At 45.1% G+C, this 72,089-nt stretch overlaps 1 protein-coding gene across 1 annotated transcript; it reads right to left on the bottom strand.

Moving 5' to 3' along the window:
- Nucleotides 1-16,112: 16,112 nt before the first annotated feature.
- LOC139250314 (zinc finger protein 239-like) lies at nt 16,113-58,867 on the bottom strand. Its single transcript, XM_070872804.1, has 2 exons — nt 58,730-58,867; nt 16,113-16,646 (listed from the first exon to the last, which is right to left on the bottom strand). The coding sequence occupies exons 1-2, from the start codon at nt 58,865-58,867 to the stop codon at nt 16,113-16,115; spliced, it is 672 nt and encodes a 223-aa protein (XP_070728905.1).
- Between the last annotated feature and the right edge of the window lie 13,222 nt (nt 58,868-72,089).

Raw genomic sequence — 72,089 nt, 5'->3', positions numbered from 1 at the left:
CGAGTCTCACAGGCTAGACGATTGGTTGAAGGTGCATCCTCACACAGAACATGTGTTCTGTTTCTCCCCACTGTGATTGGTGTTTTCCCAAAGGCTGATGATCAGGTGATCCTGATGAAACTGATGATTCCCTCAAATCTTGACGTGATGGTTGATTTGAGTTTCCAAGCAGCAGATCCTCCCCTTCTAATAACCTGCAAATGGAGGTTACAAAAGTTGTTACTTTAAGTACAGGATAGAAATTTCCACTGTGATAGGCATCAGAGCCGAGTCCAATCCTGCCCTCAAGTGACATCCACACACTTCCCAGTTGATGTCACTGGATCGGTATCAAGAGCAAGGGCACTGGATAATTTTTACTTATATTTAGCCCAGTGGTAGTGAGGACAATTAGAACCCCTGAACTGCTGACTGGACTGAGAACAACTAACAGCCCAGATCAAGGACCGAACTTGGGACCTTCCCAGACAGTATTGCAGAGTGTTCTAATATTTGGGGGTTGGGGGAGGGTTAGAAAGAATATTTTCAAACAAATTTAAATCCACCTTTAAACAAAACCTTCGTCGCAATGCACAATTCTGAAATCCTTTCAAATTAGAAAAGCAAATCAAATGGATCATTAAAAACAATTGAGACATTATAGAAATGCTCTAGTCGCTGAAAATAAACAGCTTTACAATCACTGCACAATACAGAAGCGAGCGACTGTAAATGGGAGCAGGGCTTGTGAAGTCATCCGACACTCCGAGGTAAACTGGACTGTTCTTTTATATATAACTAGGCAGAGAAAAGGGAGTCCCTGTCCCTTTAAATATCTGCTCCATTCCTCCAGGCAGCGGGAGGAGCAATAGCGTGCGGTATCTTTATATCCTGACGCAGCAAGACCTAATAAAACATATTGCATCAGCTTAAGTACAACAACTGAAAAGTGTGCACACAAAGTCTTTGCTACATATATATGTGTAAGTGTGTTTGTATGTGTAAACTAAACACATCATTCTTATTGTTTGCTAGTGAATTCCACAAAGATAAGCTATTATCTTCGCCAGTTATTTTCCAGCATTTATTTACAATTATTTACAATGTAATTGCAGAGTGTTTAATCTCTTTACCATTTATTGATGACCCATTGTGCTGCGTGCCCTTGTTTAGAAAGTGATGTCACAATGACCATTCCTTTACCAAGGTGACCATCTGTGTGCAGTATTCAGTGGTAAGGGGATTAAATCTCACCGAGAGTAATGAGCAGCACCCATCAGTCTCTGCACTTTATTGTCCAGTGATCACCTCACCAACACACAGACGCTCCTCAGATTTACCTCCAGTGTGGATGACTTGTGTAAGTGATGTTGAAAATAAAATTGTAAGGGTGAAAGAGGAGTTGGGGGAGGGGTTTGGAGAGAAGGGTGAAAGAGGAGTTGGGGGAGGGGTTTGAAGAGAAGGGTGAAAGAGGAGTTGGGGGAGGGGTTTGGAGAGAAGGGTGAAAGAGGAGTTGGGGGAGGGGTTTGGATAGAAGGGTGAAAGAGGAGTTGGGGGAGCTAGGTTTGGAGAGAAGGGTGAAAGAGGAGTTGGGGGAGCTAGGTTTGGAGAGAAGGGTGAAAGAGGAGTTGGGGGAGCTAGGTTTGGAGAGAAGGGTGAAAGAGGAGTTGGGGTGAAGGTTTGAATAGAAGGGTGAAAGAGGAGTTGGGGGAGCTAGGTTTGAAGAGAAGGGTGAAAGAGGAGTTTGGGGAGCTAGGTTTGGAGAGAAGGGTGAAAGAGGAGTTGGGGGAGCTAGGTTTGGAGAGAAGGGTGAAAGAGGAGTTGGGGGAGGGGTTTGGATAGAAGGGTGAAAGAGGAGTTGGGGGAGCTAGGTTTGTAGAGAAGGGTGAAAGAGGAGTTGGGGTGAGGGTTTGAAAGAAATGTGGTGATAGAGGAGTGGGGGGGATGGAGAATGAGACAAAGAGCTGATTTAGGCGATACAGGCAGAGCTTGGGGGTGGAGAGGAGAAGTGGGCTGAGTGAAGCATGGAAACCAATGCAGATAAAAGAAAGGCTGAGAGTCAGTGAGACAGAGAAATGAGGCGCGGAGAGAGAAAGAGTGTAAAGGGAGTAGAGCGAGCACTGAGAAAGATAGAGGTGCTCCCTCTACACTGTCCATCAAACACTCCCGGGGCAGGTACAGGGGGTTAGATACAGAGTAAAGCTCCCTCTACACTGTCCCATCAAACACTCCCGGGGCAGGTACAGGGGGTTAGATACAGAGTAAAGCTCCCTCTACACTGTCCCATCAAACACTCCCAGAGCAGGTACAGCACGGGGTTAGATACAGAGTAAAGCTCCCTCTACACCGTCCATCAAACACTCCCAGGGCAGGTACAGGGGGTTAGATACAGAGTAAAGCTCCCTCTACACTGTCCCATCAAACAATCCCAGGGCAGGTACAGCTGGAGGTTCCGCTCCGATTCCGGCCCCCTCCCCCTCCCCCTCCCCCTCTATCCCTCCCTCTCCCCCCGGGACATTTACCCTTAGCCGCCCATCACCTTCCGCCATTTTGTACTTCCTTCACCAACCGTCATCATCCGGGGATGCAGTACATGCGCAGATCGCGGTAAGGGAGTTGATGTCATTGGTCGCTGCTATTGGGTGAAAGCAGCTAATTGACAGCTCCCTGGACCAATCGCGGCCGGGCACAGCTCCAGAATCGCCCCGCCCACTCCTACAGCCGGAGGCGGGGCCGCTCCCAGTCACATGGCTCCTGATTTGAAACCTGCCGGTATCCGCCCCAGCGCGTGTGACGTCAGTAACCTGGCAACCCAGTCTGTGTGACGTCATGTAAACTGGGATCAGGAGCCGGCTGTGTGTGTGATATATGTCTGTGTACAGACTGTGTGTGTGATATATGTCTGTGAACAGACTGTGTGTGTGATATATGTCTGTGTACAGACTTTGTGTGTGATATATGTCTGTGTACAGACTGTGTGTGTGATATATGTCTGTGTAATGACTGTGTGTGTGATATATATCTGTGTACAGACTGTGTGTGTGATAAATGTCTGTGTACAGACTGTGTGTGTGATATATGTCTGTGTACAGACTGTGTGTGTGATATATGTCTGTGTACAGACTGTGTGTGTGATATATGTCTGTGTACAGACTGTGTGTGTGATATATGTCTGTGTACAGACTGTGTGTGTGATATATGTCTGTGTACAGACTGTGTGTGTGATAGATGTCTGTGTACTGACTGTGTGTGTGATATATGTCTGTGTACAGACTGTGTGTGTGATATATGTCTGTGTACAGACTGTGTGTGTGATATATGCCTGTGTACAGGCTGTGTGTGTGATATATGTCTGTGTACAGACTGTGCGTGTGATATATGTCTGTGTACAGACTGTGTGTGTGATATATGTCTGTGTACAGGCTGTGTGTGTGATATATGTCTGTGTACTGACTGTGTGTGTGATATATGTATGTGTACTGACTGTGTGTGTGATATGTGTCTGCGTACAGACTGAGTGTGTGATATATGTCTGCGTACAGACTGTGTGTGTGATATATGTCTGCGTACAGACTGTGAGTGTGATATATGTCTGTGTACAGACTGTGTGTGTGATATATGTCTGTGTACAGACTGTGAGTGTGATATATGTCTGTGTACAGACTGTGTGTGTGATATATGTCTGTGTACTGACTGTGTGTGTGATATATGTCTGTGTACAGACTGTGTGTGTGATATATGTCTGTGTACTGACTGTGTGTGTGATATATGTCTGTGTACTGACTGTGTGTGATATATGTCTGTGTACAGACTGTGTGTGTGATATATGTCTGTGTACAGGTTGTGTGTGTGATATATGTCTGTGTACAGGCTGTGTGTGTGATATATGTCTGTGTACAGGCTGTGTGTGTGATATATGTCTGTGTACGGACTGTGTGTGTGATATATATCTGTGTACAGACTGTGTGTGTGATATATGTCTGTGTACTGACTGTGTGTGTGATATATGTCTGTGTACAGGCTGTGTGTGTGATATATGTCTGTGTACAGGCTGTGTGTGTGATATATGTCTGTGTTCTGACTGTGTGTGTGATATATGTCTGTGTACTGACTGTGTGTGTGATATATGTCTGTGTACAGACTGTGTGTGTGATATATGTTTGTGTACAGGCTGTGTGTGTGATATATGTCTGTGTACTGACTGTGTGTGTGATATATGTCTGTGTACAGACTGTGTGTGTGATATATGTCTGTGTACAGACTGTGTGTGTGATATATGTCTGTGTACAGACTGTGTGTGTGATATATGTCGGTGTACAGGCTGTGTGTGTGATATATGTCTGTGTACAGGCTGTGTGCGTGATATATGTCTGTGTACAGGCTGTGTGTGTGATATATGTCTGTGTACAGACTGTGTGTGTGATATATGTCTGTGTACAGACTGTGTGTGTGATATATGTCTGTGTACAGACTGTGTGTGTGATATATGTCTCTGTACAGACTGTGTGTGATATATGTCAGTGTACAGGCTGTGTGTGTGATATATGTCTGTGTACAGGCTGTGTGTGTGATATATATCTGTGTACAGACTGTGTGTGTGATATATGTCTGTATACAGACTGTGTGTGTGATATATGTCTGTGTACAGGCTGTGTGTGTGATATATGTCTTTGTACAGACTGTGTATGTGTGATATGTCTCTGTACAGACTGTGTGTGTGATATATGTCTGTGTACAGACTGTGTGTGTGATATATGTCTGTGTACAGACTGTGTGTGTGATATATGTCTGTGTACAGACTGTGTGTGTGATATATGTCTGTGTACAGACTGAGTGTGTGATATATGTCTGTGTACAGACTGTGTGTGTGATATATGTCTGTGTACAGGCTGAGTGTGTGATATATGTCTGTGCACAGACTGTGTGTGTGATATATGTCTGTGTACAGACTGTGTGTGTGATATATGTCTGTGTACGGGCTGTGTCTGTGATATCTGTCTGTGTACGGACTGTGTGTGTGATATATGTCTGTGTACGGACTGTGTGTGTGATATATGTCTGTTTACAGGCTGTGTGTGTGATATATGTCTGTGTACAGACTGTGTGTGAATTATGTCTGTCTACAGACTGTGTGTGTGATATATGGCTGTGTACAGACTGTGTGCGTGATATATGTCTGTGTACAGACTGTGTGTGTTATATATGTCTGTGTACAGACTGTGTGTGTGATATATGTCTGTGTACAGGCTGTGTGTTTGATATATGTCAGTGTACAGGCTGTGTGTGTGAAATATGTCTGTGTACAGACTGTGTGTGTGATATATGTCTGTACAGACTGTGTGTGTGATATATGTCTGTACAGACTGTGTATGTGATATATGTCTTTCCAGGCTGTGTGTGTGATATATGTCTGTGCACAGGCTGTGTGTGTGATGTATGTCTGTGTACAGATTGTGTGTGTGATATATGTCTGTACAGGCTTTGTGTGTGATATATGTCTGTGTACAGACTGTGTGTGTGATATATGTCTACAGACTGTGTGTGATATATGTATGTGTACAGGCTGTGTATGTGATATATGTCTGTGCACAGACTGTGCGTGTGATATATGTCTGTGTGCAGGCTGTGTGTGTGATATATGCCTATGTACGGGCTCTGTCTGTGATATATGTCTGTGTACGGGCTGTGTCTGTAATATATGTCTGTATACAGGCTGTGTGTGTGATATATGTTTGTGTACAGACTGTGTGAATGATAATTATCTATGTACGGTCTGTGTGTGTGATATATGTCAGTGTACAGACTGTGTGTGTGATATATGTCTGTGTACAGACCGTGTGTGTGATATTGTGGATATCTGAACGGAATATATGGAATTAAGGACAGTAAAGTAAACGGGATATATGAAAATGTATAAGCCATGGAAGAATAGCTGGGAGAATGTCAGATTGCAAATAGTACAACATCAGCATAGCTAACAGTCTGTCTCAAGGTTTCAAGTCACTAATCCTGCCAATAATATATAATTGTAACATGAAATACATCTGCAGAATTGCAAGGTCTCAGTAAATAGTCACACCATTAGATTGAAACATTTGGAGGCAATACTTGAGCTTTCAAGAAGAACATCTCATATAGATTGACTAATGAATGGCTGAGTTAGACTGTCAATCCATTTGTATTTTGTTATCTGATTTCAAAACTGTATAACTGTTAACGCTTCACGCTGTAACTTCACCTATCCGTAGGGAGTGTGTACGCTCTATCCAGAGAGTATATCTTCTGTCTGATAGGTCTTACTGTTCAAAGCACAAGAGGTATTCGACTCAGTAATTTTACTGAACCAGATTGAAGTAAAAGAATCCAGGAATTAACATTTGGTGTCAGAAGTGGGATCTCAACGGACGACTGCGGAAAACTTGCGAATTAAGAGCCAGACTAGCCTTGGACGAGACGAGGGGAAAGTGGCCACTGGAGTGAGTATGATTTCAATACTGCTCCAGTTTCCCCCGGTTTCAAAAGTCTGAGGAAAGTTTAGCCACTCGCTGGTTCTCAGGTAGTGTCTGAACGAGATCCAGGACAATCTGGTGAATACCTTTCAAACTTAGAATTGGGATAGAGATAGGGAAATTGCGCGATGACGCAAACCAAGCGGCGACTTGGAAAGATAGTTAGAGCTAGATAGGGATAGATGATCAATCATGGATCCCAAAAAAATTAATAGGAAAGAAAAGGCACTCTTGTGAATGTCTGTTTAAATGAGAAATGCTTCTGTGACTTTTACTGTAAAAAAAAAAGCCGGGGAGTGGTGGTTTGTTTTATCTCAAACAGAATGAAAGTTTGTTTTAACCCTTCGTAGTGTTGTCCTGTATGTGGGAAGTTTAAGAGTGTGAACCTTATTGAATTACGAAATTCGGAGGATAAGTTGCGGAGCCAGGAAATGCCCAAAGGATAGATTTGTTAAAAAAGAAAAAATTACATGGTCCCGGTGGTTAAAAAAAAAGAAAAACTTGTTGAAAGCAAACATTCAGAGAAGGCACAGCAAAACAACTGAGATGGATTCAAAAGGATTTAAAAAAAAAATTATATTAAATAACACGACCTTGAGGCTGGAACAATTGAGATAACGAAAAGCAGTCCACAGCCTACGTGCCAGACTTCTCTCTCGTTATAAAAAAAAGTAACGTACTAAATAGGTGCTGAAAGGAAAAAAATCTTCTGAGATTTTAAATTATGAAAAATATAAAATCACTCCTGTCCAATTGGCAGAAGAACTCCATTAAATTAGGGCTATCCTTGACTGATTGAATTTAAACTGCGCAGTAACGCGAAAGGATAGGGAAATTTGGAGACTGAAAGAAATTAATTGAGGCTCATAAGAAATCAAAATTATAAAATTAGGCTCACAGGGAATAAAATGGGGATTTAAATAGAAGATAGTTGTTCAACTCAGGTACGACGTCGACCTTGTATATCACTTGGCCCGTCTAGGCTCTGATTGAATTTTAAAAAAAAACCCCCGCAGCAACTCGGAAGGTAGGGCCGACGCGAACGCGCGGCCGAGAGAAGGGCCGAAGTGAACGCGCAGTGACGTCAACGTGCAGTGACGTAGACGCGCGGTGACGTAAACACGCAGTGACGCTGACGCGTAGTGACGCAGAGGCGCAGCAACGCGAATCGCGAAAGTCAGTGCTAATGGCAGTAAGTCTGTAAGTCTTAAAGTTTTTAGAGTTTTAAGTAAAGTTTTAAGTATTGAAATCGCGCGGCGACGTGAACCGCGCGGCGACGCGGGTAAGTGTTAGAAGTCTTTGTCTATTTTGTAAATCGCGCGGCGACGCGAGTAAGTGTTAGAAGTCCTTGTTTATCTTTTAAAGTTTAAAGTATCTTAACTCGCGCGGCGACACGAGCCACGGGTCGACGCGGATTGCGCGGCGACGTGAACTGCGAGGCAACGCGGATTGCACGGCGACGTGAACTGCGAGGCGACGTGGTAGTTTAGTATTGAAATCGCGCGGCGACGCGGGTAAGTGTTAGCATTAGTAAAGTTTGGTTATTTGGAGTTAGTTAAAGTCAGTGTTAGTTCTGTAAAGTCTGTGTCTATTTTTAAGTTTGTTTAAATTGCATGACGACACGAACGCGTAGCGACACAGTAATACGAGGGGCAGTGTGAAAATGGGTAATCAGTTGGATAAAACCACGGATGCGGATAATCCGCTACAAAAGCTATGTGAGGAATTCCCTGAAAGAGCTGAAGACTTTAGAAAATTATCAGGAGCCCTGAACAAATTATTTGGGGATGACCAGTGGCCTCTAGGTGACACTAGAAGCGTAGAGGTAAAAAAGCACAGGGATTAATTTGGAGAAGAGAACGAGGAAAAGGGGATAAAAGTTTAATTGCAACCTGGCGACATCATTGTCAGAAATTAAAAGATGCATCACTTCTATCGAGTTGGCAAACAAGTGCTATTAAATTAGGACTTGCATTGACAGAGGGAACACATGTTAAAACTGTAGACGTCTTAAAAAAAAAGAATGAATGTGCGCACGAGAAACTTGCTAAGAGATCCTCTGGGACCTCTGAGAAAGGTATTGATCAACTACAAGTTAAAATGGCTGGCTTTGTGTTAACCGAGGCTGAAGATGAAATTGATGAGTGGCCACTGACTCAGCGCCCAACGGCGCCTCCCGCACCCCCTGGCCTCTTGCTCCAGTCCTCTTCCCAACACCCTCCACCTAACACTCCGGTAAAAAGAGTTAGGAATAACCACATATCACCAAAACCACATATCACCAAAGCAACAAACCCAAACTGACTCCTCATCCTCTGATAGCGATTCGGATCCCCAGTTCACAGGCAATATAGCCGAAAGGACCAGATCTCACACTCGAAAGGGCAGAACTATATCTCAACATCACAAACAGTCCCGTAAATCTTCTAGTCAACCTACCAGTCCAAGTTGTGAAAGACATAGCAAACACCCCCGCCGATCGAGACGCAGAACTGTCAAGCAGTCGGACAGCTCTGAAACATCCTCCGGCCTAGAAATGATTTCCAAGATCCCAAAGTCCCGACACCAATTCCCTGTCAGACCAATGCCAAACCCTGATGCACAACAAGCTGCAGACCACCTCTCTATAGATGTCTGTGATCTTCAAACAACTATTTGGTTCCTCACGCTATCCGGACAGATGGAAAGGGCAGTTAGATATTATTGGCAGAAAAAGAAAGGGGAGGGGGGAGGTGCGCCCCCAATCCGGGTCAAGACTGAATACATGACTAGAAAGGAAGAGCCATCTCGGGAGGAAGGATTAATAGAACCGTAGTGTGGCATACAGGATTGGATGGATAAGCAAGGATACGGTTATACTAAACAACCAAACGGCCCGAGCCCTGCTAATAAACCTCCCTATTGTCCCCGGCATGGTATGGGAAGAGGCCGGGACTGGGTAAGAGGAATTGACTGTTTTAATTGTGGACAGGAAGGACATTGGAATAAAAATTGCCCCTACCGTCAGCATGGAAAAGGAAGAGGAGGGGGGCAAGGGGGGAGAGGAGGATCTTACACTAACTTTTCCCAGAACAACCCCTTTGGTCAATTGTCCCCCGATTGACTACGCAGCTTGATTGTGCAGGGATCCTCCCCGGACGACGAACCCATTCTGAATGAGTGGCAACCCTTTTTGATAGATACGGGAGCCTTCAGGTCTTCTGTACAATCAAAGCTTAAACTCCCTGCTTCTACTGAAACACAGAAACTTTCAGGATTCCTGGGACAAATCTCGACATTCCCAGTGTCAGAACCGGTTAAAATGGGTTACCAGGAAGAATCGGTGGAACATCGAGTTGTTATCACAACCAATCTGGACTGTAACTTGATGGCTAGAGACCTCCTTTGCAAATTCCAGTTGCATTTGGAGTGTGGAGATAATGGGATTATTGTAAAACAGGAAACCCTTAAGCGGCAGTATTATACCACTAGAACCCCTCAGTGGTGGTCTCTGGACCTGCCGCAGGCACCCTATCACGTGACCCTAGCATACGATCCCAGTGGAAAGAATCAGGACCTGCAGAACTTTTATCAGGATCACGAAGGGGAAGTGAAGGGAATTCTATTAAGGGCTAGAGTGACTGGACTGGAAAGAGAGGCAGATTTTGTGGAAGTGGATAAGAATCTGTGGAAACAGCCCCTAACAATGGCACCGCATATTGCTCGTGAAGTATTAGCCCCTCACCATGCTAAAGATTTGGGAGTTATGGTACGCAAGGCCATAGATGAGGCTGACCCTACCAGCCGGGATGTGCAAATCGTAAAACATGGCAGAACAGTCCAATTTAATGGGGACCCCGAGAAAGTATTAACAACTCTACGGCATCATACTGGCTCGGACATACCTGATTATGTGGATCCTCATGTGTGGGCAGAGGACTCCTTCCAAGCGGGTTATACTCCCATTAATTGAGATCCCAGTGCAGGGAAATGTGGACTGGCCCTCTATCCGACAGAACCCACTGAAATCACAGGCAATCCTAAACTGACTTTTCGGCACTGTACTGCAATTAATCCGGCCTGTTTTCTTACTGAGCCACCCCAAGATGAGGAAGAACCCAGTCATGATTGCTTATCTTTAATTTAAGAGGCCACATCAGTCAGGGAAGATTTAGTTGATGGAAGATCCAGACTGTATTCTTACTGAGCCACCCTAAGATGAGGAAGAACCCAGTCATGATTGTTTATGTATGTTGACGGAAGTACTTCTATTAATCCAGAAGATACACGAATCTCAGGATACGCCATAGTAAACCAGGAGAATCAGGTCTTGGAATTCTGCTCAACAATTCGCCCTCACCCAAGCCTGTATCTTGGCCAAAGATCTCAAAGTCAATATCTATACCGACTCTAGGTATGCCTTTGGGGTGGCGCATGATTTCGGACAATTATGGAAAAATAGGGGATTCCTAACCTCACAGGGGAATGAGATATCTCAAACAGCTAGTATCTGATTTGTTGCAAGCCCTCATGTTCCCCAAACGCATTGCCATTGTCAAATGTACCGCCCAACCTACCGGAAATTCTCTGGTTGATATAGGGAATCGTTGTCCTGACCAAGAGGCCAAACAGGCCTCTCGTGACCAACAGATGGTAGTGCCCAAAATTAGGAGTCAGACGAAAAATCCTGCGAAGGATAAGTTAGCCTCGGAAAAACCAATGCCAACCATCCAAGATGTTATAAAAGCACAGGGGGACGCTCCTGAAAAAGATAAACTGTTGTGGAAATATTATGCATGTACTTATGACAATGTTTCTAAACTCTGGACCACTCCCGCGGAACAGACTTGCATGTCTGACGAGTTGGCCTCATGGGTTATAGAATGTCTGCATTTTGCTACTCATTGTGGAGCAAGGACCACGAGTGACACACTTTTGGCTACTTGGTGGCACCCTAAACTCCAGGCGCTCACCCAGAACATCAGTCGTCGTTGCCTGGTTGGCCAGCAACATAATCCAGGGAAGGGAGTCCCCTGTGATTGGGGTAAAACGCCCCTACCCGAAGGTCCCTTTGAGACATTTCAGTTGGACTACATTGAGTTGCAAAAAGTTCAGTGTTACAGATATGTGTTAGTAATAGCAGATGGATTGAAGCTTACCCTAACCTGGACAATAAGACTCAGACTGTTGTTAAGGTGTTAATGAGGGAAATTGTTCCTAGATATGAGATCTCAGCTAGACTGATGACCACCTATGTTCTTTCTCTGACTCAGGCTCTGCGACTAGTTCACAACCAGGTTCAAGATGCTCACCTCGACCTCCCAGTTTTACCCGAATTGTCCCTCGTGGCACCAGGGAAGTATGGATTCGGAAGGGATTAGAGCCACAATAGGAGGGGCCTTTTTAGGTGTCACTCACTACCCCCACTGCAGCCAAGGTTGAGGGGAAAAGTGCCTGGGTTCACCTGCACCACTGCAAGCTCATCACCATTTAAACAAATTTTGCTGGTTAGTCTAATTCCTGTTTCTGTTCCAGATCTCCTCCTCCCTATAGCTGAACAAGGCAGTTGAAGGAGGATCAGTTTGAACTCTTACCTGTCAGACAGCCAAATACACTGACGGAGACCTGAAGGGAAACGTGAAAACAGAACTATTTTTATCAGCTAAATAATTGGACTATTTATAAGATGAGACTGTGTCTGTATGCTACTGTCTGCATAATAGTGTTGATATATGACAGTTTTGGTGCACGGGAAGGAAGACAAAGGCGAGAGCTCCATGTAAACACCTTTTTGTATATGTCTTACGTTTATGCGGAAAAAGGGCACTTCACTAGATGCTGGGTGTGTTCACATATCCCTATACATTCCAAAGGGGGAATTCCTTTGCGCACCGTTCCCCTGACCCTAACTGAGACTGTTAGATGGATTCAAAGAAACGATATTGGAACAGGTAGCTAACCACACTGCTGAGGCTCTGGAGGGCATCACAGCTGAAATGGTAGCGATAAGGACCGTAGCATTACAAAACCGAATGGCCCTCGATTACCTGTTAGCTGAGAAAGGGGGAACGTGTGCCCTGATAGGATCTGAATGTTGCACTTACATTCCTGATAGTTCAGAAAACATAACCCACCTTGCCGATCACATAAGGAGGGAGGTGAAAAAGTTATCCACACCAGCAAAAGAACTTAGTAGGTTTGATTGGTTTCTGGGTGGATCTTGGAGATCCTATCTAATACATGGGGCAATTGTTCTCATCGTAATTACCTGCTGTTTGATTGTTGGTTGCCTTAACCTCTGCTGTAAAGCAATGACAAGGTTAGCAGACCCTCTTGTGGTCAAGTGTTCCCGGGTTATGATCCAACAAACTAGAGAACCACTCAACAATGCAATACTCATAGAATGATCCTAAATGTTATCATAGAATGATAAAAGGAGGGATGTGGATATCTGAACGGAATATATGGAATTAAGGACAGTAAAGTAAACGGGATATATGAAAATGCATAAGCCATGGAGGAATAGCTGGGAGAATGTCAGATTGCAAATAGTGCAACATCAGCATAGCTAACAGTCTGTCTCAAGGTTTCAAGTCACTAATCCTGCCAATAATATATAATTGTAACATGAAATACATCTGCAGAATTGCAAGGTCTCAGTAAATAGTCACACCATTAGATTGAAACATTTGGAGGCAATACTTGAGCTTTCAAGAAGAACATCTCATATAGATTGACTAATGAGTGGCTGAGTTAGACTGTCAATCCATTTGTATTTTGTTATCTGATTTCAAAACTGTATAACTGTTAACGATTTACGCTGTAACTTCACCTATCCGTAGGGAGTGTGTACGCTCTATCCAGAGAGTATATCTTCTGTCTGATAGGTCTTACTGGCCGGTAATAAAGACTGCTTTGTTCAAAGCACAAGAGGTATTCGACTCAGTAATTTTACTGAACCAGATTGAAGTAAAAGAATCCAGGAATTAACAATATATGTCTGTGTACAGGCTGTGTGTGTGATATATGTCTGTGTACAGGCTGTGTATGTGATATATGTTTGTGTACAGACTGTGTGTGTGCTATATGTCTGTGTACATGCTGTGTGTTTGATATATGTCTGTGGACAGGCTGTGTGTGTGATATATGTATGTGTACAGACTGTGTGTGTGATATATGTTTGTATACGTTCTGTGTCTGTGATATATGTCTGTGTACGGGCTGTGTGTGTGATATATGTCTGCGTACGGGCTATGTGTGTGTGATATATGTCTGTGTACGGGCTGTGTGTGTGATATATGTATGTTTACAGGCTGTTTGTGTGATATATGTCTGTGTACGGACTGTGTGTGCAATATATATCTGTCTACGGGCTTTGTGTGTGTTTGAGGGGATGACTCTACTTGTGTGCGCATGATATGTCTGTGCTTATGTCTATGTGTCTATATTTGTGTCTCTGTTTGTATCTTTGTTTCCCCTGCCCCTTTCTCCGGACCTTTCTAAATACTATTCACTACTAATGTGTCTGGGCCAATCACCTCCCTAGAAAGTGCTGAATTGTCACTTTAATCTGGTGCATTCTGATTAATTTGATTCCCTTCTTTATTCGTTCTTCAAATATGGGTGGCACTCTCCAGGTCAGTATATATTGCCCATCCCTAATCGGACCCGAGAATTGAGGGCGAGCTGTGTTCTTGAACCGCTGTAGTCCATGTGCTGAAGGTGCTCCCGCAGTGCTGATAGGGAGGGAGTACCAGGAGTTTGACCCAGCGACTATGAAGCAACATCCGATATATTTCCAAGTCAGGATCGTGAGTAACTTGGAGGGGAACTTGCAGATGATGCTGTTTCCATGCGCATGCTGCCCTTGGGTTTCTAGGTGGGAGGGCTCACGGGTTTGGGAGGTGCTGACAACGAAGCCTTGGTGAGTTGCTGCAGTGCATCTTGTAGATGTTACACACTGCAGCCATGTTCCGCCGGTGGAGGAGGGAGTGAATGTTTAATGTGGTGGATGCAGGGCCAATCAAGTGGGCTGCTTTGCCCTTAAAAACGGAGGCAGACAAAAAGCAGGAAACTATAGATCAATTATCCTAACATCTGTCGTTGGGAAAATGCTGGAGTCCGTTATTAAGGAAGCAGTAGCAGGACATTTGGAAAAGCATAATAAAATCAAGCAGAGTCAGCATGGTTTTATGAAAGGGAACTCTCACTTCACAAATTTGCTGGAGTACTTTGAGGATGTAACGAGCAGGGTGGATAAGGGCAAACCAGTAGATGTGGTGTATTTGGACATCCAGAAGGCATTTGACAAGATAAAAGTTCACGGGGTTGGGGGTAATATATTAACATGGATAGAGGATTGGTTAACTAACAGCAAACAGAGAGTTGGCATAAATGGGTCATTTTCGGGTTGGCAATCAGTAACTCGTGAGGTGCCGCAGGGATCGGTGCTGGGGCCTCACCTATTTACAATCTATATTAATGACTCGGATGAGGGGATCAAGTGTAATGTAGCCATGTTTCCTGATGATACAAAGATGGGTGGGAAACCGAATTGTGAGGAGGACACAAACAATCTACAAAGGAATATAGACAGACTAAGTTAGTGGGCAAAAATTTGGCACATGAAGTATAATGTGGGAAAATGTGAGGTTATACACCTTGGTAGAAAAATAGAAAAGCAAATTATAATTTAAAAGGAAAAATTGCAAAGTGCTGCAGTACAGAGAGACCTGGGGGTACTTGTGCATGAAACACAATAAGTCAGTATGCAGGTACAGCAAGTGATCAGCAAGGCAAATGGAATATTGGCCTTTATTGCAAGGGGGATAGAGTATAAAAGCAGAGAAGTCCTGCTACAACTGTACAGGGTATTGGTGAGACCACAGCTAGCGTACTGTATACAGTTTTGATCTCCTTAGATAAGGTGCGATATACTTACATTGGACACAGTTCAGAGAAGCTTCACTCGTTTGATTCCTGAGATGAAGGGATTGACTTATGAAGAAATGTTGAGCAGGTTGGGCCTATACTCATTGGAGTTTGGAAGAATGAGAAATGATCTTATTGAAACATATAAGATACTGAGGGGGTTTGACAATGTAGATGCAGAGAGAGTGTTTCCTCTCGTGGGGAAATCTAGAACTGGGAGCATAGTTTGAGAATAAGGGGTCACCGATTTAGAACGGTGATGAGGAGACATTTCTTTTTTCAGAGGATCATAAATGTTTGGAATTCACTACCCCAGAGAGCTGTGGAGGCTGGGTCATTGAATATATTTAAGTTGGAGATAGACAGATTTTTGAGCGATAATGGAGTGAAGGGTTATGGGGAGCGGGCAGGGAAGTGGAGCTGTGCCCAAAATCAGATCAAGCATGATCTTATTAAATGGCAGAGCATGCTCGAGTGGAAGATGACCAACTCCTGCTCCTATTTCTTATGTTTTTTAAAGAGTGAAGTATGGATGCAAACACAATAAGCGTTATTTTTTTTATCTGACCCTATTCCCGTTGATTAATTGGTGAAATATCTCGAATAGTAAACTCGAACATAATTATACGGGTCATCATATAAGCAGAAAGCAAGCCCAACTGTCAGAATGGGCACGATTCAGTCTGGGACAACAGCAGAATGCAAATCCCGAGGTCACTTGTGAACTCGCTGGTGTCTTTGCAGGTGGGATAACTGAGTGTATCCCTTCTCACACTCGAAGCAGCTGAACAGCCTCTCTCCAGTGTAAACTCGCTGGTGTATCAGCAGGTGGGATAACTGAGTGTATCCCTTCCGACACTCGGAGCAGCTGAACAGCCTCTCTCCAGTGTGAACTCGCTGGTGTGTCAGCAGGTTGGATAATGTAGTGAATCTCTTCCCACACTCGGAGCAGGTGAACGACCACTCTCCAGTGTGAACTCTCTGGTGTGTCCGCAGTTCGGATGATGTAATGAATCGCCTCCCACAGTCAGGGCAGGTGAACGGCCTCTCCCCAGTGTGAACTCGCTGGTGTTTTTGCAGGTTGGATGATGTAGTGAATCCCCTCGGATTCTCGGAGCAGTTGAACGGCCACTCCCCAGTGTGAACTCGCTGGTGTGGCAGCACATCGAATGATCGAGTAAATCCCTTCCCACACGCGGAGCAGGTGTACGGCCTTTCTCCAGTGTGACTTCGCTGGTGTGTCAGCAGCTGGGATGATGTAGTGAATCCCTTCCCACATTTGGAGCTGGTGAACGGCCTCTCCCCAGTGTTAACTCGCTTGTGTGTCAGCAGGTTGGATGATCAAGTGAATCCCTTCCCACACTCAGAGCACGTGAACGGCCTCTCCCCAGTGTAACTGTGTCGAAGAACTTCCAGCTCAGACGGGTAATTAAATCCCTTCCCACAGTCCCCACATTCCCACGGTTTCTCAATGCTGTGGGAGTCCTTGTGTCTCTCCAGGTTGGACGATCACTTGAAGCCTTGTCCACACACAGAACACGTGTACAGGTTCTCCCTGCTGTCAATGCTGCGATGTTTTTTCAGGCTGTGTAACTGGTTAAAGCTCTTTCCACAGTCAGTGCAATGAAATACTCTCACTCGGGTATGTGTGTCTTGGTGCTTTTCCAATCACACTGATGTTTGAAATCTGTTCCCAGACAGAACAGACAACCATTTCTCCTTCCACATTCAAAGGCCGATGATATTCAGGTCCTGAGGAATCGAGTGGTTCTGTTAGACCTTGACGTGATGTTTGGTTTGTGTTTCCCGTCTACTAATCCTCCCCTTCTGATACCCTGGAAAAGGAGTTTACAAAAATCATCACTGCAAGTACAGGACAGAAATTCAGAACAGGCAATTCTAGATTCTATGGGACGTTCTTTTCTCTCTTGTTCCTAAAAAGCTGTAAATCCCTTCCCCATACACTCTTCACCATCCCTGTCCTGAAATTCAAACACATCACACGTCTGAAGGCAGCTTGTCCTATGTTCCGAATTATCATCACCATCACTGGCTGGGTTCAGTTCTACACTCACTGGCTCCCCACCCTCTCCTACACTGAAGGTGCTGACTCTGGCTGGTATTGTTTCTGTCACTCATTGGTCCAATGGGATAGCTTTACATTGCATAATGAGGATAGATGAGACACTTTATCAGTCACTTTGTGGAACAGTGTGTCTGTGTCTGATTGACAGGTGTGTATAGGACAGACACTGTCACTCACTCTCTGGTACAGTGTGTCAGTGTGGGATTGACAAGTGTGTATAGGACAGACACTGCCACTCACTCTCTGGTACAGTATGTCAGTCTCGGATTGACAGGTGTGGAAAGGACAGATCCTGCCACTCACTCTCTGGTACTGTATGTCAGTGTAGGATTGACAGGTGTGTATAGGACAGATATTGTCACTCATTCTCTGGTACAGTGTGTCAGTGTGGGATTGACAAGTGTGTATAGGACAGACACTGACACTCACTCTCTGGTACAGTATGTCAGTCTAGGATTGACAGGTGTGTTTCGGACAGACATTGTCACTCACTCTCTGGTACTGTGCGTCAGTGTGTGATTGACAGGTGTGTATAGGACAGACACTATCACTCACTCTCTGCTAAAGTGTGTCAGTGTGGGATTGAGAGAGAATATAGGCAAGACACTGCCACTCTCACTTTCTGGTATTGTGTGTCATTGCAGCATTGACTTCCAAAAGTGGGATAGACAATGTACCTCTCATTCTCTGATATTGTTATCAGAGCCGGATATATTTGTTCACATAGAATAGATACTGCCTCTCTGAATCTCTGACACTATGTGAAAGGTGAGTGTTGGATAGATACTGCCTCTCTCATTCTCTGACAATATATGACAGGTCAGTGTTGGAAAGGTACTGCCTCTCTCAATCTCTGATACGATGTGACAGGTGAGTGTTAGAAAGATACTACCTCTCCCATTCTCTAATACTATGTGACAGGTGAGTTTAGGATATATACTACCTCTCTCATTCTCTGACACTATGTGACACGTCATTGCTGGATAGATACTGCCTCTCTCTTTCTGTGACAGTTTGTGACAGATAAGTGTTGGATAGATACTGCCTCTGTCATTCTCTGAAATTATGTGACATGTGAGTGTTGGATAGATACTGCTTCTCTCATTCTCTGACACTAAGTGACAGGTGAGTGTTGAATAGATTTTGCCTCACTCATTTTCTGACATTTTGTGACAGGTGAATGTTGGATAAATGCTGCCTCTCTTATTCTCTGACACTATGTGACATGTGAGTGTTGGATAGATACTGCTTCTCTCATTCTCTGACACTACGTGACAGGTAAGTGTTGAATAGATGCTGCCTCGCTCATTTTCTGACACTATGTGACAGGTGAGTGTTGAATCGATACAGCCTCTCTCATTCTCTGATATTATGTGACAGGTGAGTGTTGGATAGATACTGCCTCTCTCATTCTCTGATATTATGTGACAGGTGAGTGTTGGATAGATACTGCCTCTCACATTCTCTGACACTATGTGAAAGGTGAGTGTCCGATAGATACAGCCTCTCTCATTTTCTGACACTTTTTGACAGGTGAGTGTTGGATCGATACTGCCTCTCTCATTCTCTGACACTATGTGACTGGTGAGTGTTGGATAGATGCTGCCTCTCTCATTCTCTGACATTATGTGACTGGTGAGTGTTGAATAGATACTGCCTCTCACATTCTCTGACAATATGTGACAGGTCAGTGCTGGATAGATACTGCCTCCGTCATTCACTGACACAGTGCGATAGGTGAGTTTTGGATCGATACTGCCTCTCTCATTCTCTGATACTATGCCACAGGTGAGTACTAGATATACTGCCTCTCTCACTCTCTGACACTATGTGGCAACTGAGGGTTGAAATGATACAGCATCACTCATTCTTTGACACTATTTGACAGGTGAATGTTGGAAATATACTGCCTGAAACTGTGTGACAGGTGAGTTTTGGATAGATACTGCCTATCTCATTCTCTGACATTAGGATGGAGAATGAAACAGTTAATTCAGAGACCATGGTCCAGAACTTAAAGAAGGGTAACTTTGAAGGTATGAGGCGTGAATTGGCTAGGATAGATTGGCGAATGAGACTTAAGGGGTTGACTGTGGATGGGCAATGGCAGACATTGAGAGACCGCATGGATGAATTACAACAATGGCGTAAAAATAAAAAAGGGAAGGTGGCTCAACCGTTGCTATCTAGGGAAATCAGGGACAGTATTAAAGCCAAGGAAGTGGCATACAAATTGGCCAGAAATAGCAGCGAACCCGGGGACTGGGAGAAATTTAGAACTCAGCAGAGGAGGAAAAAGGGTTTGAATAAGGCAGGGAAAATGGAGTACGAGAAGAAGCTTGAAGGGAACATTAAGGCGGATTGCAAAAGTTTCTATAGGTATGTAAAGAGAAAAAGGTTAGTAAAGACAAACGTAGGTCCCCTGCAGTCAGAATCACGGGAAGTCATAACGGGGAACAAAGAAATGGCAGACCAATTGAACAAGTACTTTGGTTCGGTATTCAATAAGGAGGAAACAAACAACCTTCCGGATATAAAAGGGGTCAGAGGGTCTTGTAAGGAGGAGGAACTGAGGGAAATCTTTATTAGTCAGGAAATTGTGTTGGGGAAATTGATGGGGTTGAAGGTCGATAAATCCCCATGGCCTGATGGACTGCATCCCTGAGTACTTAAGGAGGTGGCCTTGGAAATAGCGGATGCATTGACAGTCATTTTCCAACATTCCATTGACTCTGGTTCAGTTCCTATCGAGTGGAGGGTAGCCAATATAACCCAACTTTTTAAAAAAGGAGGGAGAGAGAAAACAGGGAATTAAAGACCATTCAGCCTGACATCAGTAGTGGGTAAAATGATGGAATCAATTATTAAGGATGTCATAGCAGCGCATTTGGAAAATGGTGACATGATAGGTCCAAGTCAGCAAGGATTTGTGAAATGGAAATCATGCTTGACAAATCTTCTGGAATTTTTTGAGGATGTTTCCAGTAAAGTGGACAAAGGAGAACCAGTTGATGTGGTATATTTGGACTTTCAGAAGGCTTTCGACAAGGTCCCACACAAGAGATTAATGTGCAAAGTTAAAGCACATGGGATTGGGGGTAGTGTGCTGATGTGGATTGAGAACTGGTTGTCACACAGGAAGCAAAGAGTAGGAGTTAATGGGTACTTTTCAGAATGGCAGGCAGTGACTAGTGGGGTACCGCAAGGTTCTATGCTGGGGACCCAGCTGTTTACATTGCACATTAATGATTTAGACGAGGGATTAAATGTAGTATCTCCAAATTTGCGGATGACACTAAGTTGGGTGGCCGTGTGAGCTGCGAGCAGGATGTTATGAGGCTGCAGAGTGACTTGGATAGGTTAGGTGAGTGGGCAAATGCATGACAGCTGAAGTATAATGTGGATAAATGTGAGGTTATCCACTTCGGTGGTAAAAACAGAGAGACAGACTATTACCTGAATAGTGAAAGATTAGGAAAAGGGAAGGTGCAACGAGACCTGGGTGTCATGGTACATCAGTCATTGAAGGTTGGCATGCAGGTACAGCAGGCGGTTAAGAAAGCAAATGGCGTATTGGCCTTCATAGCGAGGGGATTTGAGTACAGGGGCAGGAAAGTGTTGCTACAGTTGTACAGGGCCTTGGTGAGGCCACACCTGGAGTACTGTGTCCAGTTTTGATCTCCTAACTTGAGGAAGGACATTCTTGCTATTGAGGGAGTGCAACGAAGATTCACCAGACTGATTCTCGTGATGGTGGGACTGACCTATCAAGAACGACTGGATCAACTGGGCTTGTATTCACTGGAGTTCAGAAGAATGAGAGGTGACCTCATAGAAACGTTTAAAGTTCTGACGGGTTTAGACAGGTTAGATGCAGGAAGAATGTTCCCAATGTTGGGGAAGTCCAGAACCAGGGGACACAGTCTAAGGATAAGGGGGAAGCCATTTAGGACCGAAATGAGGAGAAACTTCTTCACCCAGAGAGTAGTGAACCTGTAGAATTCTCTACCACAGAACGTAGTTGAGGCCAATTCACTAAATATATTCGGGGGATCAAGGGGTATGGCGAGATAGCAGGAAGGGGGTACTGAAGTTTCATAATCATCCATGAACTCGTTGAATGGTGGTGCGGGCTGGAAGGGCTGAAGGCATGCTCCTGCACCTATTTTTTATGTTTCTATGTTTCTATTATGTGACAGGTGAGTGTTGGATAGATACTGCCTCTGTCGTTGTCTCACAGTATGTGACAGGTAAGTTTTGGATAGATACTGCCTCTCTCTTTCTCTGACACAATGTGACAGGTGAGTGTTGTATAGATACTGCCTCTCTCATTCTCTGACACTATGTGACAGGTGAGTTTTGGATAGATACTGATTCTCTCATTCTCTGACACTATGTTACAGGTGAGTGATGGATAGATACTGCCTCTCTCATTCTCTGATATTATGTACAGGTCAGTGTTGTATAGATACAGCCTCTCTCATTTTCTGACACTTTCTTAGAGGTGAGTTTTGGATAGATACTGCCTCTCACATTCTCTGACACTGTGACAGGTGAGTGTTCGATAGATACTGCCTCTCTCATTCTCTGACACTATGTGATTGGTGAGTGTTGGATAGATGCTGCCTCTCTCATTCTCTGATACTGTGTGACAGGTGAGTGTTGAATAGATACTGCCTCTCTCATTCTCTGACATTATGTGACAGGTCAGTGCTGGATAGATACTGCCTCTCACATTCTCTGACACTATGTGACATATAAGTGTTGGATAGATACTGCCTCTCTCATTCTCTGACACTAGGTGACAGGTAAGTGTTGGATAGATACTGCCTCTCTCATTCTCTGACACTACGTGACAGGTGAGTGTTGGATAGATACTGCCTCTCTCATTCTCTGACACGACGTGACAGGTGAGTGTTGGATAGATACTGCATCTCTCATTCTCTGACACTATGCGACAGGTGAGTTTTGGATAGAGACTGCCTCTCTCATTCTCTGATACTCTGTGACAGGTCAGTGTTGGAAAGATAGAGCCTCTCTCATTTTCTGACAATATTTGACAGGTGAGTGTTGGATAGATACTGCCTCTCTCATTCTCTGATACTGTGACAGGTGAGTGTTGGATAGATACTGCCTCTCTCATTCTCTGACATTATGTGACAGGTGAGTGTTGGATAGACACTGCCTCTCTCATTCTCTCACAGTATGTGACAGGTGAGTGTTGGATAGATACTGCCTCTCTCATTCTCTGACACTATGTTACAGTTGAGTTTTGGATAGATACTGCCTCTCTCATTCTCTGATATTATGTGACAGGTCAGTGTTGGATAGATACTGCCGCTCTCATTCTCTGACACTACGTGACAGGTGAGTGTTGGATAGATACTGCCTCTCTCATTCTCTGACACTACGTGACAGGTGAGTGTTGGATAGATACTGCATCTCTCATTCTCTGACACTATGCGACAGGTGAGTTTTGGATAGATACTGTCTTTCTCATTCTCTGAAACTATGTGACAGGTGAGTGTTGGATAGATACGGCCTCTCTCATTCTCTGATACTGTGTGACAGGTGAGTGTTGAATAGATACTGCCTCTCTCATTCTCTGCCACTATGTGACAGGTCAGTGCTGGATAGATACTGCCTCTCACATTCTCTGACACTATGTGACATATAAGTGTTGGATAGATACTGCCTCTCTCATTCTCTGACACTAGGTGACAGGTAAGTGTTGGATAGATACTGCCGCTCTCATTCTCTGACACTACGTGACAGGTGAGTGTTGGATAGATACTGCCTCTCTCATTCTCTGACACTGCGTGACAGGTGAGTGTTGGATAGATACTGCATCTCTCATTCTCTGACACTATGCGACAGGTGAGTTTTGGATAGATACTGCCTCTCTCATTCTCTGATACTCTGTGACAGGTCAGTGTTGGATAGATTTAGCATCTCTCATTTTCAGACAATATTTGACAGATGAGTGTTGGATAGATACTGCCTCTCTCATTCTCTGATACTGTGACAGGTGAGTGTTGGATAGATACTGCCTCTCTCATTCTCTGATACTCTGTGACAGGTCAGTGTTGGATAGATAGAGCCTCTCTCATTTTCTGACAATATTTGACAGGTGAGTGTTGGATAGATACTGCCTCTCTCATTCTCTGATACTGTGACAGGTGAGTGTTGGATCGATACTGCCTCTCTCATTATCTGAAACTATGTGACAGGTGAGTGTTGGATAGATACTGCATCTCTCTTTCTCTGACATTATGTGACAGGTGAGTTTTGGATAGATACTGCCTCTCTCATTCTCTGACACTATGTGATAGGTGAGTATTTGATAGATACTGCCTCTCTCATTTTCTGACACTATGTGACAGGTGAATTTTGGATAGATACTGTCTTTCTCATTCTCTGAAACTATGTGACAGGTGAGTGTTGGATAGATACTGCCTCTCTCATTCTCTGATACTGTGTGACAGGTGAGTGTTGAATAGATACTGCCTCTCTCATTCTCTGCCACTATGTGACAGGTCAGTGCTGGATAGATCCTGCCTCTCACATTCTCTGACACTATGTGACATATAAGTGTTGGATAGATATTGCCTCTCTCATTCTCTGACACTAGGTGACAGGTAAGTGTTGGATAGATGCTGCCTCTCTCATTCTCTGACACTACGTGACAGGTGAGTGTTGGATAGGTACTGCCTCTCTCATTTTCTGACACGACGTGACAGGTGAGTGTTGGATAGATACTGCATCTCTCATTCTCTGACACTATGCGACTGGTGAGTTTTGGATAGATACTGCCTCTCTCATTCTCTGATACTCTGTGACAGGTCAGTGTTGGATAGTTAGAGCCTCTCTCATTTTCTGACAATATTTGACAGGTGAGTGTTGGATAGATACTGCCTCTCTCATTCTCTGATACTGTGACAGGTGAGTGTTGGATCGATACTGCCTCTCTCATTCTCTGAAACTATGTGACAGATGTGTGTTGGATAGATACTGCCTCTCTCATTCTCTGACATTATGTGACAGGTGAGTGTTGGATAGACACTGCCTCTCTCATTCCCTCACAGTATGTTACAGGTGAGTGTTGGATAGATACTGCCTCTCTCATTCTCTGACACTATGTTACAGGTGAGTTTTGGATAGATACTGCCTCTCTCATTCTCTGATATTATGTGACAGGTCAGTGTTGGATAGACACTACCTCTCTCATTTTCGGACACTAGGTGACAGGTAAGTGTTGGATAGATACTGCCGCTCTCATTCTCTGACACTACGTGACAGGTGAGTGTTGGATAGATACTGCATCTCTCATTCTCTGACACTACGTGACAGGTGAGTGTTGGATAGATACTGCCTCTCTCATTCTCTGACACTATGTGACAGGTGAGTGTTGGATAGATACTGCATCTCTCATTCTCTGACACTATGCGACAGGTGAGTTTTGGATAGATACTGCCTCTCTCATTCTCTGATACTCTGTGACAGGTCAGTGTTGGATAGATTGAGCCTCTCTCATTTTCTGACAATATTTGACAGGTGAGTGTTGGATAGATACTGCCTCTCTCATTCTCTGATACTGTGACAGGTGAGTGTTGGATAGATACTGCCTCTCTCATTCTCTGATACTCTGTGACAGGTCAGTGTTGGATAGATAGAGCCTCTCTCATTTTCTGACAATATTTGACAGGTGAGTGTTGGATAGATACTGCCTCTCTCATTCTTTGATACTGTGACAGGTGAGTGTTGGTCCGATACTGCCTCTCTCATTATCTGAAACTATGTGACAGGTGAGTGTTGGATAGATACTGCATCTCTCTTTCTCTGACATTATGTGACAGGTGAGTTTTGGATAGATACTGCCTCTCTCATTCTCTGACACTATGTGACAGGTGAGTATTTGATAGATACTGCCTCTCTCATTCTCTGACACTATGCGACAGGTGAATTTTGGATAGATACTGCCTCTCTCATTTTCTGACACTATGTGACAGGTGAATTTTGGATAGATACTGTCTTTCTCATTCTCTGAAACTATGTGACAGGTAAGTGTTGGATAGATACTGCCTCTCTCATTCTCTGAAACTATGTGACAGGTGAATGTTGGATAGATACTTCCTCTCTCATTTTCTGACACTATGTGACAGGTGAGCTTTGGATAGATACTGCCTCTCTCATTCTCTGACAATATATGACAGTTCAGTTTTGATTAGACACTGCCTCTCTCATTCTCTGACACTTTGTGACAGGTGAGTGTTGGATAGATACGGCCTCTCTCATTCTCTGACACTTTGTGACAGGTGAGTGTTGGATAGATACTGCATCTCTCATTCTCTGACATTATGTAACAGATGAGTGTTGGATAGATACTCCCTCTGTCATTCTCTGATACTATGTGACAGGTCAGTTTGGGATAGATACTGCCTCTGTCATTCTCTGACACTATGTGACAGGTGAATGTTGGATAGATATGCCTCTCTCATTCTCTGACACTATGTGACAGCTAAGCGTTGGATAGATCCTGCATCTCTCATTCTCTGACACTACGTGACAGGTGAGTGTTGGATAGATACTGCCTCTCTCATTCTCTGAAACTATGTGACAGGTGAATGTTGGATAGATACTTCCTCTCTCATTTTCTGACACTATGTGACAGGTGAGCTTTGGATAGATACTGCCTCTCTCATTCTCTGACAATATATGAATGTTCAGTTTTGATTAGACACTGCCTCTCTCATTCTCTGACACTTTGTGACAGGTGAGTGTTGGATAGATACGGCCTCTCTCATTCTCTGACACTTTGTGACAGGTGAGTGTTGGATAGATACTGCATCTCTCATTCTCTGACATTATGTAACAGATGAGTGTTGGATAGATACTCCCTCTGTCATTCTCTGATACTATGTGACAGGTCAGTGTTGGATAGACACTACCTCTCTCATTTTCGGACACTAGGTGACAGGTAAGTGTTGGATAGATACTGCCGCTCTCATTCTCTGACACTACGTGACAGGTGAGTGTTGGATAGATACTGCATCTCTCATTCTCTGACACTACGTGACAGGTGAGTGTTGGATAGATACTGCCTCTCTCATTCTCTGACACTACGTGACAGGTGAGTGTTGGATAGATACTGCATCTCTCATTCTCTGACACTATGCGACAGGTGAGTTTTGGATAGATACTGCCTCTCTCATTCTCTGATACTCTGTGACATGTCAGTGTTGGATAGATAGAGCCTCTCTCATTTTCTGACAATATTTGACAGGTGAGTGTTGGATAGATACTGCCTCTCTCATTTTCTGACACTATGTGACAGCTGAGCTTTGGATAGATACTGCCTCTCTCATTCTCTGACAATATATGACAGTTCAGTTTTGATTAGACACTGCCTCTCTCATTCTCTGACACTTTCTGACAGGTGAGTGTTGGATAGATACGGCCTCTCTCATTCTCTGACACTTTGTGACAGGTGAGTGTTGGATAGATACTGCATCTCTCATTCTCTGACATTGTGTAACAGATGAGTGTTGGATAGATACTCCCTCTGTCATTCTCTGATACTATGTGACAGGTCAGTTTGGGATAGATACGCCTCTGTCATTCTCTGACACTATGTGACAGGTGAATGATGGATAGATATGCCTCTCTCATTCTCTGACACTCTGTGACAGGTCAGTGTTGGATAGATTGAGCCTCTCTCATTTTCTGACAATATTTGACAGGTGAGTGTTGGATAGATACTGCCTCTCTCATTCTCTGATATTGTGACAGGTGAGTGTTGGAAAGATACTGCCTCTCTCATTCTCTGATACTCTGTGACATGTCAGTGTTGGATAGATAGAGCCTCTCTCATTTTCTGACAATATTTGACAGGTGAGTGTTGGATAGATACTGCCTCTCTCATTCTCTGATACTGTGACAGGTGAGTGTTGGATCGATACTGCCTCTCTCATTATCTGAAACTATGTGACAGGTGAGTGTTGGATAGATACTGCATCTCTCTTTCTCTGACATTATGTGACAGGTGAGTTTTGGATAGATACTGCATCTCTCATTCTCTGACGCTATGTGACAGGTGAGTATTTGATAGATACTGCCTCTCTCATTCTCTGACACTATGCGACAGGTGAATGTTGGATAGATACTGCCTCTCTCATTTTCTGACACTATGTGACAGGTGAATTTTGGATAGATACTGTCTTTCTCATTCTCTGAAACTATGTGACAGGTGAGTGTTGGATAGATACTGCCTCTCTCATTCTCTGAAACTATGTGACAGGTGAATGTTGGATAGATACTTCCTCTCATTTTCTGACACTATGTGACAGGTGAGCTTTGGATAGATACTGCCTCTCTCATTCTCTGACAATATATGACAGTTCAGTTTTGATTAGACACTGCCTCTCTCATTCTCTGACACTTTGTGACAGGTGAGTGTTGGATAGATACGGCCTCTCTCATTCTCTGACACTTTGTGACAGGTGAGTGTTGGATAGATACTGCATCTCTCATTCTCTGACATTATGTAACAGATGAGTGTTGGATAGATACTCCCTCTGTCATTCTCTGATACTATGTGACAGGTCAGTTTGGGATAGATACGCCTCTGTCATTCTCTGACACTATGTGACAGGTGAATGATGGATAGATATGCCTCTCTCATTCTCTGACACTATGTGACAGCTAAGCGTTGGATAGATCCTGCCTCTCTCATTCTCTGAAATTATGTAACAGGTGAATGTTGGATAGATACTGCCTCTCTCATTCTCTGATACTGTGACAGGTGAGTGTTGGATCGATACTGCCTCTCTCATTCTCTGATGCTATGTGACAGGTGAGTGTTGGAAAGATACTGCCTCTCTCATTCTCTGACACTATGTGACAGGTGAGTGTTGGATAGATACTGCCTCTCTCATTATCTGACACTATGTGACAGGTGAGTTTTGGATAGATACTGCCTCTCTCATTCTCTCACACTATGTGACAGGTGAGTGTTGGATCGATGCTGCCACTCTCATTCTCTGAAACTATGTGACAGGTGAGAGTCGGATCGATACTACCTCTCTCATTCTCTGACACTGTGTGACAGGTGAGTATTGGATAGATACTGCCTCTGTCATTCTTTGATATATTGTAACAGGTGAGTGTTGGATAGATACTGTCTCTGACATTCTCAGACACTATGTGACAGGTGAGTGTTGGATAGATACTGTCTCTCTCATTCTCAGACACATTGTAACAGGTGAGTGTTGGATAGATACTGCCTCTGACATTTTCTGATACTATGTGACAGGTGAGTTTTGGATAGATACTGCCTCTCTCATTCACTGACATTATGTGACAGGTGAGTGTTGGATAGATACTGCCTCTCTCATTCTCAGACATATTGTAACAGGTGAGTGTTGGTTAGATACTGACTCTGACATTCTCTGACACTATGTGACAGATTCTGATTGACAGGTGTGTGTTGGATGGACACTGACACTTTCACTCTCGTATCCACTGACAGGCAAATATAGAATTAATATGTGGTTTTCTGTTATGGGAGTGTGGATCTCTGGTATGTGAATGATGGTTTTACTTTGTGTCAATTTTTCATCTGAGAGTGTGGGTTTTATCCTGCACCTGTCAATTTCTGGTAATTGCCTGTGGGTTTCATTCTGTACTTTCCATTCCTGGGGTGTGTGAGTGTGTGCTTTGTGCTGTATCTGTCCATCTCTGTTATGTGAATGTGAGCTCTACTCAATACCCGTCATTCTCCAGTATGTTAGTATTGCTTTACTGTGTACCACCAATTCCTGATCGCGTATTTTTTTCACTTTCTAACTCTCAATTTGTGTTATGGTGGTGAGTTTTATGCTGAATCTGTCGGTCTCTGGTAAATGAGTCTGAGTTTCACTCTGTATCTATCTATCTCTGGTATGTGAGTATGGGCCTTTCTCTGTATCTCCATTTCTGTTATGGGAGCTTGGGTTTTATTTTGTACCCATCAACTTCTGATATGTGATTGTGGGCCTTACTCTATACCTGCCAGTTTCTGCTTGAGTGAGAGTGAGCTTTCCTTTGTACCTGTCAATTTCTGGTATGGAAGAGAGGTCTTTACCCTGTACCTGTCAATTACTAGGAAGTGAGTCTTGCATTTCATTGTATCTGTCAATTTATGTTATGGGAATATGGATTTTAATATGTCAGTCTCTGATGTGTGAGTGTGCATTTTATACTGTATCTCTCAGTCTCTGATATGCGAGTGTGTGTATTATTCTGTACCGGACAGGTTTTGGTGTGTGTGTGGGTGTTTAAGCTGTGTGTCTAAGTTTCTGGTATGTTAGTCTGCCTTTAATTTGTATCTATAGTCTAGGTGGTTTTATGTTTAACACTGTACCTGCCAGTTTCTCGCAAGTGTGGGTGTTTCATGTACCTGTCAGTGTGATCTGTATCAATGGTGAAACAGCATCTGATTATACTGCTATATGTGGCTGTAAGATTCACAATGTAACGCTGCCACTTCGGTTCACTGTGGGACTGACAGCTTCTGCTGCCTGTGAAAATAGGATTGAGGCCAGTTCTAAAACTCTGCGGTCTGTGAGTGATAATCGACTTACTGTGCGTGAGAAGGAGCTGCCTGCACTGTTCCTTGTGTTCCAGGTGGAGGAAAGATCACATTTGTTCTGGCTGGTTGAAGAATTTTGCTGTGAGAATAATAATACGAGAACATTATTAGTTCTAAGATATGGATGCGGGGACAATATGATGTATCTGAGGGAGTGACAATGTATCTCTCGATCATCAGCAACACGGTTCTGGAGAACTCAGCTCACCGAAACAATGTAACCCGTCTTTAAAATATCTTCTCCCACACTCCTCTCCTGGTGCCTGCAATAGATGCACTTTGTGAAACTCCCCACATCCTCACTGTCAGACTGTGTTTCCACTGCTCACTACCCAAGAACAACAGAGAGGGTGAGATTGGAACTGAATCAGGAACATTCACTACTGATTTGGAGAAAGAAAGCAGCAATGATTTGAAAGAGCGAGGTAGTTTACTTTCTCTGTTACATTACACTGTCCACACACTGCCCGAGAATGGCCTCTCGCTCCCCCCACTCACAGCACGGACTGACACTGGTTCTTGGTCCACTCTGCCTCTTACACACAGCCCCCGACTCCCCCCCGGACTCAATGCCGATCTCTGAACCCATCTGCGGACACGCTCCCAAAGCGCTATGCTGCTGTAAGGAGGCTGCTGCTCGCTGCCTTACACCGGGGTCGCGGTGTCATCATTCCTGGCTGTTTTAAACCATCTTCTTCCGCTCACTGAGTGAATGGTGATCACAGGCAGTGCTGGGGGAGGGGAGGGTGCATGTGCTGTGCTGCTCACTGGGAATGACACAGGGGGCGGGGCTGAATCGCGCATGCGCAGCTCTCTGCAATATTTCAGCCGATAAAAATCAAAGTGCACTTTTCCCAATTTACTTTTATCAGAATCTGAGCCATGGAACTGGGCCTGGGGGGAAAGGACAGAGAATGATTAAAGCTGGGAGCCTTGTCCATTGGAGATGATCAATTTTGGATCATTCCGTGCAGGGTGTTTCTCTCCGTGAGCCCGTCTTCATAAAGCAATCATGCAGAAACATCGAAGGGACAAGGGAGTGGGACTGCTTGCTAGGACCGTGCAGGAGTTAATATCTGACAGAAACGTCCGAGATCAGTTTAGTTAGAGTAAAACACTCGGTCACTGAGAGTAATACCGAAGTGGATAATCAAGCGGCTATCGAGAGGGAAGGAGGAACTTAATAAAATCACTATCACAAATGAAGTATTACTCGGTAAAATAATGGGACTATAGGTGTACAAGTCATCTGGATCAGATCGCTTACTTCCTAGGGTCTTAAGAGAAATGGCTGGAGAGAACGTGGATACTTTGTGTGCAATCTACCAAAATTCCCTGGATTGTGGGGCGGTCCCAGCAGATTGGAAAACTGCAAATGTAATGCCTCTACTTAAAAAAGGAGGCAGACAAAAAGCAGGAAAGTATAGACCAGTTAGCCTAACATCTGTCTTTGGAAAAATGCTGGAATTCATTGATAAGGAAGCAGTCGTGGGACATTTAGCAAAGCATGATACAATCAAGCAGAGTCAGTATGGCTTTATGAAAGGGAAATCATTTTTGATAATTGCTGGAGTTCTTTGAGGATGTAATGAGCAGGATGGATAAGGGGGACCCAGTGGATGTGGTGTATTTGTATTTCCAGAAGGCATTTGATAAGGTACCACATAAGAGGTTACTGCACAAGATAAACCTCATAGTGTTGGGGGCAGTATATTAGCATGGATAGAGGATAGGTTAACTAACAGAAAACAAAAATTCGGGATAAATGGGTCAATTTACGGTTGGCAAATGGTGACTCGTGGGGTGCCACAGGGATCGGTGATGGGTCCTCAACTATTTACAATCTATATTAATGACTTGGAAGAAGGGACCGAGTGTAATGTAGCCAAGTTTGCTGATGATACAAAGATGGGTGGGGAAGCAAATTGTGAGGACACAAAAAATCTGCAAAGAGAAATAGACATCCTAAATGAGTGAGCAAAAATTTGGCAGAGTAGTATAATGTGAGAAAATATGAGGCAGAAATAATACAAAATCAAATTTTAATTTAAATGGAGAAAAATTGCAAACTGCTACAGTACAGATAGACCTGGGGGTCTTTGTGCATAAAACACAAAAAGTTAGTGTGCAGGTACAGCAAGTAATCAGGAAGGCAAATGGAATGTTGGCCTTTATTGCAAGGGGGATAAAGCAGAGAAGTCCTGCTACAACTGTACAGCGTATTGGTGAGGCCACACCTGGAGTACTGCATGCAGTTTTGGTCTCTGCATTTAAGGAAGGATATTCTTGCATTGGAGGTTGTTCAGAGTTTGATTCTATGAATGATTGAAAATGTATCGAGACATTGAAGTTGAGAACGTGGGAATTATATATGGACAGTGTAAGCTAACAAAGAATTCATGGTGGAATAGTCATGACATCTCAGACTCCAGACTGCAAAATGTTACAACACTAACACATATTGAAACAAAACCCACAGCTTGCAGAAAAACCTCAAGGTCTTAGTAACTCATAATGGGCCTTTGTGTAAAATCATACCATTCTTAGATCGGCTTATGAGTGGACAATGGTAAAGAGGGATCAAAGAGGATAGGCTGAAATAGGATGTCACTCTAATTGTATCTCGTTATCTTTTACCGAAAATGTATAACCGTCATCCCTTTACAATGTAACGTCACTTTGTCCATAGGAAGTGAGTGCGATCTATCAGAGTTGCATTTCTTCTGTCTGATAAGGTCCCCGATCGGGATTTGCTTTTTAAATAAAAGCTTGCTTTTTTTAAAGCACAATCGGTATTCGACTCATTGATTTCACTGAGCCAGATTGAGGGAAAAGAATCCAGAAATCAACATTTGGTGTCAGAAGAGGAATCTCAACGGACGACTGCCGAAAACTTGCGAATTAAGAGCCAGACTAGCCTTGGACGAGACGAGGGGAAAGTGGCCACTGGAGTGAGTATACTTTCAACACTGCTTCAGTTTCCCCCGGTTTCAAAATTCTGAGGAAAGTTTAGCCACTCGCTTAACGAGATCCAAAACAATCTGGTGAATACCTTTCAAACTTAGAATAGGGATAGAGATAGGGAAATTGCGCGGTGACGCAAACCAAGCGGAGACTCGGAAAGATAGGTTAGAATAGGTAAGCCTGCCTGGGTTCGAGGCCCAGAGCCTGCCTGGTTTCGAGGCCCAGAGCCTGCCTGAGTTCGAGGCCCAGTGTCTGTGTGTGTTCGAGGCCAAAGTAAAACTGCGCGGCAAGGCGGAGAGAGAGAGAATCACGCAAACCCCGTAGGGAAACACAGAGGTTAGGGGATTACATAAAATTAAGCCGCGGGACTGTGTAAATTTTAAATTGTACTTACGCCAGGTACTTTGTCGATCTTGTCTATCACTTGTTCCGCCTAGGCTCTGGGTAAGATAACTGAAAACACCACGGGGCGACGTGGAGACAATCAGGACTAATTAGGACCCTGATCCAACGTGCGGCGATACAGGATGGATAATTAGATAAAACTATGAATTCCCTGAAAGTGAATGGATCCAAAAATAGAGCCGGCCAAAACAAGTAGGGATAGTTAGAGCTAGATAGGGATAGATGATCAATCATGGATCCAAAAATTAATAGGAAAGCAGAGAGACTCTTGTGAACGTCTGTTTTAAATGAGAAATGCTTGTGTGATTTTTACTGTGGAAAAGAAAGCAGGGGAGTTGTGTTTGTTTTAGCTCCACCCACTTTTTCAAACAGAATGAAAGTTTTTTTTAACCCTTCGTAGTGTTGTCCTGTATGTGGGAAGTTTAAGAGTGTGAACCTTATTGAATTACGTATATTCGGATGATAAGTTACGGAGCCAGGAAATGCACAAAGGATAGGTTTGTTGAATGAAAAAAGAAAAAAAAATACATGGTCCCGGTGGTTTAAAAAAAGGATTTGACATGCTCACTTACTTGTCGAAAGAAAACATGCAATGATTGATTACATTACAAAGTTTGAATCGGGATATTGAGATATTCAGAGAAGGCACAGCAAAACAACTGAGATGGATTCAAAAGGATTCAAAAAAAATATTACATTAAATCTGCTGTTTAGAAGAGATAGTATAAAACGATCTTGAGGCTGGAACAATTGAGATAACGAAAAGCAGTCCACAGCCTCCGTGCCAGACTTCCCTCTCGTTATGGAAAAGACGAAAAAAAATACGTAACGTGCTAATTGGTGCTGAAAAAAAAAATGTGTTCTGAGATTTTAAATTATGAGAAAAATTCCACTGCAGTCAAAAAAAAAATCACTCCTCTCGAATTAGCAGAAAAACTCTTAAATTAGGGCTTTCATTGACCGAAGGAGGACATATTAAAAACCGTAGACGTCTTAAAGAAAGAGTGCACGCACGAGAAACGTACTCAGAGTTCCACTGGGACCTCTGAGAAAGGTATCGATAGACTACGCAGTTAAAATGGTTGTCTTTGCATTGACCGAAGCTGATGACGTAATTGAATTTCAGTAAACAAATAGCTATTAAAAATGTGTGGTCTCGTTTTAAATCAATTAAAAAAATATATTTGGCAAGTACTTGAATAAGAAGTTAAAAAATATTGGAGTTTAATCAAATGCTACCTTTCGTGATGAAAATATTTTTTTTCAGATGGTTTCGTGAAGTCACGTAATGACATCAGGTCTTCTTACAAACCTGTAAAGGAGTTAACCCTTTCCATTGACAGCCGTTTCATACTGAACATTATCAATTTGGATTTCTTAATAGAAAAAATACTCACCTAACAGAGGAATGGTGCGATAGTCAGAATAAAAATAAAAACAGAACTAGCTTATGTAATAATACTTGCCTGACACAATAAAGAAATAGATACTCAAACAAAACAAATTGAAGAGTTAAAAGGCTAAGATAAATAAACTGAGAGAGATCCACAAACCCAACTTAACCCTGACCTCCGATTTCACGGAGTGGTCTCGACATGCACGGATATAATGCAGAATCAAGGGACCTGTGGGCCCTGGTAAAGCAAACCCTGAGCCCAACTGAGCATGCCCGATTTCTATCTCACACAGGACGTGCTACTCATGATGCATTGTTGGTTGCTCACCCTAACAATGTCCAGGATCGCCGAAACGCTATCTTTAATGCTCTCACCACGACCCTTCAGAAGCCCATCAATATGGCTGGAGCATTAGAAACTAAACCCAAACGGGAATAAACTGCCGATGAATTCATGAAAAGAGTTATTGAAATATACGGAAGTCAATCAGGAGATAATGGCTTCAGGGCAGGAGAGGATTCTCCTCAATTCTGCGCTATCCTACTTCAGTGCCTGCCTTATTCGATTGCTCACGCTATCCGGACAAATAATATAAATTGGGCAGATAACAGTAAAGCCCAGATGGAAAGGTCGGTTAAATATTATTGGAGGAAAAGAAAGGAGAGGGGGGAGGTGCGCCCCCAACCCGGGTCAAGACTGAATACGTGACTAGAAAGGAAGAGCCGCCTCAGGTGGAAGGACCAAAACCTGACCCAAGCGGATACCAGATGGAACCGCAGTGTTGAGTGCAGGATTGGGTGGATAAACAGGGATACGGTTAGATCAAACACCCAACTGGCCCGGGCCCTGCTAATTACAGACCGCCCTATTGTCGCCGGCCTGGTATGGGAAGAGGTTGGGGCTGGGAAAGACGAGATGGATGCTTTATTTGTGGGCAAGAATGACATTGGAATAGAAATTGTCCCTCCCGTCAGCACGAAAAAGGAAGAGGAGGAAGAGGAGGGGGGCAAGGGTGGAGAGGACGGGGATCTTACACTAACTTCTACCAGAACAACCCCTTTGGACAACCGTCCCCCGATTCGTATTGACTTCGCAGCTTGATTGTGCAGGGAACCTCCCCGGACGACGAACCGATGATATTGTTAAAAATTCGGAATAAGTGGCAACCCTTCTTGATAGATACGGGAGCCTTCATGTCTTCTGTACAATCAAAGCTTAAACTCCCCGCCTTCACTGAAACACAGGGACTGTCAGGATTCCTGGGACAAGTCTCTACATTCCCGGTGTCAGAACGGTTAAAATGTGTTACCAGGAAGAATCGGTGGAACATCGATTTGTTATTACAACCAATCTGGGCTGTAACTTGATGGCTAGAGACCTCCTCTGCAAATTCCAGTTGCATTTGGAGTGTGGAGATGATAGGATTATTGTAAAACAAGGAACCCTTAAGCAGCAGTATTATACCACTAGAACCCCTCAGTGGTGGTCTCTGGACCTGCCGCAGGCACCCTATCACGTGACCCTAGCATACGAACCCAGTGGAAAGAATCAGTACCTGCAGAACTTTTATCAGGATCACGAAGGGGAAGTGAAGGAAATTCTATTAAGGGCTAGAGAGACTGGACCGGAAGGAAAGGCAGATTTTGTGGAAATGGAAAGCCCCCAACGGTGGCACCACATATTACTCTAAGTATTACCTCCCTACCACGCTAAAGATTTGGGAGTTATGGTGCGCCAGGCTATAGACGAGGCTGACCCTACCTGCCGGGATGTGCACATGTGGACTGGCCCTCTATCCGACAGTGCCGAATTAAATCACAGGCACTACCAAGTATCCACCGAGCTTTGGAGGCTAGCTGAGTCGAACCAATTTGCCAGTTTCCAGTCCCTAGTACGGCTAAACAAGTGCGACAGCGGTTGGGGATGATCAATTAATGCAAATCCTGGATCCCTAATGTTGCTCTGATGACTAAGCACCTCACCCCGTATATAAATAAGTAAGGCAGCTTTAAAATAAAAACCGCAGACGTCCAAGCCTTTAAGGAACTAAAGACAGCCCTGCTGCAAGCTCCGGCTTTGGGCCGGCCCCTCTGTGACCGGCCCTTTCAACTGTACTGTACAATCCTGAAAACGGTGCTACTGCTGTCTTAACTCAGAAACACGGGGATAAGCATAGGCCTGTTGCCGACTACTTTTCCAAAATAGACCCCGTTGCCTTGGGGCACTCTGCATGCACTCAAATGTTAACCGCCATCTGCAATAGCCTTCAATCTGCCGTCAACCTTGCCCTCCAGCGGGATATTGTTGTGTAGACCTCTCACTCCGTAGCTGCCCTCCTGGGTCAACTGCAGACTCAACATCTTACCATGGCCAGGCAAAGCAGATATGACATCTACTTACTAAACAATCCTAAGCTGACCTTTCGGCACTCTACTGCCATTAAGCCGGCCTGTTTTCTTAAAGAGCCGCCCCAAGATGAGGAAGAACCCAGTCATGATTGTTTATCTTTAATTCAAGAGGCCACATCAGTCAGGGAAGATTTAGTTGATGTACAAATTGAAGATCCAGACTGTATTATGTATGTTGACGGAAGTTCCTCTATTAATCCAGAAGATACACGAATCTCAGGTTACGCCATCGTAAACCAGGAGAATCAGGTCTTGGAATCTGCCGCTTTTGAAACCGCCTATTCTGCCCAATAAGCTCAACTATTCGCTCTCAACCCAGCCTGTATCTTGGCCAAAGACCTCAAAGTTAATGCCTATACCGACTCTCGGTATGCCTTTGGGGTGGCACATGATTTCGGACAATTATGGAAAGATAGGGGATTCCTAACCTCACAGGGGAATGAGATATCCAATAAGCAACTAGTGTCTGATTTGTTGCAAGCCCTCATGCTCCCCAAGCACATTGCCGTTGTTAAAGGTACCGCCCACACCACCGGAAAATCCCCGGTTGATAGAGGGAACCACTATGCTGAAAAAGAGGCTAAACAGGCCTCTCGTGACCAACAGATGGTAGTATGCAAAATGATGAGTCAGACTAAAAATCCTGCGAAGGATAAGTTAGCGTCGTAAAAACCAATGCCAACCATCCAAGATGTTATAAAAGCACAGGAGGGCGCTCCTGAAAAAGATAAACTGTTGTGGAAATATTATGGATGTACTTATGACAATGTTTCTAAACTCTGGACCACTCCCTTGGAGCAGACTTGCAAGTCTGACGAGTTGGCTCTATGGGTTATTGAATGTATGCATTTTGCTACTCATTGTGGAGCAAGGACCGCGAGTGACACACTTTTGGCTACTTGGTGGCACCGTAGACTCCAGGCGCTCGCCCAGAACATCAGTAGTCGTTGCCTGGTTTGCCAGCAACATAATCCAGGGAAGGGAGTCCCCTGTAATTGGGGTAAAACGCCCGTACCCGAAGTTCCCTTTGAGACATTTCAGTTGGACTACATTGAGTTGAAAAAGTTCAGTGTTACAAATATGTGCTAGTACTAGTAGATCTGTTCAGCAGATGGATTGAATCCTACCCTAACCTGGACAACAAGGCTCAAACTGTTGTTAAGGTGTTAATGAGGGAAATCGTTCCTAGATATGGTATCTCGGCTCGACTGATGACCACCTATGTTCTTTCTCTGACTCAGGCTCTGCGACTAGCACACAACCACGTTCAAGATGCTGACCTCGACCTCCCAGTTTTACCCGAATTGTCACTCGAGGCATCAGGGAATGTGGATTCGGAAGGCATTAGAGCCACAATGGGAAGAGCCTTTTCAGATGTTAATCACTACCCCAACTGCAGCCAAGGTTGAGGGGAAAAGTGCCTGGGTTCACCTGCACCACTGCAAACTCACCACACTCTAACGAACCTATTATACTGGTTATTCTAACTCCAGTTACTGTTCCAGACTTCCTCTTCTCCAAAGCTGAACAAGGCCGTTGGCATCCTAATTGGAACGTGGACCAGTTTGAACTTTTACCCGTGGTGATAGACAACCAGCTACACCGACGGTGACCTAAGAAGACAGTCGGGAAAACTGAACTCTTTTAATCAGCAAAATAGTTGGACTATTTATCTGAATCCTGAGTCATAAGATGAAACTGTGTCTGTATGCCACAGTCTCTATAATATGACAGTTGCGGCGTATGGGAGGGGAGACAGAGACGAAAGCTCCAAGCAAACTTCTTTTTGTACATGTCTTATGTTTATGCGCAAAATGGGAAATTTTCTTGATGCTGGGTGTGTTCACATTCCCTATACATTTCCCGATACATTCCAAAGGGGGAATTCCTTTGTGCCCCGTTACACTAACCCTAACTGAGACTGTCAGATGGATTCAGAGCCAAAACTTTCACGAGAGGAGGGGTCCAATACAAATACGAGAGAATAAAGGCGGATCAAAAGAGGGATCACAGAGATCAGGAGGAGTATCATACCGTTACCACATGAACGACCACGGGGAGGTCACCAAGTGGGAGAGTGCTGGAGATCCCATTAGTCAGACATTCCAGGGATGGTACCAACCAACGTCCAACCGTGAAAAGGAACCCCCATTCATAGCCCTGACCAATACCTCATGGATTGGGAGACCGACCGGGGACGTATGTCTAATCCGAAATGGCACCGGTAACAAGGGACATGTCGTAGGATACAGCAAATGCCCAAACAGTCTCAAACTCACCACTGGTGCACCAGTCACCACCCTCTCTCACCGTCCGAATAAAACAGGTGGAGGTTTGTGGGCACAGTCCTGGGATCCAGAAGATGGACAGGTCCCTGTTATCTGGGATATGTGTTGCCATTTGTGTGGCAAATACGTACCCTGGCGGAAGCACATGCCTCCTGCCGATACAAGCGAGCCATCACCCCCGCCGACAAGTTCTTTGGGGTCATGATGTTCCCAATCAGGATAGGACATCTCATGGATGAAGTACAGAACCGAGAGACAATAATGGAACAGATATCGAACAATATTGCTGAAGCTTTGGAGGGCATCACAGCTGAAATGGTAGCAATAAGGACCGTAGCATTAAAAAACCGAATGGCCCTCGATTATATGTTAGCTGAGAAAGGGGGAACGTGTGCCCTGATAGGATCTGAATGTTGCACCTACATTCTGATAGGTCAGAAATCATAACCAATCTCGCTGATCACATAAGAAGGGAGTTGAAGAAGTTATGCACACCAGCAGAAGGATCTAGCTGGTTTCATTGGCTATCAGATGGATCTTGGAAATCCTATCTAATTGTTGGTTGCCTTAACCTTTGTTGTAAAGTAATGATGGCAATGTTAGCAAACGCTCTTGTGGTCAAGGGCTCCAGAGTTATGATCCAACGAACTAAAGAACTACTCGACAATAACAAAAATATTGATCAGGAAAGAGAGTGCGAACAGCTGAATGCGATACTCCTGGAATAGTCACCAGGGTTATCATGGAATGATAAAAGGGGGGAATGTGAATGTTTAAAAATGTATAGAGACATTGAAGTTGAGAACGTGCTAATTATATAGGGACAGTATAAGTTAACAAAGAATTCATGGTGGAATAGCCATGACATCTCAGACTCGAGACAGCGAAATGTTACAACACTAACACATATTGAAACACAAACCACAGCTTGCAGAACAATCTCAAGGTCTTATTAAATCATGTTATTAACCTGAAAAATTAACAGAAGGTCTTTGTTTAAAATCAGATCATACTTCGGTCGGCTTATGAGTGGACAAAGGGAAAGAGGGATCAAAAGGGATAGGCTGAACTAGGATGTCACTCTAGCCCTCTCTTTTTATCTTTTGCCGAAAATGTATAACCGTCGTCCCTTTACAACGTAACGTCACTTTGTCCATAGGAAGTGAGTGCGTTCGATCAGAGTTGCATTCCTTCTGTCTGATAAGGTCCCCGATCGGGATTTGCTTTTTAAATAAAAGCTTACTTTGTTTAAAGCACAAACGGTATTCGTTTCAGTTATTTTGTTGAACCAGATTGAGGGAAAAGAATCCACATTTACAGGGTAAGGCACTTCTGCAGTGGGAGACATATATTGGGACGGTGGTAAGACACTTCGGGTGGGGGAGAAATGCAATAGGATTGGATTAAGCCAATTCGGTTGGAGGAGGCATGCATTCTGACTGGGGCAAGGCATTTCTGGTGGGGGAGGCATATATTGTGACTGGGGTAATGCATTCGGCTGGGGGGGGCATGCACTTGAAATTTGGTAAAGCACTTCGGCTGGGGGAGGCATGTATCGGGACTGGGTTAAGGCACTTTGGCTGGGAGAGGCATATACTGGGCCTGCAGCAAGGCACTTTGGCTGGGGGAGGTATATACTGGGACTGAAGTAAGGCATTTTGACTGGGGAGGCTTTTTCCTGGTACTAGGGTAAGGCACTTCGGCTCTGGGAGGCATACACTGGGACAGTGGTAAGACGCTTTGACAGGGGGAGATGTGCAATGGGACTCGGGTAGGGCACTTCGGCTGGGGGAGGCCTGCACTGGGACTTGGGTAAGGCACTTCGGATGCGGAGGCTTGCACTCGGACTGGGGTAAGGCACTTCAGCTGGGGGAGGCATATATAGGGACTGGGTTGAAGCATTTCGGCTGGGGGAGGCATATCTTGGGACTGGGGTAAGACTGGGGTAAAACCCTTCTGCTGGGGGAGGCATGCACTGGAACTGGGGTAATGCACTTCGACTGGGGGAGGCTTGCACTGGGACTGGGGTAATGCACTTCGACTGGTGGAGGCGTGCACTGGGACTGGGGTAATGTACTTCGGCTGTGGGAGGCATGCACTGGGACTGGGGTAAGGCACTTCGGCTGGCGGAGGCATATACTGGGACTGGGGCAAGGTACTTCGGCTGGCCCTTGCTATCGTATTGGGAGCTCTGTCCTCTAATGCTTCAGGAAGTCAAAGTGGATCGAGTTACAATTTGCAAAGTCAGTGAGACCTTGGGATGAGCGGTTCCAGTTCCACATTCCAGTGAAATCTCAGGGTGTGGCTTATCCTCCAAGGGACCAATCATAGACAAAGGGTGCGGCGTGGCGGCCATTTTGGCAGTACAAATAAGCGCGTTCTTTATTAACCCGCTCCCTCCCTCCGCCCATCTCTCACCTGCTAACTCACCCACTGTGCATGCTCAGCTCACACTGCCCGGCTGATTGATGGCAGCTCCCGATCAATAGGGAGAGTGGGGGAGGGGCTGGAGGACCAGGCAGGCGGTTGGTCCTCCAGCCAATCACAGTTTGCGAGGGGTGGGGCTTGCAGCCCCAATTTGGCGAGGCTGGGTCTGGATCTCACTCATTGGTTGAAATTCTGCCCCATTGTTAAAGCTGATGTCCCTCAAACTCCAGGAGGAAATGGGACATTTCTGTCGTGGCTTTAAACAGATGGAACTCTGTGGGGTGGAGGAAACATTGCAGCATTTGGTAGTGACATGGATTCATTCAGGCCAGACAGCGGGGATTATTTCTGGAAATACCACAGTGTAGTTGTTTCTGTTGAAACAGATGAAATCCTGTCGTTATGGAGCAACCACACTTCTCGTGTCCTGATCAATCACGTGTGCAACAAGTGTCGTCATGGAAGTAAAGGATGGTATCAAATTGGAAAAAAAGGCATATAATGTTGTGAAGGGCAGTGGAAGGCCAGAGGATTGGGAATTTTTAGCAACCTGCAAAGGACGACTAAAAAATGAAAAAGACAGAAGAAAGCAGATGATAGCAAACTAGCAAGAAATAAAAAAACAGACAGTAAGAGCTTCTACAGGGATAGAAAAAGGAAACGAGTATTTAAAGTAAACATCGCTCACTTAGAGGATGACATTGGAGAATTATTAATGGGAAACATGGAAATTGCAGAGAGTTTGAACGAATATTTTGTATTACGCTTCACAGTAGTGGACACTAAAAACATACCAACAGTTGATAACCAAGGAGCTATTGCGGAGGGGGAGTGGGAAGGATGACTTAAAACAATCACTATCACTATAGATAAAGTGTTAATCAAACTTATGTGACTAAAGGTGGATAAGTCCTCAGGACCTGATGGCATGCATCCTAGGGTATTAAAAGAAATGGTTGCAGAGATAGTGCATGCAGTGTTTGTAAACTACCAAAATTCCCTGAATTCTGGAGAGGTTCCAGTGGACTGGAAAACTGCAAATGTAACACGCCTATTCAAGTAATGAGGGAGACAGAGAGCAGGAAACTATACATCAGTTAGCCTACCATCTGTTAGTGGGAAAATACTCGAGTTCATCATTAAGGAAGTACTAGCAGGATATTTAGAAAACTATACTTCAGTTAGGCAGAATTAGCATGGTTTTATGAAAGGGAAATCATGTTTGACAAATTTGCTGCAGTTGTTTGAGGATGTAGCGAGCAGAATGGATAAGAGAGAACCACTTGATGTTGTATATTTTGATTTCCAGAAAGCATTCGATAAGGTGCCACACAAAATATTACTGCACATGCTAAGAGCTCACGGGGTTGGGGGTAATATATCAGCATGGATAGAGGATTGCCGAACTAACAGAAAACAGAGAGTAAGGATACATGGGTCTTTTTCAGGTTGGCAAACAGTAACTAGTGTGGTGCCGCAGTGATAAGTACTGGGGCCTCAACTAATTAGAATTTATATTAATGACTTGGATGAAGGGACCTAGTGTAACATTTGCTGATGGCACAAAGATAGGTGGGAAAGCAAGTTGTGAGGAGGACGCAAATAATCTACAAATGGATATAGACAGGCTCAGGTGAGTGGGCAAAAATCTGGCAGATGGACTATAATGTGGTAAAATATCAGGTTATTTCATTTGGGTAGGACAAAAAAAGCAAATTATTATTTAGATGTGGACGATTATAAAATGCTGTTTTACAGAGAGATCTGGGGATTCTTGCACATGAAACACAAAAGGTTGGCATGCAGGTACAGCAATAATCAGGAAGGCAACCTGAATGCTGGCCGTTATTGCGAAGGGGATGGAGTCTAAATGTAGGGAAGTACTGCTACAACTGTAAGACCAAACCTGGGCTACTGCGCACAGTTTTGATCTGGACTTGTCTCCATTCTCGTGCCGAGAGGATTGATACACCCAGATGGGAAGGACAACATTTGGGTACACTGATTCCCCACCAATTCCCATTCCCCTTCTTTCTGGTGGATATGGAGTGGCCACTCTGTGTAATGAGCAAGTTATTAAGAATTGTCAGCAAGCTCTTTCCAATTGGAGATTTTATCAGTGGAAACTTTCACACACTATTGTAGATATTGTACCAAAGATCAATTTAGGATTAAAGTAAAAGTTCATAATTTTATTGCAAACTAAATTTCTGTTGAGAGTTGCTGAATTAAGGGGAAAGATAACCCACAATGTTTATTAAATGGAGACTGCAGCCCCGAGAACACAATCAGCAATATATCCAGAATATTAAAGTCCAGCCCAGTTATAGGGTTATTAACATCAGCAGAAAGAAACCCCAACTGTCTGAATGAACATGGTTCAGTCGGGATGTGATTAACAGCCTCAATAACAGCAGAATCCAACCCCTGCATTACTTGTGAACTCGCTGGTGTTTCAGCAGGATGGATGACTGAGTGAATCCCTTCCCGCACTCCAAGCAGGTGAACGGCCTCTCCCCAGTGTGTACTCGCTGGTGTGTCAGCATGTGGGATGACTGAGTGAACCCCTTCCCACATTCAGAGCAAGTGAATGGCCTCTCCCCAGTGTGAAATTACTGGTATCTCAGCAGGTGGGATGCCTGAGTGAATCCCTTCCCACACTCTGAGCAGGTGAATGGCCTCTCCCCAGTGTGAACTCGGCGGTGTGTCAGCAGGGTGGATGACACAGTGAATCCCTTCCCGCACTCAGAGCAGGTGAACGGCCTCTGCCCAATGTGAACTCGCTGGTGTGTCAGCAGGTGGGATGAAGAAGTGAATCCCTTCCCACACTCATAGCAGGTGAACGGCGTCTCCCCAGTGTGAACACGCTGGTGTTTCAGCAGGTTGGATGAACAAGTGAATCCCTTCCCACACTCCGAGCAGGTGAAGAGCCTCTCCCCAGTGTGAACTCGCTGGTGTTTCAGCAGGTCAGATGATGCAGTGAATCCGTTCCCACACTCCGAGCAGGTGAACGGCCTCTCCCCAGTGTGAACTCGCTGGTGTGTCAGTATGGTGGATGATGCAGTGAATCACTTCCCACACACAGGGCAGGTGAACGGCCTCTCCCCAGTGTGACTGCGTATATGAATTTCGAGCTCAGATGGTGATCTGAATCCCTTCCCACAGTCCCCACATTTCCACGGTTTCTCCATAGTGCGGGTATCCTTATGACTCTGGATGGTTGGATGATCAGCTGAAGCCTCGGCCACACACACAACACGTTTACAGTTTCTCCCCGCTGTGAATGGTGCGATGTTCCTTCAAGCTCTGTAACTGTTTAAAGCTCTTTCCACAGGCAGTGCACTGGAACACTCACTCGGGTCTGTGTATCTCGGAGCTTTTCCAGTCACACAGATATTTGAAATCTTTTCGCACAGAGAGAACAGACAAACATTTCTCCTTTCACTTTCAAAGGCCAATGATATTCAGGTCCTGATGAATCGATTGACTCCGTCAGATCTTGACACGATGTTTGGTTTGTGTTTCTTCTCTGAAAATCTCCCCTTCTAATATGCTGTAAAAGGAGATAACAAAACTCATCACAGTCAGTACAAGACACAAATTCAGGATAGACATATCGAGTTTCCATGGAACATTCTTTCCTCTCTTGTTCTTCCAAAGCTGTAAATCCTTGTCCCACGCATTGTCCCTCCTGCTGTGTTGAAATCCAAATCAACACACATTTCTAGCCTGTTTCTCCAGCACTTCCAGTTTTCACATCCAATTCTGGTTGGGGTTTAGTTCTACACTCACTGGTTGCCGTCCCTCTGCTCCCCTGAACGTTCTGACTGTGGCTGGGTTCAGGTCGACACTCACTGGTTCCCCACCTCCCCTGAAGATGCTGAGTCTGGCTGTGTTCAGTTCCGCACTCACGGGGTCCCCTACCTCTGCTCCCCTGATGGCGCGGTCTCTGGCTGGAGTCATTTCTACAATCACTGGGTCCTCTCCGTCCCTCCCCTCTTTCCCCACCACTGAAGGTACTGACTCTGGCTGGGTTCAGTTCTACACTCACTGGTTCACCTCCCCTGAAGGTACTGACTCTGGCTGGGTTCAGTTCATCACTCACTGGTTCCCCTCCGCTGAAGGTACTGACTCTGGCTGGGTTTAGTTCAACACTCACTGGTTCCCTTCCCCTGAAGGTGCTGACTCTGGCTGGGTTCAGTACTACACTCACTGGTTCCCCTCCCTTGAATGTACTGACTCTGGCTTGGTTCAGTTCTACACTCACTGGTTCCCCTCCCCTGAAGGTACTGACTGTGGCTGGGTTCAGTTCTAGACTCACTGCTTCCCGTCCCCTGAAGGTACTGACTCTGGCTGGTTTCAGTTCTACACTCACAGGTTCCCTCCCCTGAAGGTACTGACTCTGGCTGGGTTCAGTTCTACACTCACTGGTTCCCGTCCCCTGAAGGTACATAGAAACATAGAAACATAGAAAATAGGTGCAGGAGCAGGCCATTCAGCCCTTCTAGCCTGCACCGCCATTCAATGAGTTCATGGCTGAACATGAAACTTCAGTACCCCCTTCCTGCTTTCTCGCCATAACCCTTGATCCCCCGAGTAGTAAGGACTTCATCTAACTCCCTTTTGAATATATTTAGTGAATTGGCCTCAACTACTTTCTGTGGTAGAGAATTCCACAGGTTCACCACTCTCTGGGTGAAGAAGTTTCTCCTCATCTCGGTCCTAAATGGCTTACCCCTTATCCTCAGACTGTGACCCCTGGTTCTGGACTTCCCCAACATTGGGAACATTCTTTCTGCATCTAACCTGTCTAAACCCGTCAGAATTTTAAACGTTTCTATGAGGTCCCCTCTCATTCTTCTGAACTCCAGTGAATACAATCCCAATTGATCCAATCTTTCTTGATAGGTCAGTCCCGCCATCCCGGGAATCAGTCTGGTGAACCTTCGCTGCACTCCCTCAATAGCAAGAATGTCCTTCCTCAAGTTAGGAGACCAAAACTGTACACAATACTCCAGGTGTGGCCTCACCAAGGCCCTGTACAACTGTAGCAACACCTCCCTGCCCCTGTATTCAAATCCCCTCGCTATGAAGGCCAACATGCCATTTGCTTTCTTAACCGCCTGCTGTACCTGCATGCCAACCTTCAATGACTGATGTACCATGACACCCAGGTCTCGTTGCACCTTCCCTTTTCCTAATCTGTCACCATTCAGATAATAGTCTGTCTCTCTGTTTTTACCACCAAAGTGGATAACCTCACATTTATCCACATTATACTTCATCTGCCATGCATTTGCCCACTCACCTAACCTATCCAAGTCACTCTGCAGCCTAATAGCATCCTCCTCGCAGCTCACACTGCCACCCAACTTAGTATCATCCGCAAATTTGGAGATACTGCATTTAATCCCCTCGTCTAAATCATTAATGTACAATGTAAACAGCTGGGGCCCCAGCACAGAACCTTGCGGCACTCCACTAGTCACTGCCTGCCATTCTGAAAAGTACCCGTTTACTCCTACTCTTTGCTTCCTGTCTGACAACCAGTTCTCAATCCACGTCAGCACACTACCCCCAATCCCATGTGCTTTAACTTTGAACATTAATCTCTTGTGTGGGACCTTGTCGAAAGCCTTCTGAAAGTCCAAATATACCACATCAACTGGTTCTCCCTTGTCCACTTTACTGGAAACATCCTCAAAAAATTCCAGAAGATTTGTCAAGCATGATTTCCCTTTCACAAATCCATGCTGACTTGGACCTATCATGTCACCATTTTCCAGATGCACTGCTATGACATCCTTAATAATTGATTCCATCACTTTACCCACTACTGAGGTCAGGCTGACCGGTCTATAATTCCCTGTTTTCTCTCTCCCTCCTTTTTTAAAAAGTGGGGTTACATTGGCTACCCTCCACTCCATAGGAACTGATCCAGAGTCAATGGAATGTTGGAAAATGACTGTCAATGCATCCGCTATTTCCAAGGCCACCTCCTTAAGTACTCTAGGATGCAGTCCATCAGGCCCTGGGGATTTATCGGCCTTCAATCCCATCAATTTCCCCAACACAATTTCCCGACTAATAAAGATTTCCCTCAGTTCCTCTTCCTTACTAGACCCTCTGACCCCTTTTACATCCGGAAGGTTGTTTGTATCCTCCTTAGTGAATACCGAACCAAAGTACTTATTCAATTGATCCGCCATTTCTTTGTTCCCCGTTATGACTTCCCCTGATTCTGACTGCAGGGGACCTACGTTTGTCTTCACCAACCTTTTTCTCTTTACATACCTATAGAAACTTTTGCAATCCGCCTTAATGTTCCCTGCAAGCTTCTTCTCGTACTCCATTTTCCCTGTCCTAATCAAACCCTTTGTCCTCCTCTGCTGAGTTCTAAATTTCTCCCAGTCCCCAGGTTCGCTGCTATTTCTGGCAAATTTGTATGCCACTTCCTTGGCTTTAATACTATCCCTGATTTCCCTAGATAGCCACGGTTGAGCCACCTTCCCCTTTTTATTTTTACGCCAGACAGGAATGTACAATTGTTGTACTTCATCCATGCGGTCTCTAAATGTCTGCCATTGCCCATCCACAGTCAACCCCCTAAGTATCATTCGCCAATCTATCCTAGCCAATTCACGCCTCATACCTTCAAAGTTACCCTTCTTTAAGTTCTGGACCATGGTCTCTGAAATTACTGTTTCATTCTCCATCCTAATGCAGAATTCCACCATATTATGGTCACTCTTCCCCAAGGGGCCTCGCACAATGAGATTGTTAATTAATCCTCTCTCATTACACAACACCCAGTCTAAGATGGCCTCCCCCCTAGTTGGTTCCTCAACATATTGGTCTAGAAAACCATCCCTTATGCACTCCAGGAAATCCTCCTCCACCGTATTGCTTCCAGTTTGGCTAGCCCAATCTATGTGCATATTAAAGTCACCCATTATAACTGCTGCACCTTTATTGCATGCACCCCTAATTTCCTGTTTGATGCCCTCCCCAACATCCCTATTACTGTTTGGAGGTCTGTACACAACTCCTACTAACGTTTTTTGCCCTTTGGTGTTCTGCAGCTCTACCCATGTAGATTCCACATCATCCAAGCTAATGTCTTTCCTAACTATTGCATTAATCTCCTCTTTAACCAGCAATGCTACCCCACCTCCTGGGTCTGTCTGGGTTCAGTTCTACACTCACTGGTTCCCCTCACTTGAAGGTACTGACTATGGCTGGGTTTAGTTCTACAGTCACTGGTTCCCCTCCCCTGAATGTGCTGACTCTGGTTGGGTTTATTTCTGAACTCACTGGTTCCCGTCACTCTCCTCCCCTGAACGTTCTGACTGTGGCTGGGTTCAGGTAGACACTCACTGGTTCCCCACCTCCCCTGAAGATGCTGAGTCTGGCTGTGTTCAGTTCCGCACTCACTGGTTCCCCTACCTCTGCTCCCCTGCTGGTGCGGTCTCTGGCTGGGGTCATTTCTACAATCACTGGGTCCTCTCCGTCCCTCCCCTCATTCCCCACCACTGAAGGTACTGACTCTGGCTGGGTTCAGTTCTACACTCACTGGTTCACCTCCCCTGAAGGTACTGACTCTGGTTGGGTTCAGTACTACATTCACTGGTTCCCCTCCCTTGAAGGTACTGACTCTGGCCTGGTTCAGTTCTACAATCACTGGTTCCCATCCCCTGAAGGTACTGACTCTGGCTGGGTTCAGTTCTACACTCAATGGTTCTCCTCCTCTGAATGTACTGTCTCTGGCTGGGTTCGGTTCTACGGTCACTGTTTCCCCTCCCCTGAAGGTACTGACTTTGGCTGGGAACAGTTCTACACTCACTGGTTTCCCTCCCCTGAGGGTACTGACTCTGGCTGTGTTCAGTTCTACACTCACTGGTTCCCCTCCCCTGAAGGTACTGACTCTAGCTGGGTTCAGTTCTACACTCACTGTTTCCCCTCCCCTGAAGCTCCTGACTCTGGCTGGGTTCAGTTCTACACTCACTGATCCCCCTCACCTGAAGGTACTGACTCTGGCTGGGTTCAGTTCTACACTCACTGGTTCCCCTCCCCTGAAGGTACTGACTCTGGCTGGGTTCAGTTCTACACTCACAGGTTCCCCTCCCCTGAAGGTACTGACTCTGGCTGGGTTGTTCTACACTCACAGGTTCCCCTCCCTTTAAGGTACTGACTCTGTCTGGGTTCAGTTCTACACTCACTGGATCCCCTCCCCTGAAGGTACTGATTCTGGCTGGGTTGTTCTACACTCACAGGTTCCCCTCCCTTTAAGGTACTGACTCTGTCTGTGTTCAGTTCTACACTCACTGGTTCCCCTCCCCTGAAGGTACTGACTCTGTCTGGGTTCAGTTCTACACTCACTGGTTCCCCTCCCCTGAAGGTACTGACTCTGGCTGGGTTCAGTTCTACACTCACAGGTTCCCCTCCCCTGAAGGTACTGACTCTGTCTGGGTTCAGTTCTACACTCACTGGTTCCCCTCCCCTGAAGGTACGAACTCTGGCTGGGTTCAGTTCCAGACACTGACATCATTCACTTTGTTCCTCACCAAGATGGCTGCGCTTGCGCTGTGCTGCTCAGTGAATCAAAATGACGGCGTGAACCTGCCTTCCTGTACCAAGATGGCCACCATGAGTCTGGGCCTGTGACCGGGAGAAAGCCCCGAAGCTGCAACCGCCGATATTCCGGTTATTATTCCGGGCTTGCGGCGGACACCGGTTGTTCATGCAGCCTCCCCGGCTACCCGCTGGTCCATTACTCCGCTCCGTCACGCTAAAAAGCACACTTCTTCTGGAGCCTGTACAAAACGTGTGTCCTCCGCCATTACACGCACCGCGCATGCTCCAAACACAGCCAGGATCCGCGCCTGCGCACTGAGCTCCTGTAGCCTGGGTGCGGCTCATTCTCCCCCGCGGGGCATGCTGGCGACATAAGACCATGAGAAATAGGAGCTGGAGTTGGCCACCCAGACCCGCGGCCCTGTTCTTCATTCAATAAGGTCATGGCTTGTCTGAACATTGGCTCAGCTCCATTCCCTGCCCGCTCTCCAGAACTCTTTACTCCCTTAACTCTCAAAAATCTGGCTATCTCCGCCTTAAATATATTCAATGATCCAGACTCCACTGCTCTCTGCTGCAGAGAATTCCACAGATTTATAACCCTCTGAGAGAAGAAATTCCTCCTCATCTCTGTTTTAAATAGGCTGAGAAGAAAGATTGCATTTGTGACTCGAACAAGATTTAATGTGATTGCATTGGGCACTGAACCATGTTTATTCTGGCAGCTTTTTTTAACTTTCTGATGATCTTAATAACCCCTATACCTGAACATAAGAACATAAGAAATAGCAACAGGAGTAGGCCATAAGGCCCCCCTTGTTCCTGCTCCGCCATTCAATAAGATCATGACTGTTCTGATCATGGACTCAGCTCCATTTCCCCGCCCGTTCCCCATACCCCCATATCCCCATATCATTTAAGAAACTGTCTATTTCCGTCTTAAATTTACTCAATGGCCTAGCATCTACAGTTCTCTGAGGCAGTGAAGTGTAGCGATTTACAACCCTCTGAGAGAAAAAATTTCTCCTCATCTCTGTTTTAAATGGGCGGCCCCTTTTTCTAAGATCATGCACTCTAATTCTAGCCTCCTCATTATCAGTGGAAACATCCTCTCTGCATCCACCTTATCAAGCCCCCTCACAATCTTATACGTTTTGATAAGATCACCTTTCATTCTTCTGAATTCCAGTGAGTAGAGGCCCAACCTACTTAATCGTTCCTCATAAGTCAAACCTCTCATGCCCAGAATCAACCGAGTGAACCTTCTCTGAGCTGCCTCCAAAACGAGTATATCCTTTCATAAATATGGAAACGAAAACTGCACGCAGTATTCCAGGTGTGGCCTCACATATAGCTGTGGCAAGAATTCCCTGCTTTTATACCACATTCGTTTTGCAATAAAGGCCAAGATACAATTGGCCTTCCTGATCACTTGCTGTACCTGCATACTATCCTGTTGCGTTTCATGCACAAGTAACCCCCAGGTCCCGCTGTACTGCGGTACTTTGCAATCTTTTGCCATTTAAATATTATGTTGCTCTTTGATTTTTTCTGCCAAAGTGAATGACTTCACACTTTCCAACATTATAGTCCATCTGCCAAATTTTTCCTCACTCACTTAGCCCGTCTATGTCCATTTGCAGATTTGTTGTGTTCCTCTCACAAATTGCTTTTCCTTCGATCTTTGTATCATCAGCAAACTTGGCTATGTTACACTCAGTCCCTTTTTCCAAGTCGTTAATATAGATTGTAAAGCTGGAGATCAATACCCTCTATAAATGTTGAATAAATTATCTTGGTTTCAAACACAGTTTGTTTAATATTTGATTCTTCCATGATCAGAGGAGCTTAATTGATGTTCTGTTATGGACTGTTCCCTTTTAGGGCTTTTTCTTAATCTAACTTATATCACTTCTAACCAAGTTCGCTTTCTAGCATATCAAACCGCAAACTTGTTCCATTTGCATACACGACTTGTGGTTGTAGTAGACTTAACTGCAGTGTCTCACTTTAAACTCAGCTGAAATCTTTTGAACCACACCTTTATTGAACTGTGTTGCATAAGATTTGAAATCCGTTAATTTCTCGAACAGTTAACCCGTTTCTGAAACCGATTGAATATTAAAAACTCATTCACACATTTTGCACGTGATAGCATGTGAAATATTCTGATATTTGTAATCATCATTGCCACAAGCTTCTTTCCCTAGTGACCGACTCTTTCCCTCTCCCCAACTTCTGTCTGTGCCTGAACCAGACTGTTCGCAACCTTGGTGACATACTTAACACTGAAATAAGTTTTTGACCACATATCCACAAAATAACTAAGAATGCCTATTTCCGCCTCTGTAACATCGCCCATCTCCTCTCATGCCTCAGCCCATCCACTGCTGAAGCCCTCATTCATGCCTTTTTTTACTTCTGGACTTGACTATTCCAATGCACTCCTCCCACATTCTGACCTACATAAACTAGTGTTGATCCAAAGCTCGGCTGCCCATGTCCTAACTCGCACCAAGTCCAGCTCACCCATCACCCACTGTGCTCGCTGACCTACATTAGCTTCCAGTGAATCAATGCCTTGATTTCAAAATTCCCGCTCACACTGTGCCGCCCCCCTCACCCACCGTTCCCGCCCATGAGATATCAGTCTTTCTGAGTATCCCTGATTATAATTCTTCAACCATTGGTGGATTTTGTGGCTGTGCTTTCTGTTGCCCAGGCCCTAATTCTGGAACATCCAGCCTTCACATTTCTGTCTAAACCGTGCTGTACCTGCCCTGGCAGTTTTTGATACGATAGTGTCGAGCACGTTTTTCGTCTGTATCTAATTTGTGCTGTATCTTCGCAGAGTATTTGACGGGACAGTGTAGAGTGATTTTTACTCAATATGTAACCCGTGTTGTTCCTGCCCTGGGTGTGTTTGATGGGAAAGTGTAGAGGGAGATTTATTCTGTATCTAACCCTTGCTTTACCTACCATGGGAATGGTTAATGGGACAATGTAGAAGGATATTTACTCTGCATTATAACCCTGTCTGTACCTGCTGTGGAGTGGCTGATAGGACAGTGTAGAGGGAATTTACTCTGTATCTATCATTTGTATACTTGCCCTGGGAATGTTTGCTGGGACAGTTTAGAGGGAACATTACTCTATTTGTACCCAGTGCTGTGCGTGCCCCAGAAGTGTTTAATGGACAGTGTAGAGGGAGTTTTACTCTGTATCTAACCCGTGTATTACCTGTGATGGGAGTGTTTGATAGATCAGTGTAGAGGGAACTTTCCTCTGTATCTAACCCGTGTTGTACCTGCCCTGGGAATGTCTGGTTGAACATTATAGAGGGAGATCTCCTCAAAATCGAATAAATGCTACATCTGCCCTGGAATGCCTGGGGCATTAGAGGGAGATGTACTATGTTTCTAACCGGTACTGAACTTGCCCTGGGAACTGTATAGCGGAAGCTTTGGTCTGTATTTAAGCCATGTTGTACCTGCCCTGGGAGAGTTTGATGGGACAGTGTATTGGGATCCTTACTGTGTACCTACTCATATCCGTTATACCCCTAGAAGGACGAAATGCGCACTGTGACTCCGGGCGTAGCTCCTCAGCCGGAGTGCATGGAGTGCATCATCACCCCCAGCAACCAAATTTTAATTTGATTTAAGTTTACTATCCAAAGTTTAATTGGTTTATTTTGTTGGTTCTAGTGCCACCCTCCCCCCACCCCAGCTTTAATCAGGGGACACTTGATTTACAGATCAACAACAAAATAGTTGTGCTATACCTGCCCTGGGATTTTTTTATTGGAACAGTGTAGAGGGAGAAATTACTCTGTAATTATCCCGTGCTATTCCTGCCCTGGAGTGTTTGTGGGACATGTACTCCATATGTTCTGTACCAGCAGTCGTCTGTTTGTTGCGAGAATGTTGAGGGAGCTTTATTCTGGATATAACCCATGCTGTACCTGCCCTGGGATTGTTTAATGGGACCGTGTAGAGAGAGATTTACTCTCTGTTTCAACCGTGCTGTACTTCACCTGAGAGTATTTAATGTGGCAGAGTAGAATGGATGGAGCTCTACACTGTATCTCAACCATGTATCACATCATGGGCCACCCCAACCTGCAAGAGAACATCTCCACAGGTTGGGGCTGTAAAAAGAGCTGGAGCACTGGGCTCCTGGACATCATGCGCCACCCCGACCTGCGAGAGAACATCTCCACAGATCGGGGCTATAAAAAGAGCAGGAGCGAGCCACTGCAGCTTCAGTGTGAGCTGAAACAAATGTGTGACGGCTTCGAGGTAGACGACTGGGTGACATCATCAGGGCCCAGATTGCCATTTGGAGCATGGGCAGGAGCATCGGCAGGGCCCTGGTACAGCAGAGGAACATGGAAGGTTGTGCTGGACTTGCGACGAGTGATCGGGACAGAGGAGTGATGAAGGAGCATGACTCAGATTTGGTGGGTGATCGTGATGGAGGTTCAGCGAATGTTTGGTGCAGAGATGGGGCAGGAGATTGTGGCGGAGGTGCGGTGCGTGTTTTCTTGGAGGAGGAGCAGAGAGGGATCGTGGTGGAGGTGCAGCGAATGTTTGTGGTGGAGGAGTGGCGAGAGGTCGTGGCGGAGGTACGGCGAATGAGGATACCAGGTGCAAAAGGGGCAAGAGCCCAGGGGCAGCACGGACCAGCCCACACTGTTACATTTGTGCACACTAGCTCCGTACAGCAAAACAGGTCTCCAGTAATCCTGATTTACCCTTGACACTGGACCAATCCTAGCTTTGTCATGCCCGTGTCGTGGCTGGTGTGCAACGGTCACCACACGTTAAAAACAATCCACCGATAGGCATCTTCCACCTCCTCAATTGGAGGTCAGGACTTGAATATTGGGTCCTTCATTGAAACATATGTGATCTCATGTGGAAGCAAATCATCCACGTTCGAGGGACCGGCTATGATCATCAAAACCGAGCTTTACCTGCGCTGGTATTGTTCAGAACAGTGTAGAGGGAGATTTATTCTGCATCTATCCCATGCTGTTGTTTCCTCTGGCACTGACTCTCACTGGGGTACAGTTTCGTTGACACAGATTTACTGTATATTTAATTCGTGCTGTACCTATCCTGGGAATGTTTGATAGGATAATGTAGAGTGAGCTTTATTCATTATCTAACCAATGCAGTATCTGAGAATGTGTAAAGAAGGGTTGCGAATGTGGTAGATGGATAGAGAATGTGGCAAAAGGATGGAGATAGGGAATCATGGGACAATAGCTAAAGAAATGTCAAGATGCAGACAACTGCAGAATGGACAGTAAAAAAGGGGTTACCAATTGTTGAAGTTGAGGATAAACACAGGTCATGAGAAAGATGCAAGGCGGCACAAAGAAAGAAAACAATCCCAGATAGGAGGGGAAAAGTAATAGCTTTTACTGATAAGGAGGAAGGGAAACTAATTGGGTTCTTTTCTGATAAGGGAAGACAGTGCAGAAAAGCTATAATTAACCTGACCCTTACACCAGCCCTAATTGGGAGACTTTCTTGCCTGCCATTGGACGTACTCGGGAAGGGGGGGGAGGCAGAAAGGGATTGGATAGATCAAGTGCTAATCATATGTGTCCTGTTTTGAAAATGTATAAATGTTTTGTGTCGCGCTGAAAAGGGGCTTATCCAGGGGAAGGTAAATAGACTCTGATTGAAAGTGTCCCTTTGTCTTGACAAGCCCCGGCCGGAGAATCTTCAATAAAGCTATTTTACGAAAAGGCAAGAAGGTGTTCGCGTCAGTGTATTCGCTGAAACAGATTGAGGGAAAACGAATCCGTACTAACATATCCACTCTGGAATGCATGGGACAGGTTGAGGGAGATATACTCCATATCTCACCTTGGAATGTCTAGTGGGATAGTGTTGAGGAAGCTTTACTCTGTATCTAATCAAGGCAAGGATATCCTTCCTCAGAGAATGAGACCAAAACAGTGCACAGTACTCCAGGTGTGGTAACGGAGTGAAGGTTTCTGGGGAGATGGCAGGGAATGGAGCTGAGTCTATGATCATACCAGCAATTACCTTATTGAATGGGGAGCATGCTCGGGGGTCCGGGTGGCCCCCTCCTGCTCCTATTTCTCATGGTCTTGTGTACCCAGCATGCCCCGCGGTGGAGAATGTGCCGCACCCAGACTACAGCAGCTCAGTGCGCAGGCGCGGGCCCTGGCTGTGTTTGGAGCATGCGCGGTGCGTGTAATGGTGGCGGCAACACGTTTTGTATAGGCTCCTTGGAGGTGTCCTTTTCAGCGGGATAGAGTGGAGAAATGGACCAGCGGGCAGCCGGGGAGGCTTCATAAACAACCGGCGCCTGCTGCAAGCCTGGAATAATAACCGGAATATCGGCGGTTGCAGCTTCGAGGGTTTATCCCGTTCACAGCCCCAGGCTAACGGCGGCCATCTTCATGCAGGAAGGCAGCTTCAGCGCTCCGCTATTTTGATTCAATGAGTAGCAGAGCGCATGTGTGGCCATCTTGGTGCAGGAACAAAGTAAATGATGTCAATGTCTGGAACTCAACCCAGCCAGAGTGAGTACCTTCAGGGGAGGGGAACCAGTAAGTCTAGAATTGAACCAAGCCGGAGTCAGTACCTTCAGGGGAGGAGAGGGAGGGGAAACAGATTGTCGAACTGAACCCAGCCAGAGTCTGCTTCTTCAGGGGAGGGGAACCAGTGAGTGTAGAACTGAACCCAGCCAGAGTCAGTCCCTTCAGGGGAAGGGAACCAGTGAGTGTAGAACTGAACCCAGCCAGAGTCAGCACCTTCAGGGGAGGGGAACCAGTGAGTGTCGAACTGAACCCAGCCAGTCAGCATCTTCCGGGGAGGGCACCAGTGAGTGTAGAACTGAACCCAACCAGAGTCAGTACCTTCAGGGGAGGGGAAGCAGATTGTCGAACTGAATCCAGCCAGAGTCAGCATCTTCAGGGGAGGGGAAATAGTAAGTGTAGAACTGAACCCAGCCAGAGTCAGCACCTTCAGGGGAGGGGAACCAGTGAGTGTCGAACTGAACCCAGCCAGAGTCAGTATCTTCAGGGGAGGGGAACCAATGAATGTAGAACTGTACACAGCCAGAGTCAGCACATTCAGAGTTTGAATGCGATGGGAACCAACGAGTGTAGAGCTGAACCCAGACAGAGTGATCATTTTCAAGTTAGGGGAACCAGTGAGTGCCGAACTGAACCCAGCCGGAGGCAGCACATTCAGAGGAGAAATGCGAAGGGAACCAGTGAGTGTAGAGCTGAACCCAGACAGAGTGATCATTTTCAGGTTAGGTTAACCAGTAAGTGTAGAGCTAAACCCAGCCAGAGTCAGCACCTTCCGGGAAGGGAACCAGTGAGTGTAGAACTGAACCCAGCCAGAGTCAGTAACTTCAGGGGATGGGAACCAGTGAGTGTAGAACTGAACCCAGCCAGAGTCAGTACCTTCAGGGTAGGGTAACCAGTGATTGTAGATCTGAACCCAGCCAGTCAGCATTTTCCGGGGAGGGAACCAGTGAGTGTAGAACTGGACCCAGCCAGAGTCAGTACCTTCAGGGGAGGGGAAGCAGATTGTCGAACTGAATCCAGCCAGAGTCAGCATCTTCAGGGGAGGGGAAATAGTAAGTGTAGAACTAAACCCAGCCAGAGTCAGCACCTTCAGGGGAGGGGAACCAGTGAATGCACAACTGAACCCAGCCAGAGTCTACACCTACAGGGGAGGAGTGTGAGAGGTACCAATTAGTGTAGAACTGAACCAAGCCAGTCAGGTCCTTCAGGGGAGAAGAGAGATGGGAGGGCGGGGAAGGAGTGAGTATAGAACTGAACCCTGCCACAGTCAGAACGTTAAGGGGAGGGGAGAGATGGGAGGGATGGTAAGCATGGAGTATAGAACTGAACCCAGCCACAGAAGATACCTTCAGGTTCTCTCCCTGGGTCCTCTCCTGTCTGGTGTAGAAATCCCCTGGGTACGGGAATGGAGACAAGTCCAGACAAAAACTGTGCGCAGTACTCCAGCTGGGTCTTACCAATACCCTATAAAGTTGTAGCAGGACGTCCCGACTTTTATACTCCGTCCCCCTTGCAATAACGGCCAACATTCCATTTGCCTACCTGATTACTTGCTGCACCTGCATACTAACTTTTTGAGTTTCATATACAAGAAACCCCAGATCGCTCAGTATAGCAGTAGTTTGTAATCGTCCATTGAAATAATGATTTGCTTTGTTATTTTTCCTACCAAAGGAGATAACCTGACATTTTAGCACATTGTCGTCCATCTGCCAGATATTTGCCCACTCACTGAGCCTGTCTATATCCCTTTGTAGATTCTTTGCGCCCTCCGCACAGCTTGCTTTCCCACCTATCTTTGTATCATCAGCAAATTTGGTTGCGTTACACTCGGTCACTTTATCCAAGTCATTAATATCAATTATAAATAGTTGATGTCCCAGCACTGATCCCTGCGGCACCCCACTCGTAACAGTTTGCCAACCTGAAAATGACCCATTTATCCCGATTCTGTTTTGTGTGTTACCCAATCCTCGATCCATGGTGATATATTACCGACAACCCGGTGAGCTCTTATCCAGTGCAGTAACCTTATCGAATACTTTCTGGAAATCCAAATATACAACATCAACTGATTGTCCTTTATCCACTCTGCTCCTTACATCTTCAAAAAACTCCAGCAAATTTGTCAAACATGATTTACCTTTCATAAAACCATGCTGACTCTGCTTGACTGCAATATGATTTTCTAAATGTCCTGCTACTACTTCCTAAATGATGGAATTCAGAATTTTCCCATTGACAGATGGTCGGCTAAGTGGTCTATAGTTTCCTGCTTTCTGTCTCCCTCCTTTCTGAAATAGGGGTGTTACATTTGCATTTTCCAGTCCACTGGGACCTCTCCAGAATTCAGGGAATGTTGGTAGATTACAACCAGTGCATCCACTATCTCTGCAGCCACGTATTTTAAGACCCTAGGATTCATGCCATCAGGTCCAGGGGACTTGTCCACCTTTAATCCCATTATTTTGCTGAGTACTTCATCACTAGTGACAGTGATTCTTTTAAGGTTCCCACCCCCCACAATAACTCCTTTATCAACTCTTGGGATGGTTTTAGTGTCCTCTACCGTGAAGACCGATAGAAAATATCTGTTCAAAGTCTCTTCCATTTCCGTGTTTCCCATGATTAATTCTCGAGTCTCATCTTCTAAGGGACCAACGTTTACTTTAGCTACTCGTTTCTTTTTTACATACCTGTAGAAGCTCTTACTGTCTGTTTTTATATTTCTTACTAGTTTGATCTCGTATGCTATCATCTCTGTCTTTATCATTATTATTAGTTGTCCTTAGCTGGTTTCTAAACATTTCTCAATTCTCTGGCCTTCCACTGGCCTTTGAAACATTGTATGCTTTTTTTTCAATTTGATACCGTCCTTTACTTCCTTACATCGCCAGGGATGGTTCATCCTTCTCTTAGCATCTTTATTTCTCTGCTGAGATTAAGAAATATCTCCTTAAATGTTTGCCACTGCATTTCTACAGTCTTACCCTTGAACATATTTTCACAGTCCACTTGGTGTTAGTGACCAGGGTTTGTTTATATCACATGGGAGGAGTTTGGTGTCAGTGACTGTGGGGTTGGGTCAACCTTCTTTGACCTGTCCAAGGCCTTTGAAACTGTCAACCGTGAGGAATTATGGGGTGTACTTTTCAAATTTGGCTGTCCTCTAAAATTTGTCACCATCCTCCACTTGCTTGGTGATAACATGCACGCTGTGATCCTGAGCAATGGATCCACAACAGACCCAATTCATGTACGGACCGGGGTTAAGCAAGGCTTTGTCCCCGCACCCACACTCTTCATCATCTTCCTTGCTGCATTGCTACATCTCACCGTCAGTAAACGTCTCGCTGGAGTGGAGATAATCTACAGAATAAATAGGAAACTGTTCAACCTGCATCGCCTTCAGACAAGATCCAAGGTCGTGCCATCCTCTGTCATCGAATTACAATATGCAGATGATCCTTGTGTCTGTGCTCACTCAGAGGCCGAGCTCTAAACCATCGTCAACACATTCACCGTAGTGTCAGAGAGCATAGGCCTTACACAAAACATCTCCGTAAAAGAAAAGTGCTCTATCAACCTATCCCCGACATACAGCACTGCCCTTCACCCCCACCATCCCTGCAGATGATGAAAATCCACGATGAGGCCTTTGGCAAAATGGTCCAATTTTCATAACTCGGGAGCCTCCTGTCAACAAGTGCACATATCAATGACTAGGTCCAACACCACCTTCTGTGTGCCAGCGCTGCCTTTGGTCGCCTAAGGCAGAGAGTGTTTGGAGACCAGAACCGTAAAACCAGCACAATGCTCATGTTCTACCGAGCAGTCGTGATATCTGCCCTCAGACATGCTTCTCAGACATGGACTATGTACAGCAGGCACATCAAAGCACTGGAGAAATAACATCAACACTGCCTCCAGAAGATCTTCCAAATCCATTGGCACGATAAACGCACCAACGTCTGTTTTCGCACAGACCAACATCCTCAGCATTGAAGCTTTGACCACGCTCGATCAGCTACGATGGATGGGACAATCGTCCACATGCCCGATACGAGACTCCCAAAGCAAGCACTCTACTTGGAGCTTCAACATGGCAAGCGAGCCCCGAGGGCAGAGGGAACGCTTCAAGGACAACTTCAAGGCCTCCTTGAATTTGAACATCCCCACCGACACCTGGGAATCCCTGGCACAAGATCGTTCAAAGTGGAAGAGAATAATCCGTGAGGGCGTCGAACACTTTGAGTTTAACCACCTGGAGCAAGCGGAGACCAAGCGCATACTGCGGGAGGAGCAAACGACAACCCAAGCACTTCAACAAACCGGCGCTTCAACCAACGTACTTTCAACCACCGTCTGTCCAACCTGTGACAGAGACTGTAGCTCCTGCATTGGACTTAACAGACATCTGAGACCTCATTTGTAATGTGGAAGGAAGTCATCCTCGACTCCAAGGGACTGCCTATGATGGTGATGTTTGGTTTATTATCAGACAGGAGGAGATTGGTGTCAGTGACTGTGGGTGAGTTTATATCAGACTGGAGGGGATTGGTGTCAGTGACTGTTGGATGGGTTTATATCAGACAGGAGGGGATTGGTGTCAGTGACTGTGGGGTGGGTTTATATCAAACAGGAGGAGATTGGTGTCAGTGACTGTGGGGTGGGTTTATATCAGACAGGAGGGGAATGGTGTCAGTGACTGTGGGGTGGGTTTATATCAGACAGGATGGGATTGGTGTCAGTGACTGTGGGGTGGGTTTATATCAGACAGGAGGGGATTGGTATCATTGACTGTGTGGTGGGTTTATATCAGACAGGAGGAGATTGGTGTCAGTGACTGTGGGGTGGGTTTATATCAGACAGGAGGGGATTGGTGTCAGTGACTGTGGGGTGGGTTTATATCAAACAGGAGGATATTGGTGTCAGTGACTGTGGGGTGGGTTTATATCAGACAGGAGGAGATTGGTGTCAGTGACCGTGGGGTGAGTTTATATCAGACAGGATGGGATTGGTGTCAGTGACTGTGGGGTGGGTTTATATCAGACAGGAGGGGATTTGTATCATTGACTGTGGGGTGGGTTTATATCAGACAGGAGGAGATTGGTGTCAGTGACTGTGGGGTGGGTTTATATCAGACAGGAGGAGATTGATATCAGTGACTGTGGGGAGGGTTTATATCAGACAGGAGGGGATTGGTGTCATTGACTGTGGGTGGGTTTATATCAGACAGGAGGGGATTGGTGTCAGTGACTGTGGTGCGGGTTTATATCAGACAGGAGGGGATTGGTGTCAGTGATTGTGGGTGGGTTTATATCAGACAGGACGGGATTGGTGTCAGTGACTGTGGGGCGGGTTTATATCAGACAGGAGGGGATTGGTTTCAGTGACTGTGGCGTGGCTTTATATCCAATAGGAGGAGATTGGTGTCAGTGACTGTGGAGTGGGTTTATATCAGACAGGAGGGGATTGGTGACATTGAATCATAGCAGTTTACAACACAGAAGGAAGCCATTTGGACCACTGTATCTGTGTGGCTGAAAAGCAGCTATCCAGCCTAATCCCACTTTCCAGCTCTTGGTTCATAGCCCTGTAGGTTATGGCACTTGCAGTGCATATCCAAGTACTTTGGCAAATGCGATGATGGTTTCTGCCTCTACTATTCTTTCAGGCAGTAAGTTCCAGACTCTGCAGGTTATGCTAGGACCTTCTTGCTCTTGTAAAGTGCGTTGGTACACTGAATGCTTTAGTTTTTAGAACATCAGGTCCAGAGGTGGAGAGAGGAAGTGGGAGAGAGAAAATGTTGGATAGTGAGGCTGGGGCAATTCGAGAGAGGGGAGAGAGATAGAGTGGGAGAGAATAATATTGAGGAGAGAAAGTGGGAGAGATTGAGAGAAAAAGACTGGGGAAAGAGAGATACTGGAGTGAGCATGGCTGAGGGAAATCGAGAGAGGGGCTAGAGAGAGTGGGGGAAAGAGGGGAGACAGAGAGAGCGGGGTACAGAGAGATAGTGGTGTGAGTGAGAGAGAGACAGAGAGAAACAGTGACAGAGACACAGACAGACATACAGTGACAGAGAGAGAGAGGGAGATGTACAGACAGAGCGCGGGAGACTGCGAGACAGTGTCATACGGAATTGGAGAGCGAAAGATAGATATCAAAAGAGGGAGAAAGAGAGAGAGAGAGAGTGTTGAGACTGAGGTTTATCTAGTCAATTCCGAGGGACTGCGCAGCGGTCGCATTTTGAACCTACAACAAGACTTTATATTTATATAGCGCCTTTAATGCGGCGAAACATCCCAAGGTGATCCATAGGTGTATTATGAGATAAAACAAACTTGACACTGCACTGCACAAGTAGAAATTAGTGCATGTGATCAAAAAGTTGATGCAAGAGGAAGGTTATAAGGAACACCTTTCAGGGGAAAAAGAGGTAGGGAGATGGAGGGGATTAGGGACAAATTTCTTAGCTTGGGGTCGAGGCAACAGAAGGCACGGCCAGCAATGGTGGAGCGATTATAATCAGGGATGCTCAATGGGCAGAATTAGCTGATTGCAGACATCTCTAGGGTTGTGTGACGGAGGAGGCTACATAGATAGCGAGGGGTTAAGGGCAATGGAGGGATTTTAAAACAAGGATGAGGGTTTTGAAATCGAGGCGTTGTTTAACCGGGAGGCAATGGAGTTGAACGAGCACAGGGGAGATGGGTGACTGGAATTTGTTGCGAGTTAGGTCATGGGCAGCAGAGTTTCGGATCACCTCTAGTGTACGTTGGTCAGAATGTGGGAGGCCAACCAGGAGTGTGTTGGAATAGTCGTGTCTCGAAGTAATGGAGGAATGGACGTGGGTTTCAGCAGCGGACGAGCTGAGGCAATGGGCGGAGACAGGCGATGTTATGGAGATCGAAATAGGTGGTCTTAGTTATGCTGCGGATATGAGGTGGAAAGATAATTTCAGGGTCACATGTAACAGGAAGGTTGCGAACAGCCTGGTTCAGTCTCAGACAATAGATGGGGAAAGGGATGGAGTAAGTAGCCAGGGAACGGAGTTTGTGGCGGGGATCGAAAACATGGCTTTGGTCTTTCCAATATTCAATTGGAGGACATTGCTGCTCATCCGGAACACAGGTGGAGGTGCAGCACATGCTCTGTGGCTGCTGGGAGGAGGCTAAAGACAACGATCCTGAGTCCCCAGCTCAGTTCCGGTTACATTTTGTGAGGTTTTGTTCTCTTTTTGAAAGTGTTTCTCCGGGTTATTCAAATCATGTAATGAGAGACAGGATAAGATTTGTGGACACGTTTGTACCTCAGAGTCTGTGAGAGACGGAGGGAACGGCAGCAGACAAAGAGAAAACAACTTCTCCAAAACTGATCCCAAATCCTCGTCAATTTTGAGGGTAGATAAGCTCAATGCTTTCTTCGGAAGTTCACCACGTTATTCACCTTTTTATTTGAGCTCCGTTTGGAATCCATTTATTGTATTATTCTTGTTGAATGCTTAACGACAGGATTGAAACGGGTCAGAAAAACTTGGAGCAAATTATTCTCACAGTGCTACAACGAGACGAGAAAAAGATAAATAACTTTTTTGAACCTTTCACAAAAAACGTGCGTTGAAAGCACGTTTCCCCCTAAGTTTCGACGATGATTTCGGAAGAAATAGGCACACATCAGTTTTCGCCTCCTCTAAACAAGTCCCAACCGGGTCTTCAAATCCAAATGCTTTTAAGGAGTCTCCGAATTGCTTAACACATTTAAAATTGAAGGTGTTCAATATTTGATGTTGAGCGATTGACGAAAGTGATCAGCTTTATACAAACACGCACCCCATTCTGTTGAGGAGGGGCGGGCAGGGGAGGATGTGTAGGAGTTACACATTACTATTTATTGAAATAAAAAAATATAATTAAGCCGTTTAGGAAGAGAATCAAAAAGAGGTAAAAACACAAACCATTTTATTTTAAATAACATAAAAACAGAAATTGCAGGAAATACTCAGCAGGTCAGGCAGCAACTGTGGAGAGAGAAAAGGAGTTAATGTTTCAGCTCTGTCAACTTTCATCACAACTGGAAAATTATAAAGAAGTAACAGATTTAAACCAGGTGCAGAGGCAGAGAAAGTTGGGAGGGGAGGAATGAATAAAAGGAAAGGTCTGTGTTATGGTGGAAGACAGGAGAACTTAAATCCTGCCTCTGCACCTGGTTAAATTATGTTACATCTCTAACTTCTTCGAGTTCTGACCGAATGTTGACAGACCTAAATGGTTACCTTATGTTCTCTCTCCAGAGAAGCTGCCTGATCTGCTGAGTAGTTCCAGCATATTCTGTTTTAGTTTCAGATTCCAGCAGCCGCTGTTTCTTGCTGTTGTGAACTATTTTATTTTGACTGTCGTTCTGCAGTCAAACAAGTCTCAGGAAAAAAGTAAATATAGATTTCCTCCGAAACGTTTTATGGAATGTTAATAGAACAAGGGTTATGTAATGGTGTATAAAATAGCAAAGAAGCGACATTAGAAGAAACCACTATTTGTTTTTTGAGAACGACAAAGAACATACTTTTATTAAAGTGACAATGTACAATGTCCATTTGGTCTATATGTTTGAAATAGGGGAATAAAATTGAGAATACAATGAAGTTTGTTTCCCACTATTTAATTGGGAAATACCTGAACTAATTCAAGACTTTTGGAAATAAGAGCAGGGATTAATATAGTGCCAAATGTTTGGGAGATAAACATTAGAAGCAACATTTGTATTTTAATATCGTTAATTCACCATATTAGTAAGCATTTCCAAGTCAGGCTGATTGGTTCTCCTGTCCAGGAAGAAAGATGAATGTTTATTTATTTAAATCATAGCTCTTTCTGCATTTGGTTTTTAATTCAGTGACGCACAGTGTCGATGTGAATTGTGATTAAGTGCCTCATTTCTGACATGTTACATGACGTGGTGCTGGTTCAAGAAAGACACCTTTATTAATGGATGTGATTGCAGTTTGGAAATTACGGCCATTTTGTTCAATTCTTTTTTATGCCTTGAACTAAAGAATTACAGTAATTTTATGTGCTGGTTGTTTGTTTGTATTACGATTAATATTCTAATTACTTATATGGACGTGCGGGATATCAGCATCCTAGGAAAGTCACTATTCCTGGTGCTTTTGCCGCTATTACTATGGTCACATGAGAGATGCAGCTAAAAGGTTGACAAATTTAAAATTAATATAAATTGTACGAATATATATGGTTCTTTCAGCTCACCTTGGGTTTTTGGATTGTTTGTCGATGCATAACTGTGTAACTGAGTGATGGTTATGCAGTGTTAATGCATTATGATGCAGTTCATTTATATCCCACTCATTTGTGATCAGTTATCTTTTTAATATATTTTATACATGACGAACTAAAAACTATTAATTAATTCTATCGTAAACAAACGTGCATAATGATGATGTAAGTATCAAACGATTTTCAATAAAGATAAGTGTTATTTGGAGAATTTTGGTCGGAGAGATACGGACCGAACCTACCCTTGGAAACAAAGAAAACAAATGGGGTAGAAATGCAAAGGGATCTCTGGGAACAGATACACAAGTCACTAAATGAAGCAATAGAGGATAATAAGGCCACACAAGTGCAAATGAAGCACTTGCGATCATTTATAGAGGATTATAATTAAACAGCAGATAAGTTGTGTAAACCCTGTATCGAAGCGTGCCTGATTGTCGCATTATCTGAAACGGTGGGCTGCCAATATGGGATAACTCTATATATGATTTCAAGTGATTGCTGCTCCTGTCGTTGTTGTAAAAGCTGTTGCAAATAATGTTGTTGTAAATGTTGGCCAGAGGTGAAAAGGTCGCGCTAAAAGGCATTTCTGGCCAACTCAGTACAAACAATTAGAGGGAACATTGGTGGGGAGGAGAGGATGATATTGGGTTTGGGAGGGAGGCGCGAAGGATATTGGGGGGTGTGTGGGGTTGGTGAGGAAATAACGGGGGGTTTGGGGTTGGTGAGGATAATGGTGGGGTGGGGAGGAGCTCAGGATATCGGATGGGGTGGGGAGGGTCTGAGGTTCTTGGGTGGTGTGGGGAGGGTCTGAGGATATTGGGTGGAGTGAGGATGAGCTGACGATATCGGGTGGGGTGGCGAAGAGCTGAGAATATTGGGTAGGATGGGGAGGGTTTGACGATATTGGGTGGGTTGTGCTGAATGTGAAGATATTGGATGGGGTGTAGATGAGCTGAGGATATTGGGTGGGGTGAGGAGGGTCTGAGGACATTAGGTGTAGTGGGGAGGGTCTGAGGATATTGGGTGGCGTGGAGAGGAGCTGACGATATTGGGAGGGGTTGGGAGGAGCTGAGGATATTGCTGGGATGGGGAGCAGCTGAGGATATTAGGTGGTTTGGGGAGAGCGGAGGATAGTGGGTGCATAATTAGCTATGTAAAGACAAAACATGAGGTTTATGTAATCACGGCAGTGGCTCTGTTTGATGAAATAAAGAACATCGTCATCGAATAGCAATAAACCTTATGGATTCCTTATCAATTTTAAAATCTCACACAGTTGTAAATGGTTGCATTATTGCATTATCAATTTTTTTATTCAGTAACCTGACGCTTTGCTTCAAATATTAAAGAGGCAATTCTCTAAAGATCCGCTCATTATACACACTAGGAAACATGTAGGCTGTGCAGTTAAGTTGGAATTGAATTTAAAGAAGAATTCGAGATGAGACAATTTGGTAGGAATCTAGATATATCTAGAAATATTAAGTTTTTGAAGGTGAAAATGACTGTTGAAAGGCGTTTGACCAATTGGCACTAAATAGACGTGTTGCAAAAATTCTAACGCATGGGATTAAAGGGACAGGGCAGTATGGACATGTCTTTGGCTGAGTGACAGATAACAGTGAACATTGGGTACTGGTTGTTGTTCAGAGTGGAGTGAGCAACACTGTTGTCTCCGCCAGCGGTCGGGATTAGGAGTACTGGTCTGTTTGATATATATTCAAGAACGAGAATTGGGTATAAACTGCATCTTGTTGACCTTTGTAGATGAAACGAGACTTGGAAATGTAATACACAATGAGGACGATAGTACTAGACTTCAGGAGGAACAGACTGACCGGTGAGCATTAGAAATTATAAAATTGGAGCAGGACTAGGCCGTTCGGCCCTTCGAGCCTGCTCCGCTATTCACTAAGATCGTGGCTCATCATCGGTAAAAATGGACAATCAAATTATCAACTTTGAACTGACACTCATTCCTGCACATAAAGTTAAGTCCTAACTCTGTTAACTGATATATATTTTGCATTAAAAGAAAACAATATCAGTGTCGCCTAAAACATGTCCTAAATCACCAGCAGGTTTGACTGGGTCTTGAATCTCATGAAATGTATTCAGGCTGGAGAGGCAGAGAACTTCAGAGAAGCCTCTGACCTGATCCTACAATTCCCGGATGGAGTTTCAGTCCAAATTCAATCCCTTCGTTTACAGCACTACCCTAATCCTGATTGAAAAGAGCAGACAGATGGCAGGTTAAATTTCACACATAAAATTGTGAAGTGTGGTCGTTGGCAAGAACGTCAGAACATAAGAAATAGGAGCAGGATTAGGCCACCTTGCCACTCGAGCCTGAACCAGCATTCAATAAGAGCATGTCTGATCTGGTCATCGACTCAGCTCCACTTTCCTGCCCGCTCTCCATAACCTGTTATTGCCTTATGGCTAAAGATTCTGTCAATCTCCGCCTTAAATAAATTCAATGACCCAACTTCCAGAGTTCTCTGGGGCAGAGAATTCCACAGATTTATAACCCACAGAGAGAAGAACTTTCTCATCATCTCAGTTTTAAATGTGTGACCCATTTTTCTGAGACTATGGGCTAGATTTTCTGCTTGTATGCAGATCACCCAAAATGGGCGTTATTTCCGACGTGGGTTGTAAAAATGTGTTTTCAGATCGCTGGCTTGTCGCCCATTTTCAAAGCCGTAGTATCCATTTTAAAAATTGGGGGTTACTGCGAGCGATATGAAATGGGCCTTAGCCCTCTCAGAATTAAATCTCTCTGAATTCTGCCATTACGTGTAGCCGTCCGTAGCTACAGCATGGCAACGCTCGATTCCCGCGAATTCATGGAGTCAGAGTTTATCATTCCATGCGCATCAGAGGAGTCAGAGAGAGAGGGAGCTGAGAGGGAGCGAAGGTGTGTGTGGGTGTGGTGTGGCTGCTTTTGGAGGAAGGAGGGAGCGTTTCGAGCATTACAACAAATTGCGAAAAAGAATTAGCTGTTACAGAGCCAGATATTCGCAAGAATTTCGTGACTATAATGAAGCGAGTGAAGAAGGGAAGCCAGCACGCTGTGGAAACTGACACTGGTGAGAGTAGTGAGCTGGGAAAGGAGCACATTGGAGGATGCAAAAGAGCGAGGAGGTTCGCAGATGTGGCAAATCCCTCCCTCATGCAGGAGGTCGAGGGTGCGGGAAGCCACCCCAAACAACGACCAGAATAGATGCACCGAGATAGCAGAGGTGGTCTCGTCGGTGATCAACGAGGTGCGTGAGTGCCATCAATGCTGCAAGCAATGGAATGACCTTGGTGGATCAGCAAGAGTAAACATGACATTTTTTTACATGTACATGTGTTTGTATAATTTGATTTGTAAGTGTCATGAGTGACTATCATCAGGTGTGGGGTCTTTAATTTTTACTGGGAATATTATACTCAAAGCTACGGTCATGGTGCATGTCTTTAGGTCAAGAATAATAATTATCATAATAATCGTGATTACACCTGTCGGTTATGTGTTGTATCTGTCTCTGTGATATTATCTAGCAATTATATCATGCAATGATTTCATGCCATGTCGTTTTGCAGAAGATGCTAACGACGGTTAGATCTGAGCAGAAGCAAACGGGTGGGGGCCACCAGTCACCAGCGACATCACAAAGATAGAGGAGCGGATGCTGAAACTCGTGGCAAGGCTTCCCCGGACGGCGATGGAAGCAGCTGCAGACTATGAAGTGATGCCACATGAGTAAAATATACACCATTGGCTGATGGAAGATCAATTGATGGCACACCCAATCATATCTGAACAATAATATATGATAGCTGGTATCTAAAATTGTCCTATAAATAATGCAGGCCTCGTGAGAATCATTGCAATGCAGAATGTGTTGATGGGCCTGGAATGTGATGTCTGTGATGAAGTTGATATTATTGGTGGTTTTGTCGTGCACATGCAGTGTGTATGGCTGGAATTAACTTGTGACCCTAGCACCTCCTTCTCCTCTAATAACCGCGTTTGTATTTTGCAGCTCAGCCAGCAGCATGTCCCAGAGCATGACCACAGAGGCCAGAAGTTGTGGGTGCGGGGCCGGAATAGCCGGACGATCCGACATCGGATGCTGAGGAGCACTGATTCTCGCCAGTCAATCAGCTGGGACTATTCTCCATGGATTAGAGTGCCGAGTTTGTGGAGTCTGCATCGCCACGCTCCAGAAGGTATTCCACCCCAAGGCCATCTAGTGCTCCTCCGGCCATTCCCACCTTCACTATGGAGGTTCCGTGCCCAGGCATCTTACCTCAGACCACCCCGGGTGCCCCAGGACAGCGCCGACACCGCGGACTTTATTTGGACACGGCAGGTCTGCTCCACAATCGGCAGATTAGAGCGGAGAGATGGTAAACTTGTTCAGTAAGATTGTGGACGTAGGTGACCAGATCCTACAGGCATTGGGGGGCATATACCGACAGCTGGCCAGCATCTACAGCACATTGACGGAGTACGTTCCATGGATGGTGTAGACCCTGGAGGTGGTAGCCAGAGACATTCGTGGCACAGGCCTCCCAGTAGCGCAAGAGCATGGCACTGCATCCCTTCCCTCGGTAACCACAGTGCCAATGATACATGAGGTGCTGGAGCAAGATCCTGCTTCTGGATCCGAGAATGTTGCCACCTCTGTACCCCGCACTCCCGGATCCGTGCGACCACCAGCTCTGCCTTCATCCCCCCAAGTGAGGCACCGTCTGAGGAGCGCCTCGGCCAGGCAGCGTGGATTATGTTTGGGCAGGGATAGAGGTGGGGAGAAGAGTTGGAGGGGGAAGGAAAGTGAAGTGCAGGCCCGCAGGTGATGGCTTTGTTATATCTCCATCTCGGTGTATGCAATTCGTTGTAATGTATGCGGGGAGTGGTCCCACCTGCTGGTTTGCATTTGTGTTCTGTTTTGCTGGAGATGTTGACTATTTGATTCATATCAGTGTTCGAAAAATGGCGGTGTGGTGCGGTGAGGTATTTTTGCCAGTGACACTTATGATTTCAGACCAATGGTCGTGTTAAATGTTTTTTATTTACCAAAATCTTGTTGCGCATTGTCTCAGGTAGCTGGACAATTATGCACTCGTGATTCCTTAACTTAAAAGGTTATAATTATACTTATCGTGAATCAACATAAGCATTAAATGGCACAAATGTGATGCCCACCATTAATGTGTGAGCTGCACACACAGCAGTGTGTCCGATTTGTCAATAAGAGCATGGTTCTTTCAGGGAAATCCCTCATCTATGAGCGTCTGACATAAGAATCTTGCAGCTGTGTACCCACCTGCGGTCTGGAGGGGTTCATGGGAATGGTTGCATAGTCAACCTGATTGTCTGGCCGGAAGTCACCATCTTCTTCCTCGTCCTGCTCTTCCTCACTTTCCTGAAGTGGACTATCGGTCCGTTTTGGCAACTCTTGCTTTCACCTGATAGTCAGGTTGTGCAGCGTGGAGCACACGAACAGGAATTGAGCTATCCGATCAGGGTTGTATTGTAAGTCTCCACCTGAGCTGCTGAAGCCCATTAATGATTTTCTGGAACACATTGCGTGTGGCTCTGTGGCTCCGGCTGCATCTATTCTCGACCTTGGTTTGGGTG

The sequence above is a fragment of the Pristiophorus japonicus genome, unplaced genomic scaffold (assembly GCF_044704955.1).
Source record: "Pristiophorus japonicus isolate sPriJap1 unplaced genomic scaffold, sPriJap1.hap1 HAP1_SCAFFOLD_37, whole genome shotgun sequence".
Classification (NCBI taxonomy): Eukaryota; Metazoa; Chordata; class Chondrichthyes; family Pristiophoridae; genus Pristiophorus; species Pristiophorus japonicus.
The sequence above is the reverse complement of the archived record's forward strand: the minus strand, read 5'-3'. Positions and strand labels throughout refer to the sequence as shown.

Coding starts and splice junctions, on each gene's coding strand:
- LOC139250314 (XM_070872804.1), bottom strand. CDS start 58,867: ATGGACGACAATGTGCTAAAATGTCAGGTTATCTCCTTTGGTAGGAAA. Junction 16,647..58,729: donor TTGTATATGAAACTCAAAAA/GTTAGTATGCAG, acceptor ACATCATCCCAG/CTGCTGACACACCAGCGAAG.